General features: G+C 41.8%; 2 protein-coding genes across 3 annotated transcripts; one reads left to right on the plus strand and one right to left on the minus strand.

The window, feature by feature from the left end:
• Window positions 1-30,907: 30,907 nt before the first annotated feature.
• Window positions 30,908-35,361, minus strand: HINT1 (histidine triad nucleotide binding protein 1). The gene is made up of 3 exons (XM_068423193.1): window positions 35,195-35,361; window positions 32,041-32,145; window positions 30,908-31,244 (listed from the first exon to the last, which is right to left on the minus strand). The coding sequence occupies exons 1-3, from the start codon at window positions 35,312-35,314 to the stop codon at window positions 31,080-31,082; spliced, it is 390 nt and encodes a 129-aa protein (XP_068279294.1). The 5' UTR covers window positions 35,315-35,361; the 3' UTR covers window positions 30,908-31,079.
• Window positions 35,362-39,532: 4,171 nt separating this feature from the next.
• LYRM7 (LYR motif containing 7) lies at window positions 39,533-55,060 on the plus strand. Of its 2 annotated transcripts, none has more exons than XM_068423590.1 (5): window positions 39,533-39,600; window positions 43,165-43,237; window positions 43,883-43,953; window positions 47,553-47,634; window positions 54,426-55,060. In XM_068423590.1, the coding sequence occupies exons 1-5, from the start codon at window positions 39,583-39,585 to the stop codon at window positions 54,500-54,502; spliced, it is 321 nt and encodes a 106-aa protein (XP_068279691.1). In that variant the 5' UTR covers window positions 39,533-39,582; the 3' UTR covers window positions 54,503-55,060. The 2 variants fall into 2 exon arrangements, with proteins under 2 accessions (XP_068279691.1, XP_068279690.1); XM_068423589.1 differs by lacking the exon at window positions 39,533-39,600 and adding an exon at window positions 39,609-39,690.
• The last annotated feature ends 17,029 nt before the right edge of the window (window positions 55,061-72,089 follow it).

Here is a 72,089-nt window from a genome sequence, read left to right on the forward strand (position 1 = left end):
GATGAGGAGGGCACACTAATCTAAGTTGCAAGCCAGCATCACCATACAGACATGTCTAGAGAAACAAAGCCAAGGTCATCTACTCCAAGTAAAATCAACACCCTTTGTCTCTGCCCACAAAAAGTCTTGCCTATTCCATGAGGGCAGAAACACACATCTTATTCTCCCTCATTTTACATTTCTGTCACACAGGAGTCAGTAATTGCATGATTCATTAGTGAGACAGAACTGCCTCAACAGAAAACAGGCAGATCCACCACAGTTCTCTCCCTGCCCAATTCCCTCTGTGGGTGAGGCAAACCTCTAACATATTCCCTGTCTCCTATTACTCTGCAGCTTCTTTTGGGACCAGATCATTGGGTTGAATTTATAACTTCCTAAATAAATTATAATGGATATTACGCAGTACTAGGGACACCTTGCAGAGCTGTGCAAATTACTGTGACTTTTACAGTATTATTTTTTATAGTTGGATGTCAAGAATAGCAACAATATAGTGTATCACCAGAAATAGAAAAATTATAATTAAAACTTGCAGGTGACCATTTGTCCGCAAATGCAGATATGGTGCATGAAAGCATTATTAACTTCATTGCAAGGTGTACTGCTCCACCTACACGTAACACAAATACTCATTTCCTTCATTTTACAAATGCATGTAAGATGTGGCCATTATCAGTCCTGAAAACAAAATCCTAAAAAAAAGACTTTTCTTTTTGTGCATTTATTAATATATTTTAAAGACAATATGAGGATGTCACTTCAAGTGGGCAGATATTAGTTGTCAATCAGAAATCAGAGAATCACTCACTCTCTTCAACCTTTGCTTTGTTAACCTTGTCCACACAAAAATATTTATCTGAAGGCCAAATTTTTGCACAGGTATGGAGACATCAGTGCAGATCAAATTATCTCTGCACCCTGTCCCATGAAATAAGGATGTCCAGAAGCCAGAAATAAGAATCACAGAATCACAGAATGTTAGGGATTGGAAGGGACCTCGAAAGATCATCTAGTCCAATCCCCCTGCCCGAGCAGGATTACCTAGACCATATCACACAGGAACGCGTCCAGGCGGGTTTTGAATGTCTCCAGAGAAGGAGACTCCACAACCTCTCTGGGCAGCCTGTTCCAGTGTTCGGTTACCCTCACTGTAAAGAAGTTTTTCCTCATATTTATGTGGAACCTCCTGTGTTCCAGCTTGCACCCATTGCCCCTTGTCCTGTCAAGGGATGTCACTGAGAAGAGCCTGGCTCCATCTTCGTGACACTCGCCCTTTACATATTTATAAACATTAAGGAGGTCACCCCTCGGTCTCCTCTTCTCCAAGCTAAAGAGACCCAGCTCCCTCAGCCTCTCCTCATAAGGGAGATGGTCCACCCCCTTAATCATCTTTGTGGCTCTGCGCTGGACTCTCTCTAGCAGTTCCCTGTCCTTCTTGAACTGAGGGGCCCAGAACTGGACACAATATTCCAGATGCGGCCTCACCAGGGCAGAGTAGAGGGGGAGGCGAACCTCTCTTGACCTACTAACCACACCCCAGGATGCCATTGGCCTTCTTGGCCACAAGGGTACATTGCTGGCTCATGGTCATCCTGCTGTCCAGTAGGACCCCCAGGTCCCTTTCCCCTATGCTGCCTTCCAACATGTCTGTCCCCAACTTGTACTCATACATGGGGTATCATGGCTTCCTTCCACATATCCAGCAACTCTCACCTCCAGTGAGGAACTACAGCAAGCACAAGCATGTCTCCAGCATTATGCTCTTTAACAAATATTTTAACTTCATTTCCCTCCTGCCCAGCCCCTAAAAATTTTGGTTTCTGTATTTCCCTCTGTGGTTGACTGATATGGACAACTATGAAAGACACCTTGATCATTTCAAACAGCTGAGGGCACAAGAGCTAATTCTAAAGTTACTCCATGTGCCAAATGAAAATTAGAATTATTCTTTTATGTAATACACTTCAAAAAAGGTTTGTGTTGATTCAGAGATTAGCCCCAATGAGTCTTAAAAATATTAAGAATCAAGCTTGATTTAACACCTTTCTTTCCTGTTGAACTTTATTACTGCAGCTGGCAGCTGAGACACTTTTCACTTATTTGTGGTTTGACCCCATCATAATCAGGCAAACTAGTGATCTAGAACAAATTCTGACAGGCAAGAAATAACCTCAAGATGTACAGTACATTCTATTATTGCTCCCCAAGGCAAAGAAGGAAAAAAGGCTAAGCGACACATTCATACATACTGCCAAAATGCTAGCAAAAAATGTTCACAAGGACTGAGCTAACCAAAGAAATCTGCATAGTGTTAGCACTATAGATCTACTCAGAAATTCCTAGAAATCCTATTTGGAAAATAAAAGTATCTTTTTCTTTTTTAATCACTCTGACATTTAAAACTTCAATGCAGTAAGGCATGTGTTTCATTTTAAGTGCAGTTCACCTAAAGGCTACACTCACCTTAGGAAGTACACACTTAGTTGGATCAGGACCTGTACACCGATGCTGCAAGGCACAGACAGCTGAAACCTCACAGCAGTTGTCCTCAACAGAAAGCAGAGATTAACAGTTTTTCCAGATCTCAGGAAGAAAAAGATCAATCAAAGAACTTTCATCCTAAATAAGGGAAGTAAGAGCAGATTGGGCATGAGAAAAACCAAAGTTAGATAACCAAAGCTATTTAACTGAAAAAGTCAATTAAACAAGCTTGAGAACTACCCAGATGCATTCCTTATGACTGGTCTTGCATAAAAATATTTTGCAAGGGATTAAGGCTTCAATCTAACCTGAAGACTAGCACTACTTTACCAGTAGTCATCTAGTCAGACAGTGACTGAGTTTCCAGGAGACAACTGGGCATTAATTATAGCAACATGTACAGACAGGTAGATACCATCACTCTCTTGTGCTGCACACTGTACAAATGTATGAAGAGAGACAGTCCCTGCAAACACGGAGCTAAGAACCTCCACGTGGTCTACAAAAAGGGTGGTGCAAATGACTCAAAAATCACATAGAAACAAAAGGAGAGTGTTAGGTTAATTCTAGTTTACTTAGCCACGTGCCCTGTCTCATCAGACAACAGTGTGTCTGTCCTGGCTCTTTTCAGATCAAAGTTTTCACTTCCTTGAGAAAAAAAAACAAGGGAACTTGATGTCATTTTTCCCCCTCCTCTTGTGTCATCACCCAAAAGATAACTCGTTCCACGACAGACTGTGACAATGAGTATACAAAATTAAAAAAAGAGTCTGTGAAGAATCTGCAGTTTATGAATAGCCCAACTATCCACAGTGCATCTGGCATTATGAAAACATCATGGATTCAAAACAGTAAAAGCTGTTCATGAACAACTAGAGAACAGAAGAAAAACGAGAGGCTACAATTTCTCATCTGCACTTTGCTTTACTTGATAACATGTCGTTTAGTGGGTCTTAGTGCCCATATCATATCCAGTATTCCCAGTTTTTACAGAAATAGGAAATTACACAGGCTTATATGACATGTATTATTTATTGTCTACACCTCAGGCAAAGGTAGCAATATGGTGCCACGGCAGCCTCAGGCATTCTAAATCCTGGAAGCAATAGTCCTGCACTCCCCTCCTGGCCCATCTTCTGACCTCCTCTTTTGCACTGGCTCTGTGTGGTAAGCCAGTGCAGGAAGCAAACCCGGGGAAAAGATATATACTTGAGTGGTGGCAGTTGCACAATTTTTTAGCCTAGTCACCTGCCAGTTCATCATGCAACGGAACCAGTGCGGGTACTGGCAGAAGAAAAGCAACCAGAAAGCACAAAGAGAGGCAGGTGAGAAACCTGACAGCCCAGACGTGGACAGGCTTAAACTGCTCTAGACTTACACTCTCAGCTGTCTGTATCAGCACAACTGAGAAGGTGACTGGCATGGGGCACATGAACTGTTGGTTTTGGCCAAAAAATCCCATAGTTGCACCTCTACAGGTCCCCTGATTTTCCCAAAGTAACACAGAAAATCTGAGACAAAGTCAGAACAGACATCAGACCTGTTGGAGAGCAGCGTAGGGGAAAGGGACCTGGGGGTCCTAGTGGACAACAGGATGACCATGAGCCAGAAGTGTGCCCTTGTGGCCAAGAAGGCCAATGGCATCCTGGGGTGTATTAGAAGGGGTGTGGTCAGCAGGTCGAGAGAGGTTCTCCTCCCCCTCCACTCTGCCCTGGTGAGGCCGCATCTGGAATATTGTGTCCAGTTCTGGGCCCCTCAGTTCAAGAAGGACAGGGAACTGCTAGAGAGAGTCCAGCGCAGAGCCACAAAGATGATTAAGGGGGTGGACCATCTCCCTTACGAGAAGAGGCTGAGGGAGCTGGGTCTCTTTAGCTTGGAGAAGAGGAGACTGAGGGGTGACCTCCTTAATGTTTATAAATATGTAAAGGGCAAGTGTCAAGAGGATGGAGCCAGGCTCTTCTCAGTGACATCCCTTGACAGGACAAGGGGCAATGGGTGCAAGCTGGAACACAGGAGGTTCCACATAAATATGAGGAAAAACTTCTTTACGGTGAGGGTGACTGAACACTGGAACAGGCTGCCCAGAGAGGTTGTGGAGTCTCCTTCTCTGGAGACATTCAAAACCCGCCTGGACGCGTTCCTGTGTGATATGGTCTAGGCAATCCTGCCCCGGCAGGGGGATTGGACTAGATGATCTTTCGAGGTCCCTTCCAATCCCTAACATTCTGTGATTCTGTGATTCTGTGATCCCAGTGCCTAGACACTAGCTCATTACACCTTTTTTTACAAAAAAAAAAAAAACAAACAAAAAAACCAGACCCAAAACCAAAACCCAAATATCTCTTACGTTCTTCTGCATGGTTCTCTTGCTTATAAGACTAATGCATTCATCAGTGCTACTCCAGACACTAAGTTACACACTGAAAAGGTCAGTGGAGTATGGACATGAAAGATCCACAAAGAAATGAATGTTAATGCAACACAAACACTGCTGTCTTGGAAAATACCTGAAAGAAACATATATGATTGTAGGATTGAAAATTAGGAAACAAATAGAAGGCTTCCAACAACTGCAGTATTACAAACTGAATTCGGAACTGTGTCCCATTGACTTTCCCAAATCTTATCTAATTCACTATCACATGAAGATGCCCGACACCTTTCTTGAGCTTTCTTAGAAAGTTTGACTGGAAAATGTTTTAGCTCCCTGTTAAAGAATATTTGTCTTTGGGAACATTTAAAACACAAGCGGCAGTTTCACTCTCTTTGATGGGATGAATGGTATCCCAAGTAAAGCTAGAGTGAAAGCTTTTTTGCCTCTAGTAATGAAAACAAAGCACAGAAAGCCCTATTATTCAACCACTCCTTTTGCAGAAAGACAACCTCACCAACTCTGTCGGAGTAAGCATGAATATCACTCCTTGCCTGAACTCTTCACATTCCTGACTCATGTTTCTCAAAAATAAGTCACATCCCTACATTTGACTGGAATGTCACAGAGCAGAGGTAGGCTCATTGAATAGAAGTGGAAGAGTAACACAAAAAGTGATTCCTAAAGTGGTTGTGTTGTGAGTATTCATTTCTGTGTGTGTGAGAAAGCTGCTGGATATTAAAGATGCACCTTAAAATCTCATGAATTTGAGTAGAACCAGGTTAATGTTAAGAAGAATCACCCCTCAACACAATTATCCAACATCCCTTACTTTCTTCTGAATAATTCTCTTAAGACTCTCATTTAAATTTTGTGTTACTTAATCGGATATCACGCAACTTTTCATGAAACACCAGATTTTCCTAAATTGGAAAAAAAGTGGAATAGTTTACAAAAAAAAAATTTTTTTAAACAAGTTCTGAACATACACTTAGAACTCAGTTTATGCATAAGTACAGGAGACACATTCAAATCTTAGTAAGATATTCTATTATTTATGCCCATTTTAGGGTGTTCCATGTTAAGAGGATTTCAAACAATTTAAAATAAGTGTTGGATCACCACATGGTGTCAAAAAATAACAACAACAGCGGGCAAAAGAAGAAATTACTTTTGGATTTGGTCTCCTAATGGAGAGCAAAAAGACTGTCTTCACAGAAGTGAAATAGAGGTATGAAAAATATAATGAAGTTAAACTCTCCTATTTATAATGAGAATAATGCACTGAAAGGAAAATCTGACAGTTCTGATCAGTGAGTCATGGTAACATACAGCCCCTTGGCAAGATGCTTATATAACCCAATTAAATTCTACCTATTCTACCACTTGTTCGTGTTTTACAAATACTCAGTTTAAAGGCACAAACTAATTATAGAACTCAGTTTAAGATTATCACTTGTCTGGAAAGGATGCAAAATTTTCCTTAGAGGAAAGCAAGAATGGGAGCTGAAATTATCTTCTGTGCGTGAATGCTGTCTCTGTTTCTGGTGTTGAGACAATGATACTCAGCCTTACAAAGTGACAATAGTTCAGAGCTAACAAAACAATAGTCATGGTGTCAAATATATTTTGCACAATAAACACAATTCTTTCTTACATCGCAAGCCAGATGGACTGCTTCAACAGCTTAACGAACAGAACGAAACGATACCAAACAATATTTGGAGAAGTCCAATATATATCGTTCGCAGCACCAGATCACAAAAACAAGGCAGTTCATTACAGTGGGTTCAGTACAAGCAGACACCGTGCTAGGAACTATTCGAGGCTCACACCATACCCCAGTCAAACACCATGTTAGAGGGATGAGACCAGCTTTTCTTTAACAGTGAATTTCAGTCACAGGATGGTAGGAGTGTAGCTGAAATACTGATAAACAAATGTTAGTCTCATTCCTGTAACACTGAACCTTGTCTCATTATTTTGTTTATTTCCACCTTGACGACTGCACTATTTATGAGCAATCAGGAATCAGCTGTGCTTCCTGTGTATTAATTAATTTTCAAGAAACACTATCAACAAATTTTTGTATCAGAACCATACAGTAAAACTTAGCATCAACGTTTTATTCATCACCCTTGCCTAGTACTTTCACTTGTGTCTGTAGTAAAGCACCAGTCACGGTCTATCATACAGATTGTAAGAAAGAGTATTTCCCTAAATTATGAAATTCCTTCATTTCTGCCAGCATAACTGGGGGATAAATTCTTCCCCAGATTAGAAAACATGGGAGCCATTAGTCTGACTGGGAGAATCTCAGTCACAGTTTTTCCTCACTACCTTCTTTCTACAGAAAAGGCTTCATTTACAGAAACCTGCTATCAGAAAGGTGCTGTCAAAAAAAGTGGTGATAAGACAGGCAGATAAAGAGTGGCCTTAGAAACTGATCAAGATGCAGTGCAACTCCTCTATTATGCATGATGCAGAATGAGCTGCCCAAAAGCAACAAATACCCTGGGAAAGGACGTTCAAATGACTTGAGAGCATTTTGCAACCTTCTGATTTTCTGCTACTCTCCAGGGACTAGCAAAGACTTTTCCTAAATTAGACAGTCTTTGTTGTTCTCAAAATCACAGCAGCACCCCCAAGCTGCTCCAACTGCAGGTTTTCAGATCAGAGCGGAACCTGCTTTTGACATACCTTCCCAACTTCCAACCCCACCTCTGGCACACTCCAGATATTGCTAGATGGGCTCCCCCCATAAACTGCCTTACAAGGACATCTGACAGTCTGACACAGGCTCCTTTATGCTGTCCTGAGCCTTCTGATCAGCACATTCAAGCCCAGAGGAATTTACTCTTTCTTTCTGTACTTTTTTAGCGACTACATCCCTGAACAGATGGCCAAAAATAATTCACTTACATCAAAGAGACTGGCAAACTTTATCACTGACACTGCATTGACACTGGTGGCAGACAGGTCAAGAACTGAAGCATTCATTAACTATTCACTCTAATGATCAGGTATATTGGGAAGCAGTATAGGGAGGCCTACACTAATATACTTCTTTACATATAGCTAACGAAAACCTTTCAATAGGCTCAGCATTCTGTTCAGCACCTTTGAAATATCCCAAACTAATTCTAATTACATAAACAGAAATTAGCAGTGAAGCACCTAGTATTAAATCACACACCTAGCTTTCACAGTAATACCTGATACATCGGTGGGTGTGGATACTTCAACACTCACATTAAAAGCAGCATAAAAATAAATAGAAAATAATCCATAGCTTTCGTGTGTGTCTAAGAGTCCTACTTACAATAGCTATCTGCTGTTTTCTGGAAAAAGCAGCAATAGCTGTAATATGCAAAACGCTTTTAACCCTGCTAACAGCCTCTTTATTGCAAGTGCTCTAACTTCCACTTAGAAGCAAGACAAGGCTCTTACTAAGGTAATTGTCTGTCTCCTTTCTGATCTCAAGTAGAGCTCTGCTCATTTCCCTGCCAGGATCTCGTGTTAACAGAGTGCTGGTTATTTTCATTTACTAGCAGAGCTGGGTTCTGAATAGCTTACAAAGAATTCTTGTAAGCTCAAATTGCTTCTTACCCATAAGTGCACTTTTTTTGACACTCCTGCAAATGTAGCCTCATGAAAGCTGGCAAGAGGATACAAAGGAGGAATGAATCCTGTTTTCCCACAGAGGCACTCTGCTGTATCCGAATACAAAACTTAGGAATCAGGTAATAGCTTAGTATCAAAATTACCTCAAGTGAGGATAAGAAAAAGTATTTTATATTTTAAAAGACAAACTGAATGCAAAGACTATCCAAAGACTGCCTAGTGAAAAACTGGTTCCTGAACTTCTCAGACAGTGAAAAGAGCTCACCAAAAATACCTCCACTATAAAACACTTTAGTCAGCTGGGCTACTCCACAACCCATTTCCTATAAGAGAGTAAGGCTTTGTACAGTCCAAGCTCCTGTTGGATTCAGAGAATACCTAAAAGAATGGCAAGCCATGGCAGTAGTCTGGCTCAGATCCATATGACTGGGGGAAGAAAAGGGAGTCCAGTATCTTTTAGATATGAACACTGGAAACCACTGTAGTACATACAAAGTCAGACAGAAATGAGCAATGATTTGGAAACTCACACATTCCGGAAAGATATGAAATAGAGCTGTGGCTTTCTGACTGAATTTTTCATGGGAGAGAAGCCAGAAGTTTGAGCAATCCTTCTTCAGGTCAGCATACAGACGTACTGCCTCTCACAACTCTCCTCCTTCCTGGATTGCCAGGCATCTCAAGGCTGCATTGTATTTCCCTGGGGGTCCAGTGCCTTCATAATGTATTTAGAGGTTCTAGGTAAATGAAAACTGACTGTTCCCAAATGCATTTTCCCCTTTCCATCTCTCACCCATATCTCTTTTCTGTGAAAACATAAAAATAAACCTACCTGCCAGCTGAACACTAATTTTCCCTATTATAGTGGTCAAAAATGTCAAAGCTAAACCAGTGGGTTTTTTTGTTCTGCAGCTTGCGTTTACTCCACCTAAAGTAGAAATCTAAAGGAGAAAATACAACCTTTTTATATTTGCAGTACATTAAACAGCTTATTACAAAATATGTTCTTTAGTCAGAGTCACAGACAGTACTTAAAATACATTCACTTCCTGCTAGTGCTATTACAAAGCTGAGAAAACCTCAGAGTTTACATTGTTCCAGCTAAGGCAATCAGAGCCCAGCTGTACTGAGGAAAATGGTGGGAATATGACCCTGTTGACATTTTTGCTAATTCTGACTCATGTTCTATTCTGTCATGTTTACTTTTCATGTATTAATTCAAGGATTAAACTCCACTCCCATAAATGCTCATAGAAGGCAGATCTTTGGTGTAAGGATGAGACAAAATCAAGCAAGCATCTAACTTCACCTGTGAAAAAACTGCACTTACCTACTGAAGCCCAGTCATCAGCTTGCATATTCCAACCAGAAGAAGCAAGCACAACACTGTACCTTTTCAGTTGGCCAATCACAAAGTACAGGTAAGAAACTGGAGTTGCTCCCAGCAAATAACACAGAATCATAGAATGGGTTGCATTAGAAGGGACCTTAAAAGATCACCTAGTCCAACCCCGCTGCCCTGGGCAGGGACATCTTTCACTAGATCAGGTTGCTCAAACCCCTGTCCAATCTGGCTTTGAACATTTCTTGGAATGGGGCATCTACCACCTCTCTGGGCAATCTGTTCCAGTATCTCAACACCCTCATTGTAAAAAATGTCTTCCTTATATCCAGTGTAAATCTACCCTCTTTCAGTTTCAGAAAGTTTTTCTCCTTCTTTCTGGTAATTTGCACCCATTATATATCGAAAGGCTGCTATAACATCTCCCTGGACCCTTCTATTCTCCAGGCCAAACAACCCCAACTCTCTCAGCCTTCCTTCATAGTAGAGGTGTTCCATCCTCTGATCATTTTCGTGACTCTCCTCTGGACCTGCTCCAACAGGTCCATGTCTTTCTTGTACTGGGGACCCCAGATCTGGATGCAGTACTGCAGGTGGGCTCACATGAGAGCAGAGCTGAGAAGGACAATCACTTCCCTCAACCTGCTGGCCATGATTCTTTTGATGCAGCCCAGGATACAATTAACTTTCTGGGCTGCAAGTGCACATTGGTGGCTCACACCTAATTTTTCATCTACCAATATCCCGAAGTCTTTCTCTGCAGGGCTGCTCTCAATCCATTCACCACCCAACAACTGGATACTGTGCAGGATCTTGCACCTGGCCTTGTTGAACTCAGTGAGGTTCACATTGGCCCACTTCTCCAGCCTATCAAGGTCCTTCTGGATGGCATCCCTTCCCTTTAGCATATCAACTGCATCACTCAGCTTGGTGTCATCTGCAAATTTGCTGAGGGTGCACTCAATCCCACTGTCTATGTTATTAAAAAAGATATTAAATGGTAGTGGTTCCATTATGGACCCCTGAGGGACATCACTCATTACTTGTTTCCATTTGGACATTGAGACATTGAATTAGCAACTACATCTGCCAGTTTCGTCAGTCTCTGGGATGCATGTCATCAGGTCCTATGGACTTGTGTATGTTCAGTTTCCTGAGATAGTTTTGAGCCTCATCTTCTCCCACAGTAGGTGGGACTAGTGTCTCGAGAGCTGTGGGAAGAACAATTGCCAGTGAAAACTCAGACAAAGTTGTTGTTGAATACCTCAGCCTTCTCCATGTCAGTTGTCACAAGATCTCCTGTCTCATCTATCGGGGTAGGGGGGGTAGAGTTTACAATTTTGTCTTCCTCTTCTGACTAACATACCTGTAGAAGCCCTTATTATTCTTCGCATCTCCTGCCAAATTTAGCTTCAGCTGTGCCTTAGCTTTCCCGCTCCCATCCCTACACTCCCAGCAATATCCCTATATTCTCCCCAGGATGCGTGTCCCTGCTTCCACTGCCTATGCATTTCCCTCATGTTTCTGTTTTACTAGGAGGTCCTTATTCAGCCATGCTGGCTTCCTGCCTTCCTTGCCTGATTTCTTGCACATGGGAATCGAGAGTTCCTGTGCTCCAATAAAAATGTCTTTAAATAGGTGCCAGCTCTCTTCTGCTCTTTTAACCCTGAGGGCAGTTTCTCAGGGTGTCCCAGCCATTAGTTCCTTAAACAACTGGAAGTTGACTTTCCTGAGGTTTAGGGTCTTGACTATACTTTTCACCTGGCCCATATACCTTGAGATCATGAATTCTACCAGGGCATGATCACTGCAGTTCAGGCTACCACCAGCCTAGACCCCTCCAATAAGTTCCTCTGTGTTGATGAGCAACAGGTCCAGTAATGCATCTCCTCTGGCTGGGCTTTCTATCATCTGGATTAGGTTGTTAATGCAAGTAATCATATAGTAGAACACACTTGCACAAACACTACACCAAACATAAAGAGAGCTTCTGAGAACAAAAGCTGGTCTGTTTCTTTCCCATATCAGCTGCTTTAATTAAATACTAAAATCTCCCTACAACTCTTCTTATTTTATTAACTACACTACTTTGTAAAGAGACACAGGCTATTTTTAAAGCAGCTGAGTAAAATTAAAATTGTAAGATCTTACTTTAAGATCTCATCTTTAGTTCCTACTGCACCAATCATGTACAAGTAGGAAATACAAGTACACTTGGACGTGAGCTTCACCAGCAGCAACTTTTAATGGTTTACAAGGATTACAAAAGCTAACTGGAAAATATTTTTCCTGAGCTGCTGTTACACCTCAAAATTAAATGCCTTTCAGTTTCACCTATTCCCAAGTCTTCCTTGCTTGTCACCTACCACTTTGTGACATTCTGAAAGCACCTGCGCTACAGAGAATGGAAGATCTTGTCCAGTGAATTAGGGTATTTAAAGCTTTCAAACTGTTAGGAGCTTTGTCAATTAAAAAGCAAAGAGCGAGCCCTGAAGACAACTGCAAATCAGGTCTCTGAAAGTTGTAAGGAGTCAATAGATTCCCACAGTGAGGGAGGGGAAACCGCAGAAATCATTCCCGATTTTACAGAGCCAAACTGTACCTATCAGGTTTCACTACATTTTTTTTCTTTTTTTTTTTTTTTAAATAACAAAACCCTTGAAACAATGTACATCTTGAAAGAAGTATTCCTGAGGTATTTTGAATTGAGTATTAAGATTCTTTAAAACAATTTACATCTAGAAAGGACTACTCCCAAAGTGTTTTGAATTGGTATTAAGATTCAGAAAAATACATCCTTCTCTACTCCATTTTTGCTTTTCAAATCACTGGCATCCTAAAGCCAGAAATGAGATATGCATTGTGTTAAAAGTCTCATCCAGCTTATGATTGATTAGTAAGTCTTACGTTGCTGTTCTTGCTGGTTTAACAACAGCAATGTACAAACACACACACATATGCAACAAGCAAACAAAAAGCACAAGAAGAACAGAATATATTTTTCTTATAGACTGAGAAGGATATTTACAGATGACGAAGTGTAGCCTGAAATAGAAGTCTTTCACTAGCTTTCACTACTTGTTACTACAACTTCCAACTTCTGAATTACAACACACTTTACTGTGCTCCCTACTCAAACACAGGTCTACAGCTAACCTAAAGGCAGCACTCCTGCATTATTTTTTTCCCTTAATTGGGAATAATTTATTTAGCACCACATATACTCACGATGCTCTGGCAAACAAACAGGCCCCTCAGCCTAGAAGAATATACAACTGAAGGACCTCATCTTGCGAGCTGTCTCATATTGCAAATCTAAATACAAACATGAAACTTACTGAGAAGTGCAGACTGACAGCTCCAAAACTTCACTGTCCAGCAACAGGTAGGTAGGTAGCACATGGTCATCACTAATAGTCACAATAAAGCTCCTACCTCACTGGGTCAGATAGGATCTGATAGTATTCAGGCAGACGTTTTTCCCATTTGCAGAAGTTAAGGCCCAGCCAATACACCACAGAGTTCAGCAAACAATTTTTTTATTATTTAGATCTTAGAAAGTTAGTTAATTTTAGTGTAACTTTAGAAGCAAAGAGCCAAAATATGGTCCTTTTTATTCTAAGCTGTAGTCCCCCAAGACAACATGACTTCTTAAGGGATAAAATAGTCTCTGCTTATTTGAGAGTTACTAAACTCTAGTAAGACGGGAAGATAACAGGAACTCCAGTCATATCCGACTCTTATCTGGTTCTAGATTAATATCCTTAATCCTGCTTTAGACTACAACATTTATTTGTTTTAATTTTCTCATTCTCTCTCAAAATCAAAACTGCTTTCACACAGAAGCCTTCTAAAGCTTGCTTTTTTCTTGTTCGATCCTTGTAGCCCAAGACCTTTGCATGCAATCATCACTGCTTAGCAGATATTGTAAGTGAAATTATTTCTTCCCTCGGTTAATTGCAGTGTTAGCCCATGAAATACACAGGATAGGTTCCTGCCTCAGTAAGGTTCTGAGGCATGCATGGCACCACCAGCAGTTTAAATCAAAACATACGGAAGGAGCTAGTGAATCAGATATGAGGAGCCCACTTACGGGGTGGGGGAAGAAAAAAATCAAAAAAGAGCGAGTGAGATTCAGAATACCCTTGACAACACGTGGCACTCAGTCCCTCATTTTATCGTTTAATGCTCCTCCTGACTGAAATGCAACCCTCCATCTGAAGTGTGATTTGAAAAAACTTGATCAATGTTAAGCGACTGACAGCATTATTCAGTAGGAGTTTTTATAATATTGTGCATAAAACCAAAGTGTTTCTGAAATAAAGATTACATTGATATATAATTACAGTTAAGAAGAAAACTACAGTTAAGTGCTTGCTAGTCTACTTTTAGCTATTAGTCAGAGATTTTTTATGACCCTTTCCTTCTGAACATTCTGAATACAGTCCTAAAGATGTAATGATACACTGCAATAATCCAGTACTTGTCTGACTAATGAGACAGCAACAGCAGGATTTCTATAGGAAAATGCTATGTAACCACTTCTATTTCATGTGCCTGCAGTGACAATTTATTAGACGTGAAGATAAGTTTTCACACATTCCACCTCCAAACTGTGAAACTAAGTATAATTTTGGTAACACTTGCATTGATAATTCTTGGAAAATACCCTCCAGAAGACATCAAATTCATATAAACACAAGTGTATGCAACAAATTCTCAAGGACAATCAATGCATGATGCACAAGGACACTAGCAAGATTTTCTTCTGAACTATCACAAAGCAGCTCTTAAGATTGTATCAAGCTAATTAAAAGCTAAAACTCTGAAGAAGGCTATCTATCCATATCAACCATGCTGAACTGATGCCTGCTGTTCTGCAAACAAGAAATTTTGTGCATCAGAGAAGCAGCCATTTAAAAAGTTGAATCACTTATTTTTACAACTTTTGATATGAGCATTCACATTTTGTTACAATGAAGTGAAAAGCCCAGACACTCAGGGCCCCTGTTGAAACAGCAGGGGCTGAATTTAACACTAGTCTTCCGCTGCCCTCAAGTGGTCCGGCTTTGGAAGTACATTCAGGAAAATTTGCTCAGAAACTTTATCTGCCATTTTAATGGATGATTCTTTCACTGAAATGACAGCATGCTGATTTGTAGCAAAGAGACAAGGACATTTCACTGTCGATACTTGAGTGTGGCATTTTTCATTGGGCCCGCTTACCAAAGTACACATTCTTTCAGTTACAGAACACACACTGGGAATCAGGATGTCCTTCATTTGGTACCATTATGTTTTTCACTACCACAAGAATTTTATATTTTAATATGGCCTAGTGTGGCCAGACAGGACATAAGGAATAGGAACTAGCTTTTCTAAATATTCTAGATACAAGAAGACACAAGAGGACTAATAATCAACCTGAAGTTTTGGGGTTGGAGTTTCAGACTCCAACATAATAGAACAGCTTTTTGTTTGGCTGTAACCACTTCCAGACAGCTTATCATTAATACAATATCAAATCAATGTGCAAAACTACATAAGAATCTACACTTTTAACCACATGTAGCCATTCACTCATATTTTTTTCCAAGAAAAAATTTACCATTTTGAGAAGTCATAATATTGAAATCTACGCAGCTATGTAAAACAACAGAGGCTGAAAAAAACCTAAGAACACCAGGCAGAACATCTTAAAACGCAAACACATCTGACTAAAAGCTTTTCCTTCAGGATCTGCTTCTCTTGTCAGCGAGAAATTTTGACCTGACTTGGCAGCAGAAATGTTGAGGTTCTCTTCGATGCAGGCAATCTGGCAGGCAGTGCACAACTGGCCTCTTGCTATCCAAACAGCAGTCAGCTGGGATTGCTGTGCAGCAGTCAAAAGTCCAGACACTACTGTATAAAGGCAAACAAGAACTCATATACATTACATTCTGATTTACTTTTTAAGCCAAGCAACATGTATACATTTTACACATACATTTTAAACTAAGCAAACATCTTAGATGGGACCAGCTCACATAACTCTCAAAATCTTTTATGAAATGAAAATTTTAGGTAGACTACAAGTTACACCATTTTGGGTTTGGTTTTTGTTTTTTCAGTCATCATCACTAATTATCTGAGCCCATCAACATTATCAGTGTCAGCATAGTTTCACATATCAAGGTCTATCTATCAACTGAGAAGATGAGAGCAAGCTCATTTCTAGGTAACAAGGTTGAAAATCGCACTATTGTCTGAGTTCACACAGGGATTAACAGCGGCTGAATGACATCCCAAGGCAGTTGCAGTCCATCCAGGGATGGAAAGGGGGTGGGGGACATAATCCACACTTCTCGTACAGTTTCTGTCCTGTAAAGCAAGAAATAATCATGCATTTTTCAAGACAGAAAGTTCAGTCTGTTCATAACAGTTCTGTTTCTCTTTTGTTCCATTGCTTTTCCTTGGTGTTCAAAAGAAATGTGTTCCACATTCTTATTAATAGTTTCCAGCCACTGATTTCTAACTAATAGTGGCTAACAATGAGCAGCTTAATACAGCATTTCTCCCACTCACAAAATGAGTAAGACATGTCACAAATTCTATACAAACATATAAAGTCTTTAAAATGTAAATTTACATTTTCAAAAGTACAGGATTTCAAATACAACTGACTCTTCTCTCACACACGCTTTTTATTTCAGTTCTGCAATTTTGGCTTTTTGCTTTTTTGCCTTGTGGCTTTCTTGTTGTTTCCATCACTTTATTTTGAATATTCTTTGAAGATGTTTATGCTGCTGTTAATGGAACCACAGAACAATGCTGGAAGGGACCTTTGGAGACTGTCTAATCCACTTTCCTGCTCAGATGAGAGCCAGCTTTGAAGTCAGACCCACATTGCTCAGCGCCTTGTCTAGTCAAGCTTTGAGCATCTCCAAGCATGAAGATGCCACAGCCTCTCCAAACGACCTGCTCCAGCATTTGACCTTCCTCACTATGAAGAATTTTTTCCTAATATCTATAAAGAATTTCTCCTGCTGCAACACCAGCCCATTGATACTGTCTCCCACAGCATTCTCCTGGATAAGCTGGCAACCCATGGCTTGGACAGGTGCACTCTTTGCTGGGTTAAGAACTGGCTAGATGGCTGAGCCCAGAGAGTGGTGGTGAACAATACTGCATCCAGTTGCCGTCCGCTCACTAGTGGTGTCCCCCAGGGCTCAGTACTGGGCCCAGTCTTGTTTAATATCTTTACTGATGATCTGGATGAGGGTATCGAGGGCACCCTCAGTAAATTCGTGGATGACACTAAGTTGGGTGGGAGTGTTAATCTGCCTGAGGGTAGGAAGGCTCTGCAGGGGGATCTGGACAGGTTAGATAGATAGGCCGAGATCAAAAGTATGAAGTTCAACAAGGCCAAGTGCTGGGTTTAACACTTTGGCCATAACAACCCCATACAGAGCTAGAGGCTGGGGGAAGAGTGGTTGGAAAGCAGCCCAGTGGAAAAGGACCTGGGGGTATTGGTGGACAGCTGGCTGAACGTGAGCCAGCAGTGTGCCCAGGTGGCCAAAAGGCCAACAGCATCCTGGCTTGTATCAGGAATAGTGTGGCCAGCAGGACTAGGGAAGTAATTGTCCCCCTGTACTCAGCACTGGTGAGGCCACACCTCAAGTACTGTGTCCAGTTCTGGGTCCCTCACTTCAAGACACTGAGGTGCTGGAGTGAGTCCAGAGGAGGGCAACAAAGCTGGTGAAGGATCTAGAAGGTATGTCCTATGAGGAGCGGCTGGGGGAACCGGGATTGTTTTGCCTGGAGAAAAGGAGGCTGAGGGGAGACCTTATCTCTCTCTACAACTATCTGAAAGGAGGTTGTAGGGGGGTGGGGGTCTGCCTCTTCTCCCAGGCAACTAGCAACAGGACTAGAGGACACAGCCTCAAGCTGCACCAGGGGAGTTTCAGGTTAGACACTAGGAAAAATTTATTCACAGAAAGGGTTATTAGGCATTGGAATGGGCTACTCAGGGAGGCGGTGGAATCACCATCCCTGGAGGTGTTTAAGAAAAGACTACATGTGGCACTTAGTGCCATGGTCTAGTTGATACAGTAGTGTTAGGTCAAAGGTTGGACTCTGATCCCAGAGCTCTCTTCCAACCTAGTTGATTCTGTGATTGCTTCTCACCCTTCCCCTCCTCACCCTTCCAGAAGCCTGCTCCTCCATGACCACCCATTAGATAGCCGAAAACAGAAACTAGAAAGCCCCCTCCAAGCCATCCCTGCTTGAATACAAAACAACAGAGTTTCTCAGATTCTCTTTATCATGGGCTCCAGCCCCATCTCAGTGGTCCACCACTAGACTCTCTCCAGTATGTCTGCATCTTCCGTTGTACTGGTGAGCCCAAAACTGCACACAGCACTCCAGACACCATCTCACAAGTGCTGAGTTGAGGGGATTAATGAGTTCTCTCAATTAAGTTGCTGCTAATGCTGCCCAGTGTGGGCTTGGCCTTCGTTGCTGCAAGGGCATGTTGCTGATTTTTGTTCAACTTTCTGTTCACCAAAATTCCCAGATCCTGCTTTCCAAGGCAGCTTTCTAGCCAGTCAATCCCCAGTGTACCTGTTGCATGAGGCTGGTCCCTTCCAAGTATAGGACTCTGCACCTGACTCTTGAACTTCCAAGGGTCCCCATCAGTCCACTTCTCCAACCTGTTGAAGTGGCTCTGAGTATCAGCCCTGACCTCCAGCTTATCAGTCATTCACCTCCCCAATTTGGTGTCATCTGTGACCTTCCTCGAGGTGTACTCCATCCCATTTTCTTGGTGACTGATGAAGACATTAAATGTTAGCATCCCTAATATAAACCCCTGCAGAATGCTGTGCCTAACCAGCCACTATCTGAACTCCTACCTTTTGAGCCCACCAGTCCAGACAGTTTTCCACCCACCTGGTAATCTGCCAATCCAGTGCATGTTTCTCCACTTCAGATACAAAGAGACTGTGTCAAAAGTTTTGCTCTCCCCACACTGCTAATCACATCATTGTATAAGGCAATCAGCTTGGTCAGGCACAACTTACCCAGGTAAATCTTTGCTTGCTGTTCCTGATCACCTTCTCCTGATGTGCCTGGAAATGGCTTCCAGGAAGACTAGCTCCATGACCTTCCTGGGGACTTCAATTAGGCTGGCTAGCTTGGAGTTCCCCAAATCCACCTTATCTTTCTTCAGGATAGCTGGGATGCTTGCCTTCTTCCAGTCACAATATACTTCACCTAGTCATCATGCCTTTTTGAATATCACAGAGGCTTCACAATGACATTGACTAGTTCCCTCAGCAGTACTGGATGCATCCCACTCAGTCCCATGAACTTCTGTATATGTCTAGATTGCTTAAGAAGTCCCTAACTCAATCTTCCTTTACCATGGCCCAAACTTGGCCTCTAGGCACACAGATCTAGGAGACCTGACAGCAGACCTTGCCAGTAAAGAAAGAGCAAAAAAAGCTGTGGAGTAACTCAGCATTTTCTACTTCCTCTGTCACTAGGCCCACCACCCCATTCTTCAGCAGGTCTACATGTTCCTTAGTCCACTCTTGCTGCTTAGGTAGCTGTAATAGCCTTTCTGGTTGCCCTTCTCATCCACCACAAGTTTCAGTTCCAGCTGAGCTTGGCTCTTCTATTCCATCTGAGCAATGTTTACTTCTTTCATGCAGCCCATCCCACTTCCACCTATGTATGAGTGCCTTCTGCACTTGAGTTCAGTCAGAGCTCCCCATTCAGCCATGTGAATGTCCTGCCATATCCCCTCAGTCTGTGAACTTCAAAACATTCAGTTCCTATGTCTGAAGGAGGCTATTCTTGACAATCAAAAAGCTGTCTTGGGCCTCTTTACTCTCCACAGCTGCCTCCCATGGCATGTCATCTATAAGCTCACTCAAGAAGCTGAAGTCCATTCTTCTCAAGACAAGGGTCATTGTTCTGCTACACACTTTCTCTTTTCCCACAGTAATACATGGGATGAAGTCGGGAAATCACTTCCTTAACATACTGATGAAGAAGTGATACTACTAATCATATATACAGTGTAAAGCAAAACCACTTACAAAGGTAAATGTACCCATGTGAAGTCCTCAGTTTCTTAAATGTAATTTTTTATTTCTCTGCAATACATAGCACATTCTTCTAATTATGCAGATGGTTTCTGTAACACCCATGGCCTCTCATTCAACTCTGAAGATAATGACACTAAAGATGACACAGAAATGTAGATCACCCATGTCCAAAAAATCCAGACAGAACAACACCCTTGCCCTGCAAGTGCTTAAATGTGCAAGGAACCCATTTGTTTTACCTGATTATCTCAAGAAAGCTCCATGTTTACCCACATTTTTTCAAAGACAGTAAGTGTGGTAAGCCTGCTTACAGCATACCTTATACACATACATACACACACAGACACCACACACCCCCACCCTAAGATCCTAATCAAGGACAAGATCCTAATCTTGTCCACAAGATTAGGACACTTACAAAACTCAGTCAGAACTTTTTTCCTTCTTTTTATTAAGAAAAGCTGTCTGAAGGAAAACTCTAATTATTACAAATCGTCTACCCTTGCACCCTGTATTTTGCATTTAAAGTCGTCAGCATATCATATCCCATATGCCTTTACTATGGGACAGAGGATGCGAGTTTAAAGTACAGGAATATAATTCTACCCTCTTGCTGTTCCCAGCTTCCTCCGCAAAAAGGTCACATCAGCCTGACCCTCATGCTGCTGTTCAACATCTCTTCTGGGACCAGGATTACAACGTTTTCCACAATTCTCTAAGCTAAGCTTCGCTGGATATAAATTAGCATCCTAACCACCGGACTACAGTCACGATGCATCTTGTTTGGCCACAAAGCTGAAATTCCATTCTGTTTGCACAGAAATAACAGAGGAAGGCCCTAGGCTAGACTATGACTTAATGATAACCAGAGTCTCCATGGAGACCGAGATGCAATCCAGAGAGGTGTTTCAGAGCAAAAAGTGAACAGTACTGTGCCTCCCACTTACTTCACATCTTTTCATTCAAAACTTGAATGTTTCTATGTCACAGCTGGAAAAGCAAATGCATGTTGTTTGCTCTACTGTGAATAAAAGCAGAAGCAATTTTGTGGACATTGCTGAGCTGTTAAACGATAAAAAAGCCACAATATTAAGATCAAATTAGGTTTTTCTAACTACAAAAAAGGCAGTGACGAGCTGATTAATTCCATCAAGCATAAAACCAAGTGTTATCACTAAATTGAGATCCAGACGCAATTTATGGGGTGAAGATTTTGGACTAAAAATTAAATCAAGTCAAATAATTTTGCAGAAATTATTGTAAAGAAAAAAGAATAAAAACTATCAACAAGAAGCAGTGCCATTTGCAACCTAAACACTGAATGCATTCCGATCAACAGACTACAGAAAGGAAGACCTGTGTAAGTACTGTGATGTTAGGTTTGTCACCACAGCTTATTGGAACCTCCCCTCTGTGCAAGAGTACAGAAATGTTACAGACAGGTGGATGAGCTCTGCTGCAAATCAAGGCACCGAGCTTCCCCTGGCTTGCATTCCGTTATTTGACAGAGACAGACCCCCAGCACAGAGCAGAATCAGAGAGGAGAAACCACTCCCTGGAGCTATGCAACTTCACCTCCAGATTTCTACACCTGTGCACCAAGCAAAGGACCCAGAGAGAACAACACTGGGAATACACAAGTTCCCAGTGCCACTTTAAGAAAGCAGAAGGGACCTTTCATGAGAATATCGCCCTTCCTGCCCTAACACAACATAAACAGGCACAAATTTTCACTGCAGCATCTCCCCATTCAATGACCACATTCAGTTTACTCTGTTTCTTTTTTTCCTCACCTCTCCCTTTCCTTTTCCCCACAGACATTTCCTTCCTGAAATGAAACTTCTGGAAGTATTATTCCACCCTCACCACACACACCGTAGCCCAGATCTTACTATAACAACAAAAGAGACGCATAGGGATAAATAGCATTATCTCAACTCTGCAAGGGTAAATTACCTTGTAAAAGACTAAAATACTGTGGCTCCAAACAGCTGCTTTACTAAGTGCTAGCTACTGCGGGGTCAAACACTGATCATACCTCCTTGCTTATGCAAAACAGCATTTAGAGACCTGCTACTCTTGGAGAAGAAAAAAAAGTGCCTGCAGCACAGACATACATTTTACAAATGAATTGACAGAACTGTTACTGTTTTGCAAGAGGATACAACTCCAAGGCCCCTGAGAGCTTTAAACAAAATATAAGCCACAAGCAAGGCAGAACACTCCCCCTCCTCCCCACTATGAGATAGCAGGGTGGGGCGTTTCCACATCTAGTTTCCATCTTTCAATCAACAGACACTATTGATACATTTTATCACGTTTCTAGAGAATTTGCTATATTCTTCACAGTAACAGAATTTTTGACAAAATTTGATAGAAGCACAGATACCACTACAACAAAATAAAAATACCTGATTGTTTTGGAGTATAGTTATTCTCAGCTGTGAGTCTTCTCTGCTACTGAAATCTGTTATAAAAGACTGATTGGTACTTGACCTTCAGGCAAACCAACAATACAAATCCTTCCTGACAAAGGAAAGGGGTCAGGAACAACTGCTCCAGCCTCCCTTATTGTTCCTTTACCCTTCACATCCTCAGGGCACTGTCTCCTGTAAGGCTGTGTTTTGACCAAGTTTAGAAAGACCAAGTTAACCAGTCTCACATCTACTCAGTCACATCTTTATAGCTGTTGCTGGGTTTCCAACACACAGATATCCAACAGGCTAATACTTATTTTTTTACCCTCTGCATGGAGGATTGCCAGTTCTTTTTCAGTTTTATCACAATTTGAGAAGAGGTAGTATCTTTCTTGTGGAACCTCTAGATGCTTTTTCTTTCAAGATACTTCTGTTTCTCGCAACAAAAAAATTTGCTCTCTTGAAGCTTCCCCCCAGAAGTCAGTTCCCTGACTCCAAAAAGTTATGTTCCTACCCAGTCCCTAAAGCAGTGACCTCTCCTTAAACCACCCCCCTCCTTCAACTTCTACACAGAAGACTCTGCATTTTAGGCTTAGATCCAAGTTTTTTTCCACCTGTCAGCCCTGTAACTAGCTCAAGTTTTGGTTGCAAGCACATTACAGTCAAATAAAGCCCACATCTCCTTTCCAACTCCTTCATGACTGGTATAGGTCATATACCTGGTGGCCAATCCTGGTGGACAGCTCTGCCTGACAGTACTAGCCTGGGTTTTGATTTTTCCCCAGTTTCTTCAAGCTCAGCTATGAATTGGCTAGAGCACACTAATACAGTTTGTCAAAAGGACAGAAATTCGTAACTAGAAATAACAATAAAACAAGGTTACATTCTGCCAAGTTTATGAAAGACATTCCCTGTCTGTTAAAAACTAAAGGAAATTGTTGCCATGGCTGGTTTTTCCCCCCAAAAAATGGGGGTAATGCTCCCCGGGTAGTGGAGGATCCTCTTCCTCCTCCACAAGGAGCAGGAGGAGACCTAGGGGATGGGGGGGAATGGAGGCAGGTCCCTGCTCGGGGTGGCAGGCGAATCCCATCCCGACCTTCCTCCCCTCCCCATGTCCCCCTGAAAAATAGGTATGAGGTGCTGGAGCCTGAGCGCCTTCCTGAGTGTCAGGAAGACACGAATCTAGGTGAAAGACCTTCTACGGGGCTACGTAAACAGAAGAAACCGAGTAAGAGGGTTGCAACCAGCTCCAAAAATGAGAAAAGAAAAGTAATTGTTATAGGCAACTCCCTGCTAAGGGGAACAGAGGGCCCCATATGCAGGCCAGACCCAACTCACAGGGAACTCTGCTGCCTCCCTGGGGCTCGGGTAAGGGATGTTGCCAGGAGGCTTCCTGAACTGGTGAGGCCCTCTGACTACTACCCATTATTAGTATTCCAGGTGGGTAGGGATGAGATTGAAGAGAGAAGTGCCAGGGCAATCAAAAGGGACTTCAGGGCCCTGGGGCATTTGGTAAAGGGGGTAGGTGCACAGGTTATATTCTCTTCAGTTCCTTTGGTGTTAGGTGAAAATAGGGAAAGGACTATGAAAGTACAACAGATTAATATGTGGCTAAGAGACTGGTGCCGTAGGTGGGATTTTGGGTTCTTTGACCACGGGGCGGCTTTCATGGCACTGGGACTGCTTATGCCGGATGGGGAACAGCTGAGTCAGAAGGGGAAAAGGGTTATGGCCCAGAAGTTGGCAGGGCTGGTTAAGAGGTCTTTAAACTAGGTTCGATGGGGGAGAGGGATAAGATCAGGGCAACCACAAATGAACCTCGGGGCGACAGGCCTGCATCAGGGGCAAGGCCGCTAGCCCAGCTGAAGTGCATTTACACCAATGCACGCAGTATGGGCAACAAACAGGAAGAGCTAGAAGCCACTGTACAGCAGGAAGGTTATGATGTGGTTGCCATCACAGAAACGTGGTGGGATGACTCTCATGACTGGAGTGCTGCTATGGATGGCTATAAACTCTTTAAGAGACACAGGCGAAGCAGGAGAGGTGGCGGGGTAGCGTTGTATGTTAGGGAGTGCTTGGACTGTGTTGAAATTGAGGAAGATGGTGAGGATGACAAGGTTGAATGTTTATGGGTGAAGATGAGGGGGAAGGTCGGCAGGGCGGACGTTACGGTGGGAGTCTGTTATAGACCACCCAACCAGGATGAGCAGGCGGACGAGGCGTTTTACAAGCGGCTGTCAGAAGCCGCCCGGTCACCGGCCCCTGTACTCGTGGGCGACTTCAACTTGCTGGATGTCTGCTGGAAATACAACATGGCAGAGAGGAAGCAATCTAGGAGGTTCCTCGAATGTGTGGAGGACAACTTCCTCATGCAAGTGGTAAAAGAGCCCACTAGAGGAGGGGCCCTGCTTGACCTGTTTGTGAACAGAGAAGGACGAGTGGGAGATGTGAGGGTCGGTGGCCGTCTTGGGAATAGCGACCACGAAATGTTAGAGTTTTCGACAGTGGGGGAAGTAAGGAGGGGCAAGAGCAGAACTTCTGCCTTAGATTTCTGCCGGGCTGACTTTAGCCTGTTTAAGAGGTTGGTGGACAGAGTCCCTTGGGAGTCGGTTCTGAAGGGCAAAGGAGTCCAGGAAGGCTGGACATGCTTCAAAAGGGAATTGCTGAATATTCAGGAGCAGGCTGTCCCAGTCTGTAGGAAGACAAGCCGTTGGGGAAAAAGACCGGCCTGGTTAAACAGAGAACTTAGGCTAGAACTTCAGGAAAAAAAGAGAGCCTATTTGCTCTGGAAGAAGGGTCGGGTAACTTGGGAGGTCTATAGGGATGTTGCCAGGTCGTGTAGGGAGAAGATTAGAAGGGCCAAAGCTCAATTAGAGCTTGTTTTGGCTGCTACAGTCAAAGATAACAAAAAAAGCTTTTACAAATACATCAACAGCAAAAGCAGGGTCAAGGAGAGCCTCCACCACTTGCTGAATGAGGAGGGTAGTGTAGTGTCAGCGGATGAGGAAAAGGCAGAGGTGCTCAATGCCTTCTTTGCCTCGGTCTTTAATGTCAAGACCAGTTGTCCTCAGGAGACTCAGCCCCCAGAGCCTGAAGTTAGGGATGCGGGGCTGTGTGAACCCCCCATAATCCAGGAGGAGACTTAGTGACCTGCTGTGCCAGTTGGACACCCACAAGGCTATGGGCCCAGATGGGATTCACCCCAGAGTAATGAAGGAACTGGCAAACGAACTTGCCAAACCACTCTCGATTATCTACCGGCAGTCCTGGTCAACTGGAGAAGTTCCAGCTGACTGGAAAATAGCAAATGTAACGCCCATCTACAAGAAGGGTCGGAAGGATGATCCAGGGAACTATAGGCCTGTCAGCCTGACCTCGGTGCCAGGCAAGGTGATGGAACAGATCATCCTGAGTGCCATTACACGGCACATGCAGGACAATCGGGGCATCGGGGCCAGCCAACATGGATTTATGAAAGGCAGGTCCTGCTTGACCAACCTGATCTCCTTCTATGACAAAGTGACCCGCTTAGTAGATGAGGGCAGGGCTGTGGATGTAGTCTATCTAGACTTCAGTAAGGCATTCGACACTGTCTCTCACAGAATCCTACTAGACAAACTGGCTGCCCGGGGCTTGGATGGGTGGACTCTTCAATGGGTTAAAAACTGGCTGGATGGCCGAGCCCAGAGAGTGGTGGTGAATGGGGCAAAGTCCAACTGGTGGCCAGTCACTAGCGGTGTTCCCCAGGGCTCAGTTCTGGGGCCGGTGCTGGTCAATATCTTTATAGATGATCTAGATGTAGGGATTGAGTGCACCCTCAGCAAATGTGCAGATGACACCAAGCTGGGTGGGAGTGTCGATCTGCTGGAGGGTAGGAAGGCCCTACAGAGGGATCTGGACAGGTTAGATAGATGGGCCAAGACCAACGGCATGAGGTTCAACAAGTGGCAGCTCTTACACTTCGGCCACAACAACCCCATGCAGCGCTACAGGTTGGGGGAAGAGTGGTTAGAAAGCGGCCCAGTGGAAAGAGACCTGGGGGTGCTGATCGACAGCCAGCTAAACATGAGCCAGCAGTGTGCCCAGGTGGCCAAGAAGGCCAATGGCATCCTGGCCTCTATTAGGAATAGTGTAGCCAGCCGGTCTAGGGAAGTGATCGTCCCTCTGTACTCAGCACTGGTGAGGCCGCGTCTTGAGTACTGTGTCCAGTTCTGGGTCCCGCACTTCAAGAAAGATGTTGAGGTGTTGGAGCGAGTCCAGAGGAGGGCGACCAAGCTGGTGAAGGGTCTGGAGGGTCTGACCTATGAGGAACGGCTGAGGGAGCTGGGGTTGTTTAGCCTGGAGAAGAGGAAGCTCAGAGGTGACCTTATTGCAGTCTACAGCTACCTGAAGGGAGGTTGTAGTGGAGTGGGAGTCAGCCTCTTCTCCCAGGCAATTAGCGATAGGACAAGAGGACATAGCCTTAAGCTTGTCCAGGTGAGGTTCAGGTTGGACATTAGGAAGAATTTCTTCTCAGAAAGGGTTATTAGACATTGGAATGGGCTGCCCAGGGAGGTGGTGGAGTCACCATCTCTGGATGTGTTTAAGAAAAGACTGGACATGGCACTTAGTGCCATGGTCTAGTTGACAGGGTGGTGTCAGGGCAACGGTTGGACTCGATGATCCCAGAGGTCTCTTCCAACCTGGCTGATTCTGTGATTCTGTGGGTACATGTGGTCAGCTTGGCTCAACAAGACTGGACAGCTCAATACCTAAAGGAGTGCAAAATTTCATACCTAGGAGGTGTTAGTTCAAACTCAGTAATCAACATTTTAAAAACTGACATGAAGTCCCATGCATAGTTTTGCTCTCTCTCTTGGACACCCATCAGGTGGTTACTTGGGTCTCTGCGTAATTTTAAATTCCAGAACTAGAACAGTCTAAGTACAGTCACTGACTTTAAAGAAAAAGGAACTCTCTTGTAGTTCCACAGCAACCTGGAGCTAGCATAGACCCTTCAAAAGGCTTCCATGGCTCTTTCAGACACATCCCTGTTGTTCATTCCTGAAGGTATCAACCTTTTCACCCAGCTTAATTCTTAAGGAACATACAGCAGACACAACCGAAACCTAAACACAAAGAGGGTTTCAATATAGCCATGCTCTTGTTAGTGTAACCATTACTTCAAGCTGGACAAAAATAATAACTTGACATGACATTTCACTCTCTTGAATGCTCACGTATTCTGTGTTGCTCTGTAAGCTGGGGACACATCCTTTAAAGTGGTCCTTTTACTCTCTGCATTTTTCAACTGTCCTGAGGGCAATGAAATATTTTCAGACCAAGCTCACCCTCTGTGTGTGATCCCCTCATAAAACCTGAATCCTTCTCAGTCCGTGATCTTCTGAGTTTTATACGATACTTTCTGTGTAAGATCTGCCTCTTTTTCATACCTTTATTAGCATCCTCATGGATGCCACCTTTATTAGAAATACTACATTAGCAAACAGGACAGATCAGTGAGAGTCAATTCGTAAAGCTGATGTGAGAATCTAACACCCATACTACATACATTTCAGCATTTTGGTTTTTGTTCTTTCATGAAGCTCTAGTTTGGACACACAGATCAAATGCCTGTTTGTGGCTGGAGCGTATTTGGTCTGTTCTGGCATGCATCTTCCAGTTCATTTAAGAAGAATCCAATCCACACAGCCCAAGTCTGCTCCAAAAACACAAACTAAAACACAGTCAAATTAACTTTGAAAGAACAGTTCCAATTCAAACTAAAATACTGAAGTAGACGTACCTCTTGATTACTCTGTTTTCTAAATCCTTAAAAATTGAATAAATAAATAAGTTATCTGTAAGCTTTCTCTACGAGTAGTTTTCCATGCCAAGCTCTTTTTCAGTGGATTATTGCTTAATATCCATTTGTTGTCTCTGATCTGAAGCAATGTAACGGTATTATCTGCAGGATGAGACATGAACTCCACCAAAGAACACTAAAACTTACAGTAATAACCCAGTCTTCCTGAATTTATAAGCCATACCTAGATTCTTCAAAATCCCCCACTATTGCTTCCCAACACACTCCCCACTCCATCCCTACCTCTGAAAAGCAGGAACACCTTCCAGATACCTCAGCGAGTTTACAGAGATATAACAAAGATGTTGCCTGGCTGAATCATCCAGTTAAGTGGACACAAACACTACAGCAATTCAATTTCAGATCATACATCAGCTTCTGTCTACTTCAGGTAGATCATTTCTACCTTCTGCCTATGAAGATTAAATAAAGGTGAAGTCCTTGGGCTGCTTACAGGCTTTTGTCATCTGACTACATTTGATTACCTGGAGAAACAGAAGAGACCAAGACATCTTCCAGTGGGTGTCTCAGAACCGTCACTAATGTAGAGTTGAAGGGCTACATAGGATAACCCTACTTTCCTATGTCCCTCTCCCTGGTTTTTTTTAGTATCTAAGGTGAAGTTTGCTGTCTCCCTGTGATGCAGTTAACATATCTCCCTTCATAACTGGCCTTAGAAATTATAGGACAGAGCAGCTGTACCAGAGCTGATGACCTAGCCACAGAACTAACAGACTGAAACTCAAGCAGAACGAAATTGATGGCAGGGAGGCTGAAGTCTACCTTTTAACAGACAGATGCTTTTAAGAGCTAGAAGAGGGCAACTAATATACCCAGTTCTCCCATTTCATGAAGGTTCAGTGATCTCTTAACAGCTACAAATCAGGGAAAAGAAAGCTTTCCTTCAATTGATATTCTTCTCACATTGGGTTCACCATTGTCTGACAGGTATGTTAAGCTCAGTACTACTCTTCTCATCATTTGAGCATCAATCCTTGGTTTTCAAGGTACCAAGAACAGAGTTATCTGAAACTGAAGCACAACTAAACTGGTTAGCAAGCTTGCCTTGTGGCTACCCTTGCAACAATTCCATAGTTCTGCCCTTACTTGGAAGTCTTCTTACCTTCCTGAGACTTGTACATCTGCAAGTCAAATTCCAAATAAAGCAACACAAGCTTTACTAGGTTACTTTCATACAGGGTTCAGCAGTGATGCAATTAACTTCACCAGTCATGCTTTAATTCACAAATGGCAATGTTGGTATAAAGCATACATACAGGAGAACAGAAATCAGAAAAGTGAAAGTAGTACACACATCACATGCCCATTCCCACATTTGGGTGCTGATAGTTAATCTCAATATCCTTAAGTGCCTTTCATGAATTTGTTCCGATAGCAAGTTTCCCAGCCATAAGCCTTTACTGTAGCCCCACTGTATATGCTAGTGATACGTCATTCTTGCGATACACATTCAGCTGTCTGCTCAGGCTGTACCTCTGGGGGTTGGGTGGTTTTCTTCCTCACTTCTGTGAAGGACGTCCATCAGAGCAGCTGTCAGGCTACCAGTACAGGACCATCTTTTTATTCCTAACTCAACTATAGACCAGCCACCTTCAGGAGCACTAACTGATTTTCCAGTTGAAGTCATGTCTTAGGGTAAAAACTCTGAAGGTTCAGAACCTTCAGAAGTACAAGTACTTACAGAATACTTTCAAGTTGAATGAATTCAAATGCCTTTACCAAACTTGCAAGTTTTTATCTGAATAGAAATCACAACTCACAGCCCTTACCTGTACGCCTCCCACACTTCTTTCCCACATTTCTTTCTTTCTCTAACACTTTTGGTGTTAAATTTTACTCTGGAGAAGTGGTGCTCACAAATACCGCAGTTTTTCTTAAGGCATCTGCCTAAAGGCTTCCAAGTATCTTCCATCATAAAAACTGGTTAGCTGGGACTCCTCAATTTTAACAGAAAGAACAGTTGCTTTACCTTTACACTGGCAAACACATCTGTAACCCTAACTTCAGGAAAATTCATTGTCTTGAATATTCGATGACAGCTTTGCATGAACAACTGTATGCAGCAACACAGAGAAACTACTATTCACTGAAGGACAAAGTCCGCCCAATAAAATCTGGAATCTAAAATGGATACATACTACATCATGCTGCTTATGTGCCAAGATGAAATGCCTTGAGCATCTTACAAGGCCCCACAGACACAGTCCAGTATTTTCACTTCAAGTCCTCAATTCCATCAAAATCACAACGTAGAAGTAAATACCCGTGTGCAAAGGAACTATCACAGCTGCCTTTAAGACTATTGTTTTACCCCTTCTCATCTGAAAGATGGGACCTTATAAAGCAGCCACTGACAGAGGGCTCCAACAGGAGCTGTATGTTTCCAATACATTGCACTGTACTGACACAGCCCTTGCACGGCATGTTCAGAATTTCACATACAACACTTTTTTAAAAAAGTTTTAGCAGCAGCTTACACTGGTTTTACAAATATTTACATACCACATTCAAATAGCTTAGAAGTTTTCTTCCCAAAGGACATGGAAGACTGCTAGGCAGTTGCACCTTGAGGTTTCAAATGCCTCAGCAAATCACTATCTACAGAAGATTGTTAATAGCAGACTGAAACACGCTACATACTTAAACTCCGGAGAACACCATTTTAACTTGCAGAATATGTTTCCATCAGTAAGGCACACCAGACAATGATTCCCACATGCTAAATCTTTATTGTGCGAGTATTGTTCAGAACATTTATTACCCTTCGTAGACACACATTCAAAAAAAAATACATTAACAGTGGCTAGATTGATGGGCAACATATTAAATCTATTTCATGGTGACTTGTACGCATGCAGTTAACTCTTGTGGTGTAAAAATCTTAGCCAGGAGGCCATCCCAACTGACGACCACCCAGAACATGGAGATGCACGTGATAGACAGACTGCCCACCCTCAGGCCCTTCATTCAAAACCATCCGGAATCCATTGGTCAGGCCCAGGTTAGCAGCACACTTCTTGCCAACAATCATTAAATGCCCAAGAAGCTGGAGGAGAAAAAAAAAAAACAAACAAAAAGGAAAAAAAAAAACAAACAAACAAACAGAAAACACACAAAAAGGGGAGAGGGCAGGAAGGGAGGGAATGAGAGCAGAGAACCATTCAGATAAGCAAGTAAGCTAATTCTTAGAAATTCAGCCACTGCTCTTCAAATTGTTGTCTGCCTGCAACTCACGCTTTCCAAGAAAAGCTGTAAGGACTGACTATGCATAATATAGCGGGGGGGGAAAAACAGCCATAGACTTTTTTCAAGCTAGACAGTAACAGATACAGAAACATAACGCAAGCTAAATTTGTCTCATGGTTAAAGATCCTGTCACTTCTTCAGGCAATATACACAATTCTGGTGGAAAAGAAACTTTATCTTATCATGTAAAGGTTTACAGAATCTTTGAACTTGATGTTTATAATTAAAATTGAAATATTCAGCACCTCTCAGCTAACTCTCCCTTTCTTCCTCTCTGACCTGCGAAAAACCTCTAGCCCATATGAGAGTAAGTACCACTGCCTGTAAACCATGAAAACAGACATCAAGACTGTACTCCAAAATAACAACGCATTTTGTACTGCAAATACATATCCAGAGATACATTTTGCTTTGTATCAATACTTTTACAGGAAAACCTTAACTCCATTCCCATTCTAAGCTAAAGGAAAAGGATTACAGTATGAGAAAACTACTTTGCCTCTTTGAAATGTCAAGAGGAAAAAGGGGAGAGTCTAGTAAATTATGAAGCAATTAGAGGAACAGTTTGGCGTACAGAAAGCTTCTAGAGTACTTACAGATTCATCAGAATCTTCTGCTTCAGATAACCTGACAATTGGCTTCTTAGGAACCACTAAGAAATGTGTTGGAGCTTGGGGTGAAATATCATGGAACGCAAGGCACTGGAGGAAGAGCAAACAGTTAAAACACAATTTGCTTCAGAGAAAGGCAAGAGTTTAAGTAAATCAATATGCTTCACTAAATACATACTTAAGCAGATTATCAGATACCCCAAACATAAGCAGAGACGTTGATTCTTCCTGAGTGATATATTATTCAAAGTCCTCTAATTTCTAAACAGAAAACACCTACTTACCAAGACCTGCTGGTATGAAAAAAAATAATCATTATTCTGTGTTATTATTCAAAAGCTATAGTCTTCTCAGCAAGTTAATATGCAATTGGGTTAATGATTTATTATTTCCACATATGCATAACAACTAACAGACTTGATGGCATGCATGCCTATAAAAAGTACATTTATGTTTATTTCACTTTTTTATTAACACCCTGATTAATAAAACAAACGGCAAACAGTTGCTAATCATCTTCCAGTTATGTCTGAATATTGCCTTGGTCAAAGACAGGAAGGCAATTTCAAAGAACCTGCAGTTATGTGATCGAGGACATATTACCTTTCTGTTCTCAACAGCACCAAGTATTTCAGAAAAAAATTATTTCAAAATAATGTATTAAGGCTGGGTCTACTTCAGACATTCTCAAATTGAGGGAAGGGCATCACTTTTGAAATACAAACAACTATCTGTAGTAAGTAGTTGACTCCCAACTAATTTTATTCAAGTACCAAAATTACTATCAATCAGAAACTGCATGCAGCACCTAACTACATCAAATAAATCTCAAATTAGGAACTTCCAATAGATAAGAGAAATAGAAATCAAAGAAAGAGAAGAGGAAGCTATGCCTCTTTGTGCAAATGGCCAGTCACAGAACCAGGACTTGCTGCTGCAACCACCACAATCTGCAGATGCCCATGCTGAGTACACTCTGCCATTGATAACCGAAGGGCATCTCTGACTTACCCATCACATTTAACAGCAAAACATCTGGTAGTTACTAGCTGAGTTACACCACAAAGAGCGCACACTTTTAAACACATACCTTATATTCTTCAAAATACGCGTTTCCTAGATGCTTTCGGTATTTGTGAATCAATAAAGTGAATTTTCTATGTGACTATACTGCTTTTTAATTCTACTGAGGAACTGTGGCCTTTGCCAAGAGTAAAGGTGGTCAGAAGCCCGAGCTTTACTTACATTAACAATGCCATATCTTGCATACCTATAATCTGTCCTATTTTAAGCTATCTTTAAGAAAATAATGCCCATTTAAAATTTCTGATGAACCGCTAGTTTCTCGCAAACAGAGAAGGGTGGTAAACAAAGAATGGATGAATAAAACTAATTTGCACCTAATTAAATAAATCTTACTTTGAGTTGATCATTTTGTAAGCATTTTTCTATTCTATGTGGTCCACATAGAGGCAGAATGCAAATGGTCAAACTGAGTCAAAGAATTTAATGAGCAGACAACCAGCAGCAAATATTTTTCTAAGAGACAGAAAGCAGAAGCAATATCAAAAAAAAAGCACAATCACAGAAAGTCCATGAGTGCATGGTACAACAACCTTCATTTCAGGAAGTTTAGATTCAACTAGAACAACAGTGATAAGGCTTAATTCCACAGAGACTTTGTACTTTTTAATATCTCCTTTTCTCTGCATGTCAGTTAATGATTAGAAGCCTTCCTTACATTTCTGCTTGTAACATTTCCAGCCACCTCTATAATGACCTTCGTAGAGTCAATAAAATTAATTAAACATCATCCACTATAGTCAACTAAACTCTAAAAGCTGTTCTACATTTCTGTGTAGTTTAAGGTAAAAAACTGAGATACTGCGGGTATCCAGAAAATATTCTGCACTAATGGCAGTCAGAGTAGGTTATATGCTCTCAAGTCACTCATCGAAGTCAATGGCCTGATTGTCAGTGAAGCACAATGATCACGTTACACTGCTGTACCCATTACAGCTGAGGAAAAACCTCATGCAGCTCTGACCCAGGTAAAGAAAGGATGCACACCCTCACATCAACACAGAGCAGTAACATAAGCATGATTTTCAGAAAGCAGTGAAAATTTCCCATATTCTCGAGAGCAGATGGCAGCTGCAACGTTTCTATATCTATTAAGAAAACATTATTCAAAGCTACGATAATTTTTAAGCACACAAATCAGACAAACAGCATCTCTAGTGAGCCTGTAGTCTACACTGCACGTAATCCCTTATTTCAAAAGCAAAAGCCCCTATTAATGTTCAGTATTTCAATTTAAAAAAAAAAAATGGCTTATACTGCATACTAGTTCAGTTTATGTCTTTCAGATAACAGCTGCGTTTTTTTGTAAGCTAAACATTTCACTTAGCCCCAGCATGGTGTGGTGCACCAGCACCACTGAACGCTACCAGTCCCACCTCACCACAGAAACCGATTTTTGCAGCCTTCAGGATGACCAGTTCCAGACTTTTATGAAAAGCAGAAACAGCTGTAATTCTTTACTTTAATAATCCCTCTCGGAGGTTCATAGCCAAAGCCTGTCAGGCACAGCTGTACACTCTCCGTAACGCTACTGAGAGGCACATCAAGACATGCATTTCTGACGGGCCAAAGCAGCTCGTTACGGCGCACTGTTTCGATACACACGCCCGGAACCCACACGGAGATTGCCTGCGGGTGGTTCACCTCAGGTTTCACGACCGCCCTCCTACACAGAGTGTGAGAACCCCCGTGCCGGGGCAGCAAAGCCTGCACGACCCGCAATGCCGTAAGGCTGCGACACGGTGAATGCCAGCGGCCGCCACCGGCTGCGTTAGCGCCAGAGGCCCTCCCTCCCCCGCACACAGGCCGGTGACACAGCGGGGCTGGGGCCGGGGCTGGGGCCGGGGCCAGGCAGCACCTGCCGCCCTGCATTTGCCCAGGCACCCGCCGGCCCAGGCCAAGCCGCGCACCGAAGGAGCCCGACGCTTTAGGGACGTTGCAGGAGGGTGCGGAGAGGCCCCGTCCGTCCCGCCCGCCCCGCCGCGCTCCCGAGCACCTCAACGGCACCCCGCGACCGGGCGGCTGCGAGCGAGGGGCGGCCGCGCACCACCCGCACCTGCTCGTCCTCATAGATGATATTGGCGGGGATCTCCTTGCGGATGATCTTCCCGAAGATGGTGTCGCCGCCGGGGCGGGCGGCCTGCGCCTTGCTGATCTCCTCAGCCATGGCGGCCATCCCCGCGCGGCGCCCGTCGCCCGTCGCCCCGCGCTTCCTCCCGCGGCCACGCCCGCCCGCGGCGCTCATTGGGTTGACCGCTTACGGCCGGCCGTGCCCACGACGGGATTGGTAGTTTCCCCTGTCCTTTTCCCTTGTCCCCTCCCACTCGACTGGCCCGCCCTCGCTGGCCCGGCGTGTTGGGGCTCAGGGAGGCGCGGAAGCTGTCGGCGGCTCCGCGGAGGGATCAGCGCTGTGAAGTGATGCGGTCGCCTGGAGAGGTGGGAAGGTGAAGAGGTGGAGGGGTCCTAGGAGGGGCTGCTGCAGCCAGAAATACTGTTTATTGCCGTATTAAATCCAACCCAAATATCTGTGTGACTTCTTGGGACTGCGCCCTGCAGCCAAATGACCGCTCCTGGCAGGGCTGCCCTTAGCTTTTCCGTACAAGTTTGCAGGAGAAACAAACTGCTGCGAAACCAGTCCTGGAGGCCCTGCTGCCTTGGCAGAGGTTTCCGAGATGAAAGCTGCCCAGACCCTGGGACAGAGCACAAGGCGAACAGGTCGCACCAGTGTCTCAAGGCCTTTTGGGGCTGCAGGGGCCCATCAAGGCAGGGCTTGGGCTGAGACAGGTAGGGGGCTTTTATAAACATCAGCACTGCCCTCAAAGCTTGGAGGGTAAAGCCATAAAATACACAGTGTTTGGTCTGAGGTGTTGGGTGCTGCTAGCACCCGGATGGCTCTTGCAGAGGGGAAAGCATATGCAGTTCAGTGTTTCAGCCCTTCAACACATAAGCCATTTCCTAACTATAAAACAGACCGATCAATATGACCAGGCAATAATTCACTGAGGGCAGCATAATATTACATAGCTACACATCTAGTCATAAGTGCTTTTTTAAAATATATGACCCCAGTCGTTAAATAGGAGAAATTAAGAAGCAGAAAAAAAAAACAAAACCTAAAAGAGAATCACAGAATGGTTTGGGTTGGAAGGGACCTTAAAGATCATCTAGTTCCAACCCCCCTGTCACAGGCAGGGACACCTTTCCACCAGACCAGGTTGCTCAAAGCCCCATCCAATCTGGCCTTAAGGGTAACAACAAAGCTTCATTTTCCGAACTTCATCATTGATTGAATCTGATTTCCCTCAAGCTTTGTCTAGGAAGGTTTTAATATAGACATTTATATATATTTGCCTTGTGACAAAAATCTTGCAGGAAAGACCATTTTGGAGCGAGGTAGGGAATAAATACTGCTAAGTGATTTAAACCTAAAATTATCCCACGTTCGATTACCTGAACTTGTTACAAAAAGAGCAGATTTTGTTGTACACATCTGGTAATAACTCTGAAATTATATGTCTTGAGATACCCTAAACAAAGCTCTGACAAAGCACATTAAGTACCAGGATGATACTCTGTTCCTCACCACCTGATGGTACTGTATTAAAGTATTTTGACATGTATATGTCCTATGGATAGTACTGGAATATGATGGCTAAAACAAGGATGGAATTGGTGCTTCAGGGGCAAATTTCTTTGCGTTCTATTCTTGTCTAACTGGTTATTAAGCAAAGATATGAATAATTTTATTCTCCTGTTTTCTCAGGAATTAAACATATCTTGTGAGAGAAGAGTTGATATTACTACCTAGACAGGAACAGCTTAACATACAAATACTTATTCAGGATCCACTTGTAGTTCATAGCGTACTTTAAGTAGTTCCACGGGCTGCCATGGAGCCGGTCTAGAAAGCATATCTCTATGTTAAGAGAAGACAGACATAATGAGACAATTTAAAAAGTTTCTCTGAAAAGGCAAAAAAGCATTTGTTTTCATATGGTTGACTTCAACATGCATTTTTGTCTCACCATGTAAATGGCAAATTTTATATTATTTTGAATATAACAAGGCCTTTTCAAAGATTTAATTCATTCATTCGCAGCTGCAATAATTATTTCTGCAAATAGATCTATGAATAAGGATAATTTCTCCTGCTAATCGATCAAGTTTCTTTACGAGGTACATAGTCCAAAATAAGTGCATTTAGGAAAACTGAAATATTAAAAATATTTAGTAATAGTTTAGTGTTTCCACACTTCAATTAGCTTTGAATGTAATTGCAATTAAACAACAAAATAGACTATATATTGAAGCTAGAGGGTTAGTGAAGCAGTAAAGCTGATTACATTTAAAATCCTGTGCTGCCTTTAGCTAATGCTGGATGATGTGTTATTCAAGTGTAAGCTTGTTTGGTTTTCTAGAGAATGGCAATTGAGTTTTAAAGTACCAGACACAGCCCTGGGATGGACGGGCTGAGGCTGGGCTGGTCAGTCAGGCTGTAGGCAAGGCAAGGCAGGGCTGTGGGGAGCTTGATGGGAGCAGCCAAAAAGGTGACCTGGCTAGAAAGGGAAAATGACTGAACAGAAGAAAATGGCTATTGAAAAACACTGGCAGAGCAAATGTCTACCAGCCTGGGAGCTGTGAGCCTGGGAACCAGAAGCATCCTTGAAAAGTGCAGCTCGCCTTTTTTAAGTACAGCTGGGTACCTAGAAACTGGAGACATCCTGAGATACCATTGATAAGTGCAGAAACAAGGAACTGTAACAGTAACTTTTCATCTGAAAAAGTGAAAAATAGTCTGGGCAAGGGGAAAACGCCCTGAGAAAGTAAGACTTCGTAGATGCCATTGGCTGTTCTAACTGCAAGAGCAGGAAAACAGTCTGGCAAAATAAAAACTGATCTGAGAGAACAGCAAACATCATCATTTATTGGCTATTCCAGGTGGAAAACAGAAATTAACAGCACCCATTGGCTGCTCACAGTGGTGGTGTCCTATGCCCTCCTCTGTCTCTATGATACAAAAATGACTTATTTTTTTTTCCAAAATGGAGCCTCTCTCTCTGAGAACATCCCATGCTGCACATACTGCTCCATTCCTAAACTGAATTCTCTGCAGAAACTTTCTACGAGATCTTGGACTCCCACTGGGTGGGGATGGCTGTCTGACTCCAGACTCTATGCCGCAGATTTGAAGTGAGACTCTGTCACATCCTGGTCCCTCACTGGGACCACCGCTGGGGTGGGCTTGGCCGGTCCTCTCACCTCTTGGGTGGTTGGGTCCCCTGCTGGGATCGGTGTGTCCTCTCCTCCAGGATGGCCTGGCCCCTTCTGAAATCTAATTCACTTGATACTAGTATTGTATGTCCATGCAAGTAGAAGGTCATAATATATCTGCTGTTACACTGTGGGTAAGTTGCTTCACTAACAGTAAGTTTGTAGTAACCTGCAAGAGTAAATACCTACTTGTTTGTTGCTATAATGTTGATTGTTGCTATACAACTGATTGCTGCTATTATTGATTGCTGACAATAATTTGTAATAGCTTGAGACAGATACCTATTTGCTTTATTAGTCATAGCTACACTTGCCAGTGGTGATTTTTGTGGCCATACACTTGCTAGCGGTGATTACTTTGGAGTAATCTGTAATGAAGCAGAGAAATCCAGAGGATGAAGCCTCCATGTCCTCGCATATTACCGAATCCCTGCACCCGCAGGCCGGGCCACCCCTTAGGCTGTGGCAGGGCTGGAGACCAGCGCTGCTGCCACGTCGCAGGCCCCGGGGGGCTGACGCGGGGTCCTGGGCCGTGGGCTGGTCAGGCCACAAAGGCTCGTTGGTGCACTCGGGGCCCTGACATCTACCATCAAAGGCCATTCTGGTGCCAAAACCTGTAATTCCCCTTTAGGTCACCTGAAGAACCGTGTTTGGGTTTTTTCCCTAAAGACAGGGTGGATTCATGTCTACCAGCCTTAGTAGGCATAGAAATAGGGTAACGGTTTCCATTTTGCAGTTGTTGTGTAGCCGCAGTCAGAATATTCTCTCCAAGAGAAGAGCTGTTCTAACAAAATATGAAAGAGTCCGATCAGTTCTGATAAATAATCCTGGATTATCACACTACCAGCGTTTTTTAAAAATAAAAAAGAATTAGCGTTTAAATGCAATCGAGCACTTCTGGGGAATAACAGGCAGAGGTGTAAAACAATGTGTTGGCCACAAACCGAGGGCTTTCCAGTCACCTCTTTGAAACGACGACATTTTCCTTCGGAAGAAAACCGGTACAAAACGGCTGCCCGGAACGACGGCGGCAGCGAGCCGTGCTCGGCAGGGCAGCATGGGCGACGGCACCGGCTGCACCGCGCCGGGGGGGCGGTGCGGACCGGGTTGGATCGTCACTTCCGGCTCCGCCGTGTCCCCGGTCCCCCGCACCGGAAAAGGACGGCGGTCGCCATGGCGAGCCGCGGGCGGGTGAGTGTGGCGCGCATGCGCAGCGGCACGGCCGGGGAGAGGGCGCCGGGGGTCGCCGCTGCCCCCGGAGGTGGTGCCTGGCCTCACTCGGTGCGGCCCCGCCCTGGCCGCGTCTCCTGAGTCTGGCGGGGGTGGATTGGGGCCTCCCCGGTATCCGGGATCGCCTCGAGTGAATTGAAGCTGGGGCCGGTGGGGCAGAAGGGACGGGGAGGGCTCGCGCGCGGGGTCGGCCCGGTGTGGGGCGGCGGTGGTGGAGCCTGGCGGCTCCCCTCATCCCTCCGTCGCCGCCTTACAGCGGCAGGGGGCCGACCTTGGCGTTCCCCGTTTGGCCTGTGCCCTGCACGAGACCGGGAGTCGCCGGTGCTGTGGAGTGCCGCGGGCGTCGAGTGGCGGGCGCCGCCGCCGGCGGGTTGCCGCCGTGTGCCGGTCGCGTCTGGAGTGTTTGTCGCTAGAGCGCTGCTCGGTGCCCGGCGTGCTCGGAGCTGGTGGTGGTGCGTTCAGCGCCGGAGAAGCGTGCAGTGTGCCCCGTCAAATTTGCCACCTTGGGGCGTCAGTAGTAACTACGCACACGTTATGTACTTAGGGGAGGTTTTCCCTCTATGTCACTGGAGGGTAGGAACTTTTTTCCCAGCAGTTCCTACCATTTATAGCATCAACAGGCAGAGGCTGTCAGGGCAAGGACATAAAACTGGGGAACAGAAGGTAGGGTTTTGCATGCAAAGGCCACTGTGGAAAAAGGAAACAAGCTGAGAGATGACAATCAAGTAGAGGTTAAAATACTTTAAGAGAATGAATTGTGATGGGTAGATGAGAAAAAGCAAAGATGAGAATTGTTTAAACTTTTCATCTTTAGTACCTTTGGGGGGAATTGAGCCCCTGTTTCAGAACTGTTCTAAAGTCTAGTATTAGGGGTACTAATACACTGAGATATTAGCGGTGTTCTGTGTTTCATTAGGTGACTATAGAGCTCAATGGATTCTGTACATTAATATATCTAGCGTAACTAGTCTGTGGTTGGTGTGGTAAAGAGCTTTCCACAAGGGGTTTGCAGAAATAGGCAAATAGCAGAGGAAAATGCCATAAAATTGTTGACCAAATTGTTCAGAAGAACAATAAAACACTTCAGGTTTCACCATACATGTCTTTCACTCAAAATCACTTGTAATACTAATTCTATTTGCCAAGATGCTGAAAATATTATGGGGTAGAAATATTTTAGGATATCATGCCTAAATAATTTAATCAAATCTCTTAAAATACATCTACAGAACAAGAAATTTATTTGCTGGCTTTTAATTCTGTCACAAATACTTTCCACAAATTCAGCTCTCTAGGGAATGCTGGAATTAAAAGCAACATGGTTCTGTTCAGTTGCTAATTATTAAGGGGACAGAAGCTGAAAAGGAGTTAGCAGAGTCCACGTTCTCTTTTATATGTCTCTGCTTATATTGATTTAACTGATTGTCAAGTCACATACTAACTCCTGAAAAAGTGACAACAGTTTTTTACTTAAACATTCCTGAGACCCTTAAACAACTGAGAATTCACTAGTTTGTCCTCTTTCATACAGAAAGATCTGTAATGAACTAGCATATACTAAACAGGATGCTAAATCATAAATTACAGTAGAAATAATGATGTGGTCTAATCCACATGGTGAAGTGAGATTTGAATTTATTCGTATCTGTAAGTTAAAAGCACCTTAATAGCACTCAAGTTGTGGTAGTGTTACGTTAAAGAAGCAGTACTGACTGGAAGGTTGCCTGTTCTTACTGTTTTATGTCTCCTTCCTCTTCCTAAAATCCTGTCTTTTTGTGTGTGTACACTCTGGATTAATTATGTCAAGGTGTAGCCAAGTGACCAGCTGAGCAGAGGGTGAGAACGTAGTTTGAAAGTCTAAAAATGTTAACATCTGTTGGAAGCAATAGCTTTCAGAGAAGCTTGCCGTTTCTCTGTCACTGGCAGATTTAAAGCAGAGGCAATACTTTTGGGCCCTGCCAGGATGTTTTTATTGGTCTTTTAGGGGACAGTCTTGTTTGCATCTCCAGCTCATAGATATGGATCATGCTGATAAAGATGATGATCATTTCTCAGTTACAGCCCCGTGTTTCCTCTGCATCCTTCTAAGAAATTTTAAGAATATTAATTGTGAGAGAACAATTTATGGTTATCATGAAGTACCTGGAATTGTGCCTTCTAGAGATGCCAAAACACACTAGGAGGTACTAGAACTCAAAAGGTATCTCATTGTCCACATTTAGCCCGCACCCAGGGCTAAACAATAGCAGTTTTTCTATCACCCAATGTCCTTTCCCTAAATGAGGAAGGGAATTGGGAAAAGGAAGGAGACTTGTAGGTTGAAGTTAACCAGATTTAATGAAATTAAGAAATCCATATAAATGACAACACAAAAAAAAGATAAAAGTATACTTATCCACAGAGCACTGGCAAGTTGCTCCAGGAATCACAATGAGGAAGAGGGAGAAGGGAAGAGCAGAAAGAACCCCACCTCTCCCTAACAAGCCCTCTCTTCTATAGCGAACTTGATGTTAATGATATAGAATACACCTGTGGGCCAGCCTGGGTCAGCTGCCCTGCATCTAACTGCTAAGGGCCTTGATCACTGTGGCTGGCCACAAACTGAAACCAGGACACTCATTATCAAAATTTTTCTTTTTTTTTTTTTTTTTTAGTGCTTCTCAGAGATTCTTGTCAATCTCTGAGAAGACCAAAAAAGTCTTATAAGGACTTGAGGATTTCTGTAATTCATTACAGTCTGTATGAATAAGCAACCAAAACCACATGACTGTGAGCTGTGATTCTCAGGAGTTTTGCTTTATGTACATACTGAGGTGTGTCATCTCTACAATGTAAATCCTAGTTTTTTGAGTGTTTGCTTCACTGAAGTTTTTATTTGCTGATCTGGCAGTTATATTTGGGGAAGGACTTTTTTTTGTTTTGCTTTTGCCAACACAATCACCGGTAGAAGTTTATACCCAGGTATTATACAGAGACATGAAAAAATAATTATTGAATTAGTTAATATACTATGTATATGTTAATATACAGTTTGAGATCCGTTTGAAATTCACTTTCCTCACATTAGCCTGTAAGTGTGAGAATGCTTGAGCCATTTATATTTTTGTCTTTTTTTCGTAATCTGAGAATATCCAGTGATGAACCCTTGATAGTCCCTTCAGGTGACTTCTACAGTTATCCCGATTCTGTTGGCTTTATTCAGTACTGGCACAATAAATATGTTTGTGTCAATGTATTTCCAGGATTATATTCCTGTCATGCCAAATGATTAGGAGTGTAGTGCTAGTATTCTCTAGCATCTTAGATTAATTTGAAACATCTAGAACTGTCTAGGATTTTGATTTCCTCACATCTGCTTTGGCTGGAATTGAGGTAAAGTATCTTAGATACTGATCCCATACCAAATTCTATACTAAATGGAAAGAACATGAAAGATCAACCAGAACACTGTTAACTGCAACATGTTCATGTAAACTAAGAATCTTGCTATCAAACAAGCTAATTCTATTGATATCATGTTGACAGGTTTTGAAGATTTTTAAACTATTGCACAGAACCCGGCAAGAAGTTTTTAAAAATGATACCAGAGCCCTTGAAGGTGAGATACTTTTCTCTGTGTGGTGGATGCTTACCTATCTTTCTGTGAAACTTTCTTCTCCAAATACACAGAAAGAATTCTTAACATAATTGTCCTTTAAATTATTCTCTTTTTTTTTTTTTCAAGTAAAACTTGCATGTCCATAGTCAGACATTCTTTAATTTGAAACAAAAAAATGGTTGTTAGACTGAAGCACTCAAGCCATATTTCATAAGGAAAACATCTCTTTTTGGGAACCTTGGTGATCTTCCTAGGACTTTTTTTCTGCCTTTTTTTTTTTCTGTAATTCCTCTCTTCAGTCAAGCCAAAGCATGTTTACTAAGCATTTGAGTTGATTCTCTTTACATACGGTTGCTCCTTAGGGAATAAATACTGCTTTTTTAGTAAACCAACTTTTAGTAGTGCCTTCTGTAGGTTAGTTATTTTTAAAGCTCAGAATACTAGATAGGCAATCATATTTTATTCCTGTACCAGTCAACTTAAAATATGATATCACCTGAATTCCATGGAAATCTTACATTAAAATACTTCAGAGTGCGTCAGGAAGGTGCTAGAAAGGACTTAGGATTCTGAGCTTTGGGGAAGTGAGAAAGACAAGACATAATTTTTTGTTCACACTTCAGGGTTTTTGTTTACTTTGTTTAGCTGCAAGACAAAAGATAAATGAAGAATTCAAAAATAACCAGGATGAGACATCTGAAGAGAAGATAAATGAGGTACTACTTCTTTTAATTTTTTTTTATGCTTTGCGTAAGAATACTTACATAGGAGCTTTTTACTTAAAGGATCTCTAAACCAATGTAAGTACTCACTGAGACATTGTGAGAGCCAGATGAGTATATTGATATCTCCATTGGTATTTACAGTATGTTATAGAGTTTTGCACATACAAAAATACATAAGGAGAATGTGTCTTCTGGTAGTTTAATATGCTTATTTTTGAAGCTTATAATAAAATTATGGAAAAAATTCGTTTATGTTGCTATTTTCTTGTATACTTTGCTCGTAATATCTGTCTGAGCTGTTGTCACTTAAGTTTACCTGGCCTTTGTTGTATAGACAAGCACAGAAAGATACAGAGAAATTAAATAATTTGCTCAGTTACTGGCAGACTTGAGAAATTATTTTGATTGCTGATCACAAATGAGACAGCGTCTTTTCTGGGAGGCAAAAAACAGCCAAATGATCGTGACTATTGTAATGTAGAGGTATTAGTTATACTACTGGGGGTTTTTTTTGCCTCTTCTTTCCTCATGATGCATTAAAAGGAGGAGAACATTCTGTTAACTCACTATGTAAATTTCCTTTGCTCAGTTGTTAACCTTAAAACCTTTTACTGAGTCATTTTTTTAAAACTTACCGAGATCTGAAATTAAACTTCTGGTTTAGATTTTTTTTTAGTTCTTAACATCCATACAGAGTGAATAATTTAGTCCTTGTCATTCAGTCTTGTAACAAACTGTATTTACATCGTCGTTGGGCACTAGTTGGAAGTCCTCCATCTGTCCTTTGCAGAAGTAAATCTAAACCTTTGCATCATACCAGCGTCTGGACAATAACATAAATAGTTCTGAGCATTTAGCTGGGACTTTTTAGCATTTCTGCTTGTTATCAGGCTCCTATAGTAATACTTCTGTGTTTGTGTTTCCAGTGTCTGATCTGTTAAATTGTATGTTCTTTTTGTTATAGATGTACAGGAAAAATACTTGCTGTAATTTTTAAATCTATATTTGTTAGGAATGGCAACCTACAAAATACACGTGTAACTTTTTAATGTAGGTTAACTGATATCTTGGTTAAATGTATCAGTGGAACAAATTCTAGGCTTTCATCACAACTTCAGAATCCTAGAACATCATAGAAGCTGTCATATTTATTATATATACATATATATATATATATACACTGAATGTACTCCGATGCAGAGGAACTGAATCAAATGATATATAGGACTTGTGAGAATTTGGGCACTTCCTTGCATAAAAACTGGGGCATTAGTATTCTTTTTTGGACAGCAGCAAAGAAAATGAATATTGACCAACCAAATGTGCATAACTTTGCTGGAACAGAAAGCTGCGATGTCTTCTAATATGACATCAAACACTTAGTTATGTAGTGACCTAAGGAGGTAGGAGTGACTCTCTGCAGTATTAGAATGCGAGATGTGGCAGCTGAACCTACTGCAGCGTTTTAGTTCAGGTCAGGAGTGCGCTTCTGAAGTTGCCTTGGTTATCTGCACTTCCTGTGACTTGGCTTGTTTTGTGAAGCAGTCTCAGAGCAAATGGCAGAATTCCTTTAAGACATTTGACACTGCCCCATCTGACATCCTTGTCTCTAAATTGGAGAGACATGGACTTGACGGATGGACCACTCAGTGTGTAAGGAATTGGCCAGATGGTTGCGCTCAAAGAGTTACAGTCAATGGCTCGATGTCCAAGTGGAGACCAGTAATGAGTGGCGTTCCTCAGGGGTTGGTATTGGGACCGGTGCTGTTTAACATCTTTGTCGGCGACATGGACAGTGGGATTGAGTGCGCCCTCAGCAAGTTTGCCAACGACACCAAGCTGTGTGGTGTGGCCAACACGCTGGAGGGAAGGGATGCCATCCAGAGGGACCTTGACAGGCTTGAGAGCTGGGCCTCAGGTTCAACAAGGCCAAGTGCAAGGTCCTGCATGTGGGTCGGGGCAATCCCAAGCACAAATACAGGCCGGGCAGAGAATGGATTGAGAGAAGCCCTGAGGAGAAGGATTTGGGGCTGATGGTTGATGAGAAGCTCAACATGAGCTGGCAGTGCGCACTTGCAGCCCAGCAGGCCAACCATATCCTGGGCTGCATCAAAAGCAACATGGCCAGCAGGTCGAGGGAGGTGATTCTGCCCCTCTACTCCGCTCTCCTGAGACCCCACCTAGAGTAATGCATCCAGCTCTGGGGCCCCCAACCTAAGAAGGACATGGAGCTGTTGGAGCAAGTCCAGAGGAGGGCCATGAAGATGATGAAAGGGCTGGAGCACCTCTCCTATGAAGACAGGCTGAGAGAGTTGGGGCTGTTCAGCCTGGAGAGGAGAAGGCTCCAGGGAGACCTTCTAGCAGCCTTCCAGTACCTGAGGGGGGCCTACAGGAAAGCTGGAGAGGGGCTTTTTACCAGGGCAAGTAGTGACAGGATGAGGGGGAATGGTTTTAAGCTGCAAGAGCATAGATTTAGGTTAGATATTAGGAAGAAATTCTTGACTCTGTAGTGAGACACTGGAACAGCTTGCCTAGAGAAGCTGTGGATGCCCCCTCCCTGGCAGTGTTTAAAGCCAGATTGGGTGAGGCTTTGAGTAACCTGGTCTAGTGGAAAGGTGTCTCTGCCCGTGGCAGGGGGGTTGGAACTAGATGATCTTTAAGGTCCCTTCCAACCCAAACCATTCTATTATATGATAAGATGAATCTAAATTGGAAAGTGTGCTTTAGGACCATGCAGCCTAGCTTCTAATGGGCATTCTGTAGGGGGAACTGAAGGATACCTAGTCTAAACCCTTAAAAGGGAAAGGAGGGAGGAGAAATTCAGTGTAGATGTCAAGTCTTGAGCACTAACTCTTGCAAAGATCCACTTCTGTTGCTACACACTGCTTCCTAGTGTAAGCATGTCTCCCAAAGTGTCTCACTTGTGCAATTTCATTTATTTCTGACACAAGTATCATGCAAACAAGTATTAGGCTTCTCTTAATTGCTCAGCAAAACTAGCAAGGGTGCTTCTGCTTATCCTCTTAATAAGGGAAGAAATTTTAGGCCTTTTGCCAAATATTAATACCTCTGATCTTTAGGTAGTGCCTTGTTCCTGTACTGCTTTTCTGTGAAACCTCAGTATTCTTAGTTCTTGTCATGTTTTGCCCTTATTTTTCTCTCCTTATTTCAAGAGCAGGAATGTTAAAAGAACCAGATTGCCCTTTCACTAGGGGTAGTCAAATGTTATTGAGGCATTCACCAATGTCTTTGATCATTGGAAACTTCTTACTTGTTTTGGTAGTTGCATTCTACCTTATTCGTTTGCAGTTTTAATTGGGTATATAGCTTTTATATTGATGTATGTTACTGAGCAGAAGTTTCCTTCCTCTCATACTGTATGTCAAGGTAGTTTATATATCAACCTGTAAGCTATTCCAGGATCCCCAAAGTAAAAGCTCTGTATAGATAGTGCATAACTAACTGGATAATAGAACTGACTGGCTTTATTATTTGAACAACTGTCTAGTATGGAAAATACCTTCAGGAATAATTACATATAATTAAATTACTCTTTTTGTGTTGTTTGTTGTTTTTTTTCCTTTTACTAGCTTCTGAAAATAGCTTCAGATGTTGAAGTGATTCTCAGAACTTCTGTTATTCAGGCAGTTCACACAGATTCCGACAAAATATGTGAGTAAAACTGCATGCTAAAAAGATGTTTAAAAATGTTATAGTTCTTTAAATAAATTAAAACCTGAAAACTAAGTAAAGGGATGGAGAGGACCCAAGTCTGTCTGCCCATCATTTCACTGCCCAAGCCCTTAATTTAAGCCTGTTGACTAATGTCACTACCTAGGACAGGTGGAGGTTTCAAAGATGCAAAGTTTCTACACAAATATTTTGAAATACAGGCTGGTAGAAAAGAGGTAGTATATACATTTAATGCCTTCATTGAGAGAAAGAAGTTATAACTTGATACCTTAACTATTAGGAGTGACAGCAATTAGGTAGCAAGTCAGCATGCGTGTACTGGCTAGTCAGTCAGTGTATGTCTAAGTATAGTAGCCACAGTATCTGTAGATCCTTGCTCGACTGAATAAGTAGAAGCTGCCTGAGGAGAATTAGCAAATGCAGTAGGTACGCTGTCCATAGAACAGCTTTTTCTTTGAGGATTGAGTGTTCTTTTCTAAAACTGTTCTGACAGTTTAAGTTTTGGACTATACCTTGGAAGATTTGTGACACAATGATGGCCTTGATGCAAAGCCTATCAAATTCTGAAATTTTGGTTACTGGTTTAGAAGTTCTTTTATCTTACAGTCAAACACAAGAGAAGTAGTAGGTTGAGCATACAACTATGTTGTAGAGCATAGCAGCTGTGTACATTGTTTCCTTTCACTTCTGTTTAGCAGTGTCTGTAAAGCTTTGTAACTATTTTCAGTGTTAGATTTGGTAAAGCATTTAACTTTAGAACAGCCGTTATGATCAAGGCCAAAGATATGTCTAGACAAGTGAAGAGTCTTCCACAGTGGTCCTGGGCAGATGACAGTAGAAGAGTAGGAACAGAGCAAGTGAACTTTCACATCTTCAGCTGTTTACACCTGGCAGCACTTCCTGAGCCAAGGACGGATTCTGTTTTAGTTATCCTCTGTGGCTTTCTCCCTCATGAACTTATTCCTGTCAACCTATGCAAATTTCTTGCATCCAAGAACCTTTGACAAAGAATTTACTCTGATTTTTATGAATAATCACTAGCTCTACTTTTGAATCTGGTCCTACTCTTAAATTACTATTCATTTTCACCAAGCTGTTCATGAGTCTTTAAATCCCCTATTGCCCCCCTTTTGTCATGTCCCCCCCCCCACTATGGAACAGCTTCTCTGTGAAACAGCAGGTGAATGCCTGTGATCATTCTGTTGCTATTCTCTGCACACTTTTCAGTTCTACTGCATCTCTCTTAAGATAATAAAGAGCTCTTCCAATCAGAGCTGAGCACAGTCATCAAGCTATGGGCAAACCAGGCATTTATACACACAGCGATGGCAGAATGATGTTTTCTCTTTCATTCTTAATTGGTTTCCTAGTCATTCCTAATTCTAAATTTTGGGTTTGGCTGCTGTGTGTACATATATTTATTTATTTTTACAAAATTATCTTATATTCATTAAACTCATCTGAATGGTTGTAGTCAGTTTTCAACCTATCACTTGCTTTGTGAAGTCAGTATTTTTGTTTGACCTGTGTGCTTTGCATGTCTCTACATGTAATATTGTCTGCCAGTTTACTGATTACTCAGTCAAGTCTTCAGCTTGTCCTACAATTCTTCATAGTAAGCCATTAAGAACTTATTCAGGGTGGTATCATTAAAAACCATTCTTTGCCAGGTTATGTACAAATATGTTGAACAGCACAGATGCCAACAAAAATACCTGTAGAATTTCACTTTTCACATCCCTCTGTTAAACTTCCTACAGTTTAACCAGTGACTTATCCATGCAAGACCTTCTGTCATAATAAGGCTGTTGTTTTCTTAAAAGCATTCGCTGAGGGACTTTTGGGAATCCAACCATGTTGTGGCAGCCCCCCAAGAGCTGTTCAGAGAACTCCAGCAGGGACTGTAAGGCAGAATTTCCCTTGCAAAAGCCACGTGAATTCATGTTAAAATGCTCATTTATATTCTAGTACTGTGTGAGTGTGTAGGGATGGGGTTAGGACAGCCAGAGCCCACCTGCAGTTGATCTTGGCAAGGAATGTGAAGGACAGCAACAACAGCTTCTACAGGTATATCAGCAGCAGAAGGAAGAGGAGGGAGAATGTGGACCTGCAGCTGAATAGGGCAGGGGACCTGCTAACAAAAGACATGGAAGAGACTGATGTGCTCATCACCTTCTTCACTTTAGTCTTTACTGCTAAGGCTTGCCTTCAGGAATCGTGGACCTCAGGCGACTGGGAATGTCTGGAGCGAGGATGACTTCCTTTTGGTAGAGGAGGAAAAGGCTAGGGAACATTTGAACAGATGGGGAATACTCAAATCCATGGGACCTGAGGTGATGTGCCTATGGGTGCTGAGGGAGCTGGCTGATGTCATGCAAGGCCACTCTCAATCATCTTTGAATGGTCATGGTGATTAGGGGAGTTGCCTGAGGATGGGAGGAAAGCAGATGTCACTCCTGTTTTCAAGAAGGGCAAGAGGAAAGATCTGGGAAACTGCTCAGCCTCACCTTGATCCCTGGGGAGGTGTTAGAGCCAATCCTGGAAGCTATTTCCAAGTGTTCTAAGAACAGAATGGGGACAGGGAGTAGTCAGCAAGGATTTATGAAGGGGAGATCTTCTCTGACCAATCTGATACCCTTTTACAGTGAAATGACTTGACTCGGTGGACAGGTGGAGAGTAGTGGCGATTGTCCATTTTGACTGTAGGAGAGCTTTAATGCTGTCTTCTTTAAAATTTCCATAAACAAAAAGTGGTAGAACTGCCCCTGCCTAATATTACAGACGTCTTAGAGAAATGGTGGCAATGAGGTTTGTGTGGAAGAAGAAGGTCTTCCAGAGTCTAGTACTAGTCAGGGAAACTTTGTCCTGCAGCAAAAAATCTGGAGTGCATCTGTACACAGAGTGCATTTGACCTGCTTAGGAATGCAAAGGATGTCATTATGCAGTCTGTTGCCCTTTTTTCTTTTTTTTTCTTTTTTTTCTGTATCTGTTTTGGATAGGTCTGAGCTTCGCTTCTCACTCTGTAATTGATCTTACTGCAGTAAGAACAAAACAATAATCTTGAAAGAGCCATCACAGTTTGAGAGTTTTGTGTTTTGTGTGTGTTCAGAATATATATTAAAGTGAGAAATATTTAATCTTGATAATGTAGTGAATCACCAAGTGAAAGATCAGGAATGCTCATAAGAGAAATCCAGAGCATCGTGATAGAAGTTCACACAATAAGAATGAACAGTATAAAAAAATGTATAGAATGGATAAATATTTTTGTCCTGGTATAATTAAAATGTAAAGAGCATTCAGTGAAGTTGAAATTTACATTCAAAGCTAATACCAAAAAAATGCATTTTTATTTTACACAATAAATAATTCTTAAAGGTCATGGCAATGAAAAATCTTTGTGGCCAGGAGCAAGGTATTACTCAAACTACAAAAAAGCAGAAGATCAAATTTGATGCTTAGCTTGATACTATAGTGAAAGAGTAAAAGCAAATCTCCTTACAGCAGGAATATACAGACCTTTATACCATGGTAAACTGATCAGTAACAGAATGTTATTCCTAAGTGCCATTCTTTGAGCAAGCTTCTAGTGTGTTTGCATCTTTCCTGATAATCCAGCTTTGATTAGTCAGATAGCACTCTGAACTGGACAGTTCTGGTATAGCTCTTATTATATTATTAATGTCACAGGTAGGACAGAATATACCATTAAAAAACTTCTGAAACCAGAAATTTAGAATTTTTAGGAAGTTGAGATAATTGTCACCATATTTTGATAGTAGCTTATGCTGAATAGTATGCTCAGCGCACTGTGTGAAATGGTTACCTATAAATGGCTGTAGTTTCCACTGCTGCTCCATTTTGTTCAATATCTCACCCTACTGTTTCCATGCTTTCTTGTTTGTAGAGAAAAGTTGTCTGAGATTAAAAAGAGGAAAAAAGTTGGAAGTGGGTCTTCAACTTTCAGTTGCATCTATGACTAGATGCTTTCATGGTTTAACCCCAGCTAGCAGCTAAGCCCCACACAGCCGCTCACTCACTGCCCTGCAGTGGGGTGGAGGAAAGAATCGGAATCCACGGAAAGAATCGTGGATTGAGATAAAAACGGTTTAATTAGTAAAGCAAAAGCCATACACACAAGCAAAGCAAAACAAGGAATTCATGCACTGCTTCACATCGGCAGGCAGGTGTTCAGCCATCTCCAGGAAAGCAGGGCTTCATCACGTGTAACAGTGACTTGGGAAGACGAACACCTTCACTCCGAATGTCCCCCCTTCATCCTTCTTCTCCCAGCTTTTATTGCCAAGCACGATGTAAAATGGTATGGAATATCCCTTTGGTCACTTGGGGTCAGCTGTCCCCGTGTCCCCTCCAAACATCTTGTGCATGTGTGTGATGAAAATATCAAGGGGATCTTCTCACTTTCCTTTGACTTTTGGCACTTAGGAGCCAGTTCCTGGCAGGAAGTTTGTTGTAGGAAATGCCTGTGTAGGTATATGGGTCTGCTCTGGTAGCACATTGAACGGGTACTCAATTCCAGTACAGCTTTGATTAAGGAAGTTTTAGCAGAACAAAATCAACCTTTTTGATCCTTGATATTTATGCCCTGTGGTAACTTTTGTAGTGCCAATAGAATGACAGCTTGTTTTTTGCTGTTATGGTGTCATCTTGTATTAAAAAAAATTAAACTTTTATTAACAAAAAAGTGGAAGTGCAGCCCTGAGGTGGCTCCTTGAGTTGCTGTTTGTTGGCAAATAAAAATAAGCGACCTCAGTTGAAAAGTCTGCTTTTCGTAGTGCTTCAGCTTAGGTGCTACATGTTTGTTTTGGAAACTTTGTAGGTGACGGTTTACTTTGCTGTAATAGAAAGTATATTGGCCTATTTGGGAAAAAAAAGTTGTAAAATACTTATATTTGAGTTGTATTTAAATTAGTATTATGTCCTTGCTTCATCCCAAGCCGTCTTCTCCCTTGCCCAAAAAACGATTGCAGTGATCAGTTGCTGTGTTGTATGAAGGAAGAGTGGGGGAAAAAAGAAACTAGGTAAAATGTTTCAGAAACCTATTGCTGCAGCTGGTTTCCTTAAGTGAGTTACTGTCAGGATCTTTTGATTCTAAATTTTTGTATTATAGCTGACAATATAAAATTTAGCTACACCTGGTGTTTTTATTCTTTTTTTTTCCAATCCTGCATCTCTAAAATAACTGTTTAATAACTGAAAAGAAAAAGCCAAAGACTTGTCTTAGACAGTGAGAACAAATATTGGTAAGAGGAACATTTTCCTAATAAAGTGAAATTATTCTGTGCTGTCATGGAAGCAGCGCACAGGGCAATGTCATTCTTTAAAAAGAATTTGAGACACAGTGGTGTACAGTCACATTGGGATTCACTGGTGAATCTTTAAAAAAAAAAGAAAAAATATTAGGCTGAGATTTTCTTACTAAAGCGAACACAATTTCAATTAGGAGTTTGTTAGCCATGTTAAAGAATGTTTCTGATTTTTTTAAGTGTTTCAGTCTGAATTACATTACTCAGTAGTATACAAATGTCTCAGTTCTATTCATTTCACTTTAATTTCAGATTAAACTGATACAAGTAGAGCTTACATTTTAGTAATATACCACACATGAAGGATGTTCTGATGATTTTGATTTGGTGTGTTGGCAGTGTATGTTCAAAACTTAGCTTTTTGAAAAGAAGGTTAAAAATTCTTCTTTCAATCTTTCTTTGGACTTTTTGTTTTTCTATATTTCCTACCCAGTTATGTTTTTCTTTGGTATTTCTGTTTCATGTACCTATTCTAGGTGTGTAGATCAACATGTTTTGACATAAATTTACTCACAAGTATTTCATCTAAGAGAAATGCAATTGAAATTTTACTTAAAGCTCTTAGAAACTTACTAAATGCATCAGTATCAGTACACAGATGCAAAAGGAACATACCTTCAGGGAAGTCAGTTTTCTTTCTTGTGAGATGTGGGTTATCAGTGCACTTTGGGCAGAATGTTACTCATTACACACACATGCACACACACAGAGTTTTACGGGTTTGCCGTACCCTTCGCAGCTGTCTGACCTAGTCAAAGTACAGCAGCATTATTTCAGGTGTGTGTGCTTTAGTTTTTGCTGCTGGAGCAAATCTGACATGACGCAGCTCCTTCTCTTCATGAAGAAAGGACAGGCTGATTTCTGAAGAGCTAGATGGCAAGACATTAGAGTCAGGAAGAGGTTTAAATGGTGTATAATTAGACAAACCCTAACACACGTCACTTCTGTGACGATATAGTGGCTGTAATTTTCATTTAATGCTTTCTTTTCCTGTTGGCCTTTAAAACAGATGTGACAAGATGAATATTACAAATCAGATTCCAGGGGAGAGGGCTTAGTCAAATTTAGTATTCATTTTTGGAACTGTTGAAGTAAACGTAATCTGACTCAGGCATGATAAAATTGCTATTCTGTCTCTTGCTAAAAGTTAGTGCAACACTTTACCATTTTTTATGGATTCTTAATGCTATTAAAATATTTTCAGTGCTTTTAAAAGGAAAAAAGGGAAGGCAGTACTCTGACCAACAGAAGTTAAAAATTTTTTCTTGGGTAGATACCATGATGCTGCTTATATGCTTACCAGAAGTTCAGATTCTTCTTTTAGTAACTTGATTTTTTTTAGTAATCTCATTTTTTGTTTGTAAATGTAAAAACAACTTTAGAATTTTAAATAGTATTTTCTATAAGATGATATTCTTATAGTTCTTTTTTTTTCTATTACAGTGCTCATACCCAGGAAAGATCTGCTACAAGACAATACTCCTTACCTAGATAAACCAACAAAAAAGCATGAATCCTGAGGAAAATATGCCCCCTCTCCCCAGAACGTTAATATCCTGTAATGAGATCTCTGAAAACCAATAGTGGATACCCGTTCTAAAGCTAAATTTTAAAAACAGTTAAATATTGTTACCAGGAAAACAGAGACTGAAACCAAGCCACTGATTTTATTGTGTGCTGTGATGTCATCATGCACTGCTTCTGTGGAAGATACTAATACTTCCACGGAAACTCAAGAAGAACAATTATCTTAAAAATACACTGCTAAATTCTGTTACTTCGGCCAGGAATTTTTTTAATTATGACAATCATCAGACAGAGATTGTTTCCTAGCAATCCAGAGTTTTGAAAACTAAATACAAACTAATGCAGTTCTTAATCCTGATAATATTTATTTATAAGTTTATTGTCAGTCATATGCTGCTTTGAAGTAATGAAAAACTATCTTGTGGCACTTCCCATTAAATTTATGCTTTGCTCCAAAAGCATGATTCCTGAAGTTGTCAATGTGTACTAATATACTGTGATGTTTGAGAGAGTTCTTAAGGTTTATCTGAATAAATTATTCCGGTTTTACAGATGGGAGAGTATGTGTAGTGTTTTTCTTCTTCCCCACACCTTTGATTGAGCAGGAATGGCAGAATTTGAGTTCTTAGATGATAGCAGAACAAGAGAACCCAACCACAACCTAACCTAAGGATGTTGTTTTAGGTCATATGGTTTAGGAATTTGAGGTTTTTGTTTTATCTTATGATTAAAGAGTGACTTACTGAGGCATTTTCCAAAGAAAAGAGGCTCATTGCTCAGTCACAAGTGATCTGACTTGCCTAGAATGAATTTATGGTAAGTTTATTTACTAAGTCCTTACCACTTCCATTTGTTTTAAAGGAGACTTATTTGCTTCTTGCAGAATTCATCACAATGATCTGTTCACTTCCATTTTAATTGGAACCAGTGATATATAGAATCTTCTCTGTCTGAAATCAGTAACAGGCACCATACCATGAGTATCTAAACACCTCACACAGGAGTGAGATAGCCCAGTGATACTTCTCAGCTCTGTTTCAGGTGCCAGTGATGCTGTTTATTTTTAATAAGCCTCCAAGATGTCAATATTGCATATCTGTGTAGGTTCTGACATGGCTTCACTGACTGAGTAAAACGGGAAACTAAGTGCCTGCATCCAGTCTCTTTTCCTCACACAGCATGTCAGTGCGATAAGTACTCCTTTCTTTAAAACTATTGCCTCTGGCTGCCATGGGCCGGGCAGCCAGCAGTGACTATGCTGTCAGTAACCCTCTTTCAATTGCACTGATATTCCCTGCATTGTAGCTAGAAGGCAGCAGGCAAATGATGGGAGATTGAATGAAATGAGTGCAGTTCTTGCTATTTGTTGCGGTCTAGTGGTTCCACTACAAAACAAATGTCTCAGTCTGTAGAGGGTGTGCATTTCTAGGCCTCTTGCGTTCTTTACTTCCCTAAGGACAAGGCATATTCTATGTCTGGTTTCCCATCCCTATGCAGCCTGCCTACATTGACTTCTTTTTTTCCCATAAGGAGCATAAAAGAACAAGGGGAGAGAAAACAGAAGGTAGTTGCAGCTGTAACGAGAAAACAAATTGGAACATTACCTCAAGCAAAGTGAATAATTTTAAAGCAGAAATAATTAGGCAGGGGTCTGGCAAGAATGACAGATTATACAGCCATTAAGGCATACATCCCATGGCATGCTGGAATTGGGGGAAATTCATCTCTCATAGACCCATTGCTTTAGGCTATGGGAGCAGTGTATTAGTGATTTTATCCTTCAGATTGATTTCATAGAACTGAGGCCTGGTAGGTCTTCACTCTTTTGGTAGTGATGTAAAACAGTATTGCCTGTTATCATGCAAAATATGTACTAAAAGACTTAGTGATGTCAACAGTAGATGGCAGTCTTTTGTATGATGCTTGAGGAAACCACAAGTGGAGAAACTACTTTCTTGTGACTATTGCTTCAGTGTTGTTCTGCTGTCATGTGTTTTAGGTTTTTATTTTTAACAAGAATTAACACATTAATAGAAAGATAGTGCAGAAATGTCAACTTAAGGGATCAGGCTTGGGGTTCAACAGGCATTTGTGTGCTTCATCTTACCTAAAACTTGAATACTTGTAATAAAAATACAGAATGAGTCACCTGAATAACATACACAACTGTTGAAAATAAAGGACATGATAAAAAAAAGTTGGTAGAATTTAATGGCCTTCAGAACAATTCTCCTTATACTCGTGTGCAGTACGTTTATGGTCTGTGCATTAACATTCCATGTTCCTGCTGTCCTTGTGCATTCCTGGGCAGCAAAGACAAACTGAATTTTGCAGTGCTGATATGAGGAAAATCAAGTTGATAGGCAAAAGACAGTATCCTAATGTAAGAGACTGACAGGCAGATTTGTTGCTTTTGTTTCAATGTGATCTTAAATAGGAATCCAGGGGGTATCCAGACCAGGGTAAATAGGAGTCCAAATAAGGAGATAAGCCTAAAAGTATGTCAGAATTGTTCACTGCCTGGGCCCAGCAAGTGTTGGCTTTCTGCATATTTAACTTTCCAACCTTGAAAGACTCACGAACCTGCTTAATGAGCAGCTGGTAATCAAAAGGCTTCTCTGTGCTAGTTGGTGGTAGTGGCTGTTCCTCTTCCCCTTATTTCATGCTTTCCTGTTGGTTCATGTTCCAGTACCCAGTCATATCCCCAGCTTTCGTTTCCATTTTCATTTCACTCTGCCTGTGAATCTGTTCTTGATACTGCTGGCTTTGTGCTCATGTATATCTTTATTTTCCTTAATTAATATCAATAATAAATAATGTTGAAAAGACAGGAAGTATTGTTGCATGCCCTCTGCAAAGTTTGAAGTGTTAGTTGAAACTTTAAAACATTGCAAAGGCTTTTACTTAATGATTTCAGAGGAGAAAAGGTTGATTCTTTGCAACAGAGACTGTAAGTTGGTAGGCTTGCAATAACATGATTCAATCAAGTTAAACTTTTTCAGGTTTATGGAACTGCCAAATTTTAGAGCAGACGTATGTGCCTTTCTTCCAGAGTATGCATCATCAGTCTTAAAAGATAAGCCTTGTAGTTTAAGTATGTCTTATATCAAAAAAATCTGTAGAGATCTTCTGCAGGCGGGCAGGAAATTCTGTTGAAAAGGGCTCGCTGCTTGTTGAGGTCTGCTACAGTTCAGCTGCTACAACCCAGAGGTCAGTGTGGTCTAACCGCTGTGTGTTGCTGTTCGGAGTTGCCTTCGTGACCTGTACAGATACACTAGCAGTGCTGCTTAGCAGGAGCTGGTGTTTTGAAGGCAAGTTTCAGGTCACCTCGAGGCAGTTGCACGCTTACACAGCGTTTGGCAGAACAGATGTCACCTCAATGATTACACATAAGAATATTCTAAGCACTTCAGCTTTTGACATCATCTACCAGAGATGTGTCTGTTAGAGCCTTCTGCCCTGGTGTTCTCCGTGAAGTGTTGACTTTGTGTACGCTGTAGCTTTAATGAAAGTATTAAATACAGCCAAGGAATATTTCCTGTTTAAATGTTGTTTTTGTTCTAACCATCTTTCCCTCTCCTTTATTTAACTGTTTCAAAATACACGGTTTCTTCAGTTTTTTTTTTCTGCAAGCAGAAGCTCAGGATAGGGATCAAGCATGGTATTAGTACATTTGCTATATAGCCTGATGTTCATAAAACACGGGGGATAGATTTAATCTATTAATTGATTTTGTTCGCATGGGTAGGATTTGTGTTGGAGTTTTTATGGTCTTCAGGTGAAACAAGGTGGCTTTTCTAATTTAGCAGGGCCAAATTAGTCCCCTTCTCTGTTCCTGTGCACTTTGGTAAAGGAAGCATTTAGTTGCTATTTTTACAGGGAGCGCTGTTGTACACCACAAAGTGACTCCACAAAGAGTTGATCTGGAAGTAGCATTGAGGGTTTAATCTGGAAAAGTGGCTTGTACCTTCCCCAAGGTGCCAAGTTCTCAGGCAGTTTTTCAGATAACATGAGATAAACAAACCTGTGGCAACTTCAGTGACTAAATGTAGCATTAGCATTTGCTCTTTTTCTTAGAGGTCATGCCAGCTGAAGGAGCTGAACTGGTCTGAATGCTGAGTAGCATCATCAGTCCTGTTTGTATCATACTGGACCTGTAAATAAAGTAATTTAGCTTGAAGTACTGGCAGTTCTTTACACTTCCTTTACAAAAGGGAAAAAAACATTGACAATTGAAAACTAAAAATAAAGGCTGACCAGCTTAGAGGAAGAGCTGAGTCCGAGTACTTCCCTGCCTTAGCTAACTCTTTCCAAACTACTTACAACAATTTAATCCTAAACTCTGTAGTTCAGTGGGCTGTCAAATCTTTGCTTTTTAGCTTTATGGGAAATTAATTACTTAACACAAAGCACAAATTGCAACATGAATTCAGTATTAAGGCTGGTATTTTACAGCTAAAAAGGTTTGATGTTTTGATAACTCTAGTAGAAATCCAGTCATCTTTGAGGGTAAAGTGTATGTTGCTTGTATGAGGTAAATCTGTGGTGTAGATATCCAGCGCTCTCTAATTTGGTTGAAAGATTTCACTAGTGAAGCTTTTATGATTCTTTTATTAAGTTTTTTAAAAGATTAGCTTTCCTGTGACTTTTTTTCTGTGAACAAGAATAAATCTGAGGAGAGGAAAAGAGGGGAAGGGCACATCTTTATGCTTTGATAAATAGCAATAAGTTTAAATAGTTTGCTGTTTTTATAAGCAAATATTTCCATTTAGTTAGCACTTCAATAATCTGGTTTGCATCAGATGGAGTAGTAAAAGCATCTACTTTTCAAATTATGCTTTCCTTTTTCTCACAGTATGTGCTTCAGCTTTCCATCTCATCTACCTGCAAGGCTGTGTCTTGAGTCCAGGATTAGTCAGGATTAAATAAACAGCCAGTGAAACTATGGTCTGTAGAAGCTGGGAGGGTGGATGGCATTCTCTGCGTTAGGTCATAAAAATGAGAACAGTTCTGCTGTTTCACCTGCTGCTGTAGTAGTAGCAGCCGTGTTGTCTGAGGTCAGTGGCTTTGTGCAAAGTTTGATTCAGCTGCCCTTGAACTGCCCTTTCCAGCTGAAAGACATCTCCGTAGCTGAGAATGGGAATTTTGTCATTCTGCTCTCTGTGCAGTAGAACTGTGGCAGTGAAAACATGCAGGCAGTGACCCATGCAATATGTTGTGCTTATTCCAGTCGGTTTGTAAAGGAAAAAAATGAAAAGGTCATTGTGATGCTTCCTTCCCTTTCTAAGTGTGTATTTAAGATAAAAATCTTTGGTCCTTTTTTCCCCACCTGCAGATGAGCTAGTACTGATGTTTCTGTGTAGATCTTTATCAGTCCATTCATACATTTTCTGTTTGGGAGGGTTGCTGTCCTCTGCTTCAGATTTCCTCCTGACACTTGCAGAGGTAAAGCCTGAAGTCAGTTTCTTGAAAGGACGATTTTTGGAGACTCAGCACAAACTCTGCCCATGAAAAACAAGTGCTTTTATGGAGAAGGAACAAACCTGCACTTTTCACAGTTTGCTGTGTCTAGCCATGTCACAACACGAAGAGTATGGCTTTCAGGCTGTAATTCCTTTGTATGGGATTTCAAAGGTTACATGTATAGTAAACTTTCTGTAGCAGTTTGGCCCACATGTTATACTGCATCAGCAGGGAAGAGACCTCCTCTGTAACAACATACTACTGAGAAAGGGCAAAGAAGGAATTCTTACCTAGCTGGAAATAGTCCCTGAAGGAATTTCCCTTTAATGTTAAGAACATGCCAGATTTTTTTGGTCACTAGTATTTAATTATGCATGTGGTTTCCTCAGTAAATTTCCTCTGAACATGCTTTGTGGAAATACAAGCAGACAAGTGGTCTCACTGGACTGTGCAGTCTTGTCCAATAGTAGCTGAGGTGAGGCTGGCTCCTGTCAAACCAATAAATGAAATGTGGAATGAATGAGTATGTATTGAAGATGAGAGAATTAAAAATCATAGAAAGAAGAGCAAATGAAATAAAGGAATATTAAGGACAACTTTTGCACTAGTGAAACAAAAATGTCAATGAACGAAATGGTTCTTTTAACAATTTTCCACTATAAATTAACATCAGATTTTAATTGTTTAATTATCGTCTGCAGTGCAGACTGGAGGTGAAAGAAAGACTGATTATATGTGGACTGAAGAGGAACAGAGGATTGAATAGAGAAGTAATAAAGGCAAAGAATTTATTTAATTTGCACTTGATTATGCTTCATTGCAGTCATAATTAGGACTGCAGCATGTGCAGAAAGTTAATTCTTTGAACAGAAAGATTTAGGGTCAGTGACCTGTTTTGCAGCCATTTTTTCTGTCTAATTTTGCCTAAGTTTTAGCTTTATTTCAGTAACATTCGTTGGGACTTGGTAAATACTCAGCTACAATAACATGCAGAGACTTCTGTCTGTTTTATTATTCCTTATGGAGAATGAAGGAAGAGAATTTCCCCTATAAGGGAACTGTAAAACTCTGAAATGTTATAATGAGGAGGATCATCTAAGAACTTCAAATGTACCCATACTGTTTTCTAGTAACATTGTAGATATGCACACATTAGGTAGCAAGCTCACAGCTTCTCACAGTTTCATCAATACGTGGAATTAAATAAGATAATACGCATGTTAGTACGAGAAAATGAAACACAGCAATTTAATGTCAGACTAAGAATAGAAATACTTTTTAAAAAATAAAATAAAAAAGGACTCTAGAAATTGTGAGGTTCATTTTGCAATGCCTCTAATGTGTGTTTAGAGAAGAAGCCATGGAGAAAGACCTCAGGCAGGCAGAACTGTGGCACGTATGCTCCTCAGTACTGCTTTGCTTTAGCTACTGTGTGAAAGACAAAATTTAGGGGATTTGTGACTCCAAGGACAAAAGACCTGGGACAGAGTTGTAAAGGGTGCGTAACCTGCCTTTGTCAGATGGGAAACGTATGCTATGATGCACCAGTTACATCAAATGATGAATCACACTTCACAGCATGCTGTTTGGTGTACTTCCCATTCCCCTACAACAGATTTGCAGTTAGAAATTCTGGTTCAAGATGCATGTTGGGATATATTTTGCTATTTTTTTAATGACATTTCAATGTAAGTTTGAAACTATGAACACTTAAAATGGAGTAAAAGCATGCAAATGCTGGCACATGCATTGCATCATCATTTCAGGGCAGAAGACCCCAAATACGCCAGAGAAAAGGAGTGCAAAAAAACCTGCCCAAAACCAGGGAACAAAGTACACAACATTGTTTCTGTGATCAAGACATCCAGTAAAGCTTGCTGCAGATTTCATCACCTTGTTCTTACACAGTTCCATTCATTTAAAATTTAATTTTCTAGCAGATGAAATAGTTACCTAAGTAATTTATTCAAATATACAATAACTCAAACCACAGAAGTTAAGTCAGGTGATCTCTCAGGGATTTCTCCTAAGTGCCATTTCCTCTACTCCATGTCAAAGAAAGGAAATAAATAGGGAAAGCTGAAATTGTAAAGAAACAAAAAAGCCTAGAAGCATCTGAACTGAACTGCCTGTAACATCTGGCACAGCTTTGAAACTAAAATCCCATTGAATCCTAGAAAAACAACCTTTGTGGAAGTAAAGGGTCTCTAAATTTTAGCGAGAAGAAAAGAAATATTAAGAATTTTGTTATTTTATGAATTATTTAGAGGACTTTTTCATATTTGGAAATCACTAAGGGTTACTAAACAGAGGTGCAAAAAGCTACCATAATATTTATTAAAACAGGTCAAGAAAGAATGTTTTATATCCATTCCAATGTGAAGTTAGGCATAAACTAAGATTAGCTAAACAGTAATCTCCAAAGAAGTATCCATATACATAAGGAAATAAAGAGGAATGAGCTGTACTTCTGGCTGGTGTAAAATAGCATACTTTTGCAATATGACTACCCTTCGAATGTATGCCCTCCGCAGGTAAGGTAAGGTAAGGCTGGGATGGTTTGACAGCCTGTAACTGGGCATACAGGAAGTGGGGAAAATATGGGCTGAATATCAAGAAAATCACGAAGTGTAGCTCTCACTGATGTTTCTTAGACTCTGCTCAGCATCTTCTCTTAGTGAAGTATTGTCTCCAGGAAAGTGGACACTTTTTGTTACGATGTTTGAAGTCTCACCTTCCACAATACTAAAGCATATGCAGTAGACACATTAGGATGAGTAGGAATGAGGACTGAGCTGGGTGCTGGGAAAATAATGAGTTGTACCAGCTATATTAGATGTATGTTAAAGTAATTTAGAAGCAATGCGCTCAATCACACCGAAGGCAGCAGAAGCTGAAAGGGAAGGAGATTCTCACACCTCCACCATTGCTTCCCAGAAAATTAGGAGACAAGGAGAGAGAGAATACAAAAAAAGACATTGTGCTGCACTTGGTTTGATGGGGGTACACGCCTCTGTAATACCCCTCTGTAGCTCATGGTCTCTACAGCAGGAAGTCTTCCTGCCAGGTCACTAAGATGAAAATTGTGTGAGCTGCTAGTCTTCTGTTTTAGGCTTAATAGTTTATGTATGAACATTGAGCATGGAGGAACTCTGTGCAGAGCCAATTTTACAGATGTGTCAAGTACTAACTGTTAACACTGTATTAGCATGGGTTATTTAATCCTTGCCCAGCAGATGGATTCTGAATATTCTACCCCTGAAAACAATCAGCTAGAAATCATTTGCAGGGACTCTACTGGTATTCCCACTAAGTTAAATGTGAGGAAACTCAATCCCACTTGAATCAGTGGAAGCACTCTACATGTTTCGGGTTCATTTAACAGCTATTTCAGGGTTGTGAAGGGGTTTCTTGTAAGTTGTGGTTCTGCTTACCTACATAGTGTTGGCCCGCAGCAAACTCTGACTTGGGTGCAATAATCAGGGCAGTCTTAGCCTAGGTACAGACAAATGTCTTTTTTCTCTATCTTTTCTTTCTGTTGGCCACCATCTGTCTTGGTCTTCTTCACTCAAGACTTTTGTCATTCTCTTGCTGTCTGAGAACCAAAATGCTGCTTCTTGTCAATATACGGGGACTGATGCTAACCATGTGCCAGATATCTCAGATGATTCTTTTTGAGAGGTTGATGGATTTTTCTGCCCCTGCTGAATTGTGAGAAGAGTTAACAGCAGCCTGTTCTGTGCCAGATAGCTGAACATGCAACATGTAAATCATTGTGGATATCCTGAGTCCATTAAAACCAGAAAGGCCAGCGCTTCTTGTTGCTTTATCTTTAACCATCAGTCTCACAAGAAGGAAGTAGAAAGGTGCTGTATGGAAATATGGATTTAAAACCCATGGGTGTGTAGCCCTCACCCAGACCATTACTGCTGCAGCAATGGGAGAGGACTTTCAGTAGGGAGTGTCTTACCTCCTTAAAGCATGACTTTATATGAAAATTCCAGCTATGGCATAGAATTTGATCAGGTCAGCATTTGAGCAAATACATGTTCCTGCTTATATAAACAGCCCAATTAAATGCAGTGCTTAAATGCTTGCAGACCTGGCAGCATGTTTTATAACAACAGTTTGCCAAGGAAATAAGGAATTTGGGAGTAAATCTTTCCTGCCTTGTGCATGGAAGCAATCTTATTGAATTTGTCTCAGTGCGTAAAGCAAGCAGGATGTGGCATGATCTTCAAAGTGTGCCAAGCTCTTGTTTGCATGGGTGCCTTTGGTTAACTAGTAGCCTAAAAGCAATACAGAAATCAATAGAAAGGATGTGTAACTACTCATTTAATTTCTGGAGCCATTTTAAATTTTTACCCTGGAGAATATCTGTATAGATCTTCACCATGGTGATTGATTTCTTTTCAAAGAAATTAGCTTTGTGGCTCGTATCTTGCATGTTCTCTCTCTACTGGCAATGTGGCTGTTATCCAAGAAGTGTATCATCTAGTACAGTTTATATATAGATGTAGGATGGTAACAGTCCAAAAAGATATAGTCACAGAACCAGCTGCAGAGAGCAGCAGCAAAGCCTTCTTCAGATCTTCTAATCTGCACTTGCACGTGGCGTTTTGGTATGGAGCAACAAAATTGTCAAAGAGACTCTGTTACAAAGGTTCACACTACTGAATGCTTGCACAGCTGTGCGGCAGTGAACTGCTGCTTCAAAAAGACAAGTTATACACTGCATCAAGTGTTTTTAACTTCCTTGATTTGTAATGCTTATCTTTATGCTTTTACATATGGCACCTTAATGCTTTAACAGATATTACCGGACTTAAAGAATAATTTGAACAAATGTGTTCGATTTTTTGAACAGTACATTTGACATAATAAAGTACTGTAGTTTTCCATCCATGTACCTGAACATCCTCAAATAACCTTGGATGAAGACAAACACATCAAACACAAACACCAACACACAGGTGTTTTATATCTTTCTTCTGTGCTCTAGGCTCATTTATTGTATGTAATAATGTGTCCTTGCAGGAAAGACAGGAAAACTAGAGATGTGAATGGAGAATTGATCCTTGGCATTCTAATTAAAAACCTGATTCCATGTTTTAGAATTGCTTTCTCAGAGCTCCAAATGGCAGACAGTATTCTGGCCAATTTCCAGCAGACCTTAAGGAGCTCCATCTCCTGTCCCATGGATGAATCCAGCTGAGGATGGGTCCTTCGAGCAGGGCAGTCCCTGGGGCACTGCTTGGAGAAGTACATTGCATGGGAATGGGGAGGGCTCGTTGTGCCCGTGCTCAGTCCACAGCTGCTGTTATTGGCATTTAGGAGTGTGTTGTGCAGGAATTGACAGTGCTGCACTTTTCAGTGTCCTAACCTCTTCGCACAGTCATCCTTAGCCCCCGTGCTAGTCACAGTTTCAATATCCCAAATATTGCTGCTGCCTTGATAGCTTCTCCCATAATCCAACTGGCAGGACTGGATCCGCTCAACATCATCTAGCACCTTGGTCATTAGAGCATGGTAGAGGCAAGGTGGCTGCGGGCTGATTCCTAGCCCTGTTAAACAGGGGTGGTTAGCAATGACCAGCCCTCTGCAAGGCAGTTTTCGGTGTCTGAGCACAAGCAGAGGGAGACAGGTACTGGGGAAGGCATGGGAGGGGTTGGTGGGAGGCAAGCATCGCCCCAAGATGAAGAGCTGGGTAAGGAAAAATTGCAGAGGATTTCTGAAAAGATTAAAATGCTTCTCAACGGCTCCCTCCAGACTCCTGGAAATCCACAGTGGTTTTGTAATTCCCTTCAGTGGTGTAAGAGCTTCCTGTGTGGATTTTCTCTGTCAGTTAAGCCAGGTGAGTGCAGCAACCTGAGGATCGGTTAGGAAAAGACGATTACGTGATCATACTGACCACAGAAACTCTTCCTTGTTTCTTTTCTCATTTAGCCAAGGAACTTGGTGTGATCTTACAGCCTCTGGGCCCATGCAGCCCCCTCTCATTGCACAATCTATCAGCAGGTACTGCCCGTAGCTGGACTGTTTGCAAGCCACATGCAATTCAGGAAGCCCACATTTGCCCCTGCTGTTGCGTTAGGTGTTGGCAAGTATTGTTTTAAGTTGCAAATGCTGTATAACTATGCAGATTATTATGTTTGCATTTTGAAGCCAGTGTACGGGCTGAGGACAAGGTGCAGTCATTTCCCTGAACATTTCTTCATTATTCCTTCCTGTTAGGAACAGTACTCCAGGCTAGAAACTATTTTAGGGAAGGGGACATGGCTCTTCTTTTTTTCATTTTCAGGATTTTTGTGCTGGAGGCAGACTGCCAAAGGGGTTGACTGTGTCGGACTTTGAATATCAGTACCAATAAATTAAGCAAAAGAAAGTGTGTGACTGTTAGTCTTTATGCATGTCACAGTTGCAAAACTAGTTAAAATGGGTATTTCAATGGAGGATTTTTATCCTAGTTTCAGTTTGGTAGGCCAGGTGTTGAGGGTAGAGCTATAGTTATTAAATGGACAAGGAAAGTAACAAGAAGCTGTGTGTAAAGTCTCAAAAATGGTAGTCTGTTGAATTTCATTACTCAGTGATATTTGACTGCTTCTTCATAGTCTCCAAAAAGATTAATTTAGTGGTTCAGACCAAACTTTGCAAAGCCAAAAGCTGCTGTGTAAATTGACAACAATTACCATTATTTACCATTTTTAAGAGTAGTAAAACCAAATGCCAGGAGGAGGAGGCCTTAAAACGCAAAGAACATATTATAAATTAGTTTAAAACATAATGCAACAAAGGGAGAAATGGTGCAATGAAAACTTGCCCTTTAGGACATGTACGTATATTTTGTTAACAGAGACACAAAAACTGAGATTGAGGTATGAAATAGAAATGGGAACTAAGGAGAGATTTAAATGAAGGAAAAACCCAGAGATGGTCAGAAAGAGACCGAGGGCAGCTGCAGGAAGAGAAGACTGTGACGTTAGGGTAGCAGCCCAGCAGCATGGAGGATGAGATGCAGCAGAGGCTGAATTCCTGGAGGGGAGCTGACTCGCACTTGAGGGGGCAGGTCAGAACACCAGCCTTGAGCTAAATGTAATGAAGAGGGTTGACAAGGTCAGGTTTATAGCCAAGGAGAACAGTTTTAAGATCTGCATTATGGATGAAATGGCAGTGGGAAGCCAAAGGGAAAGAAGTTTCAGTAATCATGGTAGTGGATTGTGGGTATTTATACTCACAGTTCGGTTACCAGAACAGCAGAAAGAAAGCAGGTCTTAAAATCTTTTATAGAAAAGATATTTTATGTGTTGTTATTTCTTCATATTCTGCTTACAGCAATGGGTTAAGTGTTTAGGATAAAATCTCTCTGGCCATGCTAGGGTAGAACTACTGCACTAGTTGTGACATACGACTGTTTTAAACAGAAAACAGGAAATTAATCTCTGATTGAGATCTGTTTCTTATCACTCTTGTCCTTCTTTGAAGTTCTTATATCCAAAGTATTTTCCCTGCAAACACAAAATTGTTTTCATAGTAATAACTCCCCTCCCTTCCTCCCTTCTTGAAATTAGCTGTTGATTCTTTTGCATGTACTGTCTGAAGAAAGCATCTGGAGCCGAGGTGGGAGCAAGGTGTCCACGTCAGGGTCTGGAGGGTCCATCTGTGTGGCAGCATGGGGGCACCAGGGAGCGAAATGAAACCTGCCGACGCTGCCTGGTCCAGAACGGAGGAGAGGTCAGATGCCACTAAGCTGCCAGATGTCTGGCTAAGCGGGGGGATGAATGTTGGCTGTGTATCCACAGCACATTAATGGCCCATGAATTAATGGCAGCAGAGGGTGAAAAATAGACTCTATCAGCAGAAAGGGCTAGAGCAGGTTATAGTTCCCAAAGCCAGAGGATGCAGGATTGCTAGCCAGAGAGCCACAGTCAGCTTGTGCTGTCTGGGTTACACATGCATTTCAGAGTGGCTCTACATCTCTCTTTTGTCTTCTGCATTTAGCTGCAGGAAAGGGACCACTATAAAACTTTGCAGTGACGGGAGGACATTTGCATCCACAGCACACAAGCAGCAGGGTGATGAGTGTGCACTTAATACTGTGTCTGTGCAGAATAACAAGAGGTTGCTCTGTTACTCGCCAGAGACCTGGCACAATGTCAGGTCAAAGGGGTGAGGTGGGTGTAGGTCCATGGAAGAAGTGAATGTGAATGATCAGCAGCTATGCATATAACCACAACACACAAGAGGACACTTCTTAAACTGGAACAGAATATGCAACATGAGTAGCCAAAGAAGCAGAATAGCACCTGCTTACAGCTGGCCACAAGCAAACCTGTGAAAGTGGACTAGGACAAAGAAAATGGTTATGGTGGCATTACAGAGTTTCCTTAGAGGGAAGTATCTCCTCCTTATTAGAGGAATCAAAAGCTTGGCCCTCAGGGAAACAGGGGTAAGGCTAACTGCTTAAAACCCCTGTTTTTCAGTATGCACTCCAGGACCTGCTCGTGCACCTGGGTAGCCTGCTCTGCACAGCTGATGTGGAGATGGGTCAGCAGACGCAGTTCTCATCTCTCATCTTTAAATGAATTTGCCCACAAAGAGGAGGCTGCTAGTTTGATGAGAAGCAAATGCGTGCCTTCGCCTCTTTACCTGCCCCCCCCCGACATGTCAGCAGGTCTGAGACCTGGATGAAACATCTAGAGGAAAGGCAAAGGTCTGGGAGTTGGGGTAATGTTGTGGAGGTCAAGTCCTTTTTCACAGTGTGTATCTGAGATGGATGTAACAATACTGTTGGGGGAGAAATGTCCTGCTCACACTTCTCATTAGGCTTCAGTGCTTGAGGTCATGTCCCTGTTATTTTTGTCCATTTTTGTACAAAGAACTGTGCCCTGTCTTATTCCTCTTGTAATCTCCAGTTTTAGTACCCTCCTCCCTTATATGAGGTGACTGGTACCTGTGTATGTGATTTTGCATGTGTGTATATGCACTCACAAACACATTTTATACATAAAAAGTCTTGATAACAGCAGTATTGTCATCTTGTCATATATTAGGCTTGATAAGGTTACTTTCAAGGGTTTTTTACAGTGAAGCAGTAGTATTTTTAGGGCTTTATATCTGGAATAGCAAATCTGGAAGCTGAAGAATACATCTGTGGGGACCCAATACTGTTCTAATTTTTCTGTGCCTCACAGCAGGAATTTTTTTTAGAAATCACTCTTAAAGTTGATTCAGTGAGCTATAGTGCAGTACTACAGTTCTCTGGTGAATTACATACATCCTCACTGTGCTACAAAATAAATATTTCACATGGAAAATACTTTCTGAGCATTTGGCAGATGTTCACTATCCAGAATAAAGTTGGGGAGAATTTGCTGGTGCCCACAAAAGGATCGCGATGATTATATGAAAACTTTCATACTGGAAGTTTATAAATCACTTTAATAGTTGTTGGGTTTGCTGTTTGATGTTGCACACTTCTACGACATAGACATAAAGAAAAAACACAGCATGTTTGCGTTTAGCTTGTCTTAGAAGAAGCTCTGAAAGTTGTGGTTATGTTGTTAATAAAATGCCTAGATTATGGTACATGCTGTGTGTGTGCTTGCATATTCATATATAGGTAATTCTTGAATGTCTTGAGCCATCAGGTGAGACTTAGAGGAGCTGATAACAAAATAATAGCTCATGAAGCTCTGACACTGTGTAGCTGCACTTGTGAGTGTGGAGCACAACTCAGGGTCTGAACTGTGTCTCCGTTGGCTTCTTGCTCCACAGCACAAGCTAGCCCTTACCTCAGCTGTGCAAGGCCAGTGCTCTCGCTGGGGCATAAGGACAGACCCAAAGGCTTTCTGCTGCTACAGGCAGGTTTCTCATGTAAATGTAATGGTTGTGTTCGAAGTTGGCTTAACCAGATGCTGACACTATCAGGCTATGTTTGACAAAAATACGCCTCGACAAACATAATGCTAATGGAAGTACACAAGGGAACACTGAAGACATAAAACCAGGTGGCTCTGGTGGAGCAAAGACCGTATTCAAGACACTTTTTCAGCATGATATCGTGGGGTTAAGCTGCTTCAAGATGGAGTTGCCACTGAAAAGGGTGATTATGCCTTGCTCCCAGGTACATGTTCTTGCTACCTCTTTTGTATTGAAACTAGGAATTGTTTGACAAGTCAGATCAGCTTGTTGATCTGGTTGAAAACTGTGCCTTCAAGAAAGAAATACTGGCCTATGGTAAGATCAGAGGGCTCACATGTCTCATGGCTGAAGGATCACTACAACCAGTGCAAACACATGGCAAGCTTGAGCAGCTGGATGTCACGGGGGGGAAAGGACTGCCCCTTTTAACAGCAACATGGCCTAAGATTGGCTCAGGATAACACTGAAACCATACCCTCACTTAGGATCCCCCCTTGGTTCAGCTCAGTGCTGCTTCTATCTCTCGGAAGGATAACAGAGCTCCTGGCAAAACCAGCTCCTGACCTCCCTCAGAAGGAATTTCTCTTTTGGGATGCAAAAGTCTTAAAAAGCCACAGGTAAAATTTATGCCTCTGCATTTCCTAAGTGAATTGGATGTGACTCTTATTAATTGAATCCTTCTTTTTTTCTTCCAGCTACGGCTGGGGGCATTTGCAGGCTGGCTTCAAGTCCTCTGGAGGTACTAGTAGTCTTTATGGAAATTTTAGCTAAACTGGTACAGCTACAGATGGAGTTAAATCTTCGTAGTGGAGGGAAAATAAACAATCATTAGATCTACCCCCTCCTAGCAGCCCTCACAGCCTACACCTCCATTAAAATTATCTTGGCACCTATTTTTGTGAGGCTGGTGTCTTGCTCTGTGACCTCTGCCTGCCTGGTCCCAGAGAGTTATTATGGACATCTATTACATAAAGATTTCTTTGCTTACCCTGTGATGAAGTGAACACTGTTGGACAAAAATAACTCTGCCACTGCCTTGGTTATGGTATGAAGCAGTTTCTCTTTGTTCACTATAGCTGAGCTTGTAGAAAACATTATGTTTTACATTATTGCTTTTCTTTGTGCCTGAAACACCTTGGGAAAGAAGGGATTTCATAGCCTTCTAAAAGCTGTACTCGGAATAGTAGTCAGAAGTAAATTGATTCATAATCAATATTGGCAGGAAGGCATGCTTGATGCAAAGGAAGTATGTGAGCAGAGAAGTGAAATAAGCCCATTAAAGGAACTAATAGCAGCCTCCATGTACAGAAGTTGGTGGTAATAAATACCAATAAAATAAAATTTAAATAGATGATAAAAATGAAATACATGATTCTGGTGACTGATGTGTGATTCTTTTTCTTTTCCTTACTTACCTTCCTTCCTTACTGTAAGGTACCTAAGTAATACCTAGATTGTACGATAGAAATGTTCCAGCTGTTCTCACTTGAGAAAAGACTAGAGGCATGTCCACAGAAGGACAAGGCCATTGCACTGCAGAATGTTGAATGCCCTATATTTTTGATGTCTGATTTAGTAGTGGAATGGAGTTGGTACTCTTGGCTTTCTCTTCAGTCCTTGAGATGAGCTATGTGCTAAAAAGTGGGGCTCATAAAGGCCATCATTAGTAAGTTCGCAGTACGGGACTATAAGTAATAAACGGGAAAAAAAAAGTACCAAGGTTGGTCTGTTCCTTTCCGGTAGGTGGCTTTCTGTCTTTCACTGGACCTCTAAGGAACCATTTGCCTTTCCTGACAGCTTTTCATAAAACGGCCCTGATATAAATCAAAATTGTTTTTTCATTTTAAAAAGTTGGTGAAATTTAAAAGTATCCTTTATTCAACCAACTGTTACCCTCTAGAGTTACAGCACAGTGGTATAATACAGCACATAACTGAAACTCATTCTCTGCTACTGTCAGGAAGACTGGCAGTGCTTTAGCAGAAGCATGGGAACTGAAACATCAGTTGGGTTGGTCTTGGGAAAGAGGCCGGGAAGGGAAAGGGAAAGGAAAGAAAAGAGAAGAGTGAGTCAAGGAGGCCAGGGGAACAGGGGAGATGATTGGCAGAGTGACAAGTAGCTCTTCTCAGCATCATTCTCCACTTTTAGTCCAAAACTTTCCCCAAACCCTTAGTATGTTTCTCAACTCCAGAAAAT

Source organism: Nyctibius grandis, chromosome Z (genome assembly GCF_013368605.1).
Source record: "Nyctibius grandis isolate bNycGra1 chromosome Z, bNycGra1.pri, whole genome shotgun sequence".
Taxonomy (NCBI): domain Eukaryota; kingdom Metazoa; phylum Chordata; class Aves; order Nyctibiiformes; family Nyctibiidae; genus Nyctibius; species Nyctibius grandis.

Coding starts and splice junctions, on each gene's coding strand:
- HINT1 (XM_068423193.1), bottom strand. CDS start 35,314: ATGGCCGCCATGGCTGAGGAGATCAGCAAGGCGCAGGCCGCCCGCCCC. Junction 32,146..35,194: donor TCATCTATGAGGACGAGCAG/GTGCGGGTGGTG, acceptor CTCTTCCTCCAG/TGCCTTGCGTTCCATGATAT. Junction 31,245..32,040: donor CAGAAGATTCTGATGAATCT/GTAAGTACTCTA, acceptor TTTCTCCTCCAG/CTTCTTGGGCATTTAATGAT.
- LYRM7 (XM_068423589.1), top strand. CDS start 39,616: ATGCGCAGCGGCACGGCCGGGGAGAGGGCGCCGGGGGTCGCCGCTGCC. Junction 43,238..43,882: donor TGATACCAGAGCCCTTGAAG/GTGAGATACTTT, acceptor TACTTTGTTTAG/CTGCAAGACAAAAGATAAAT. Junction 47,635..54,425: donor CACAGATTCCGACAAAATAT/GTGAGTAAAACT, acceptor TTTCTATTACAG/TGCTCATACCCAGGAAAGAT.